The 72089-nt window shown below is 29.0% G+C and overlaps 2 protein-coding genes across 2 annotated transcripts; both read right to left on the bottom strand.

Annotated features, from left to right (window-relative positions):
* Positions 1–36023: 36023 nt before the first annotated feature.
* On the bottom strand, positions 36024–45640 carry LOC113551266 (glucose dehydrogenase [FAD, quinone]). Its single transcript, XM_026953411.1, has 2 exons — positions 45022–45640; positions 36024–38342 (listed from the first exon to the last, which is right to left on the bottom strand). The coding sequence occupies exons 1-2, from the start codon at positions 45157–45159 to the stop codon at positions 36615–36617; spliced, it is 1866 nt and encodes a 621-aa protein (XP_026809212.1). The 5' UTR covers positions 45160–45640; the 3' UTR covers positions 36024–36614.
* A 4462-nt stretch (positions 45641–50102) lies between these two features.
* On the bottom strand, positions 50103–61739 carry LOC113553687 (glucose dehydrogenase [FAD, quinone]). Its single transcript, XM_026957155.1, has 6 exons — positions 61317–61739; positions 56439–57128; positions 54544–54876; positions 53555–53726; positions 51683–52209; positions 50103–50823 (listed from the first exon to the last, which is right to left on the bottom strand). Exons 2-6 carry the CDS (start codon positions 57079–57081, stop codon positions 50582–50584), a joined length of 1917 nt encoding a protein of 638 aa, XP_026812956.1. The 5' UTR covers positions 57082–57128; positions 61317–61739; the 3' UTR covers positions 50103–50581.
* Between the last annotated feature and the right edge of the window lie 10350 nt (positions 61740–72089).

Genomic DNA, 72089 nt, shown 5'->3' with positions numbered 1-72089 from the left:
AAAAGAATCGTATAATTTAGGAAAAAATATTTGGAAATTGCGGTTAGTGAATAAAAAAAATACATTTATACGGTTAAATTAACGTGATATGATTTTATTTCCATTCAACGATACAACTAAAAAAAAGTGTTTTATACAATATTTACTCGAATTTTAAATTGTTTAAAAAAACCTAACAAATTCAAATTTTATTCTATGTTTAAAATATCAAGAATTTTTGATTTTATTAAAGTTTCTATCAAATACATTTTTCAAGTCTGTTAATTTTTTAAATTATTTAACACTCCAGTTGGATATTATTTTTTTTAAATAAAAGTAATATATTTTAATATTATGTACATAATAAAATACATTTATTTTAATCAAATTACATATATTTAAGCACTGTCCTAATTCATACGAATATATTAACGGTATTTACATGATATATAATAATATCAAGTAGGTATATTATATTTTCTTATCACCTGTGTGAATTTCAAGCACACGAAACGCGCGTAAACAGTTATTATTACGTTTTTTTTTTTAAAAAAAATTAAGATTTTCTTTTTTCACACGAAGTTGTAATAATATTCACATAGACTTGTTACAATTTATATTATATACTGTATACTATACGCCGGTAAATTTGTAAATTTAAGTGTATCATAAATATTATTCTCTCTTTTGGAACATTTCGAAATCGCGGTTTATATCAATGTGAATAGGGTATCACGTTTTTTTTTCACATCATCTACATGGTTGACAGATGACACATCACTTGTCAGCTTACACTAAATTATTTACATATTTTGATTATTTATATTAGATAAATCTATACGTTTAAATATATATATATTTAATAAGAAATTAAATTATTTATAATACCTATTTACCTATAGGTACAAAAGGTTCAATTACTATGTATAGAATTTCAGGTGTTTGGAATTGCTATGTGGCCTCAGTCAAATGTGGAAAGCAGACGATAATGTGCTCGAGTTTGACTAGTGTACGGTAAATTTTAAGCGTATTGGAGATTCCGTCTAATCTACCGCAGGTAACTGAGGTAACAGTGTGTGACCAATATTTCGAGCCTAGCTGTGATAGTAATACAATATTATACACGCCACGAACGGGTAATTATATTATTACGTTTAAACGGTGTATAATGTGGTTTTTAACGCAGCCGTTTTCAGCATACACTCCGGTACAAGCCGGACAATCGGCGTCAGAGTGTATGTACAAATTAAGTGATTTTTGTGATTGGCTATAGGCTTCAAATAAAAATTTATTAAACCTGCACTATTACACTCTCCTATTTATGCGTTACACGACGATATTGGATATTATCGTGCATTGTGGATGAACGCAGAAACAATCATGATAATATTATAGCAATATAATAATTATTATCGAGTATAAGAGGTATTCTGACAATGTTAGTATTTCCGTAAACCATTTAGAAGGTACCAACGATTTGTAGAAATCAATTACTTTTTAATGCCTTGTCTCGTATTTCATAAGATTAGATATGTTTGAATATTTAATCTTTAGGTATTTTAGATATTTTTTTTTTCTGTCGATTCATCAAAACATCTAAACACCTCTTAAACCGTCTCTATAATAATAGGTTGTCAAACAACTCTTTGTAGGAATAAAAAAATTCAATATACGTACTATATTATATAACTATTTTTAACTCGACTCACAATATTCACGTAAAACTATAGTATTTTCTATTACTATTGACATATTTGTATATATTTTTTTCTGAAAAATTCTAAATTTAATGTAAATTAAATATATTATAAATTTGTATGAAATACTAAAACTGTAGTTATATTCAATTAAATCTTATAATATTGTAAGAGAAAATTAAACGGCAAAAAAGATTCTATTCAAAAGAAGTATGTATTATATATTATTATAACGTACGTTATTATTATCTAAATCATAACCATAGTCCATATTATACACAGGTATACTTGCTTATATCATAAAACTATTAGAGCGTCGAAATGAAATGAACGCATCATGTGTTGCAGAATTTTTCAATCTTCTTTATGTTATTTATGCGGTAACGAATGTCTTAAAAGAAATAACAGTATAGATATGTTGCAGTGTAGGTGTAAATTATAAATCATTAAATGATTTATGTTTAGTAATTAGATAATAAAATAAAATCATATTAGTATATTACTGTATTATTTTTTTTTTAAATTTATTCTGTTTTATATTATTACATATTTTCTTAATTTAAATTTTAAAATAATAAATTATACTTGAGATATTCAATATTTTATAATTATATATTATAGATTCGATTCTATAAGCCATTTAGTTGTGATGAGCGGTGAAGGCCTACAGTACAAGACACTTCCGGTGTATCGTATGTTTTGAGACATGAGAATTAAAATATTATTTGATTTTTTTTCGATCAAATACCACAATGCATGGATTTATTGGTTTGTAACATAATTATTAATATTATAGATACCATCTAATTCATAAAAATACTAACAATACCATGACTACATATACACAATAAATAATATACTATTATTGTAATTACCACAATTTACATATAAGATCTTTTAATATATATTGTAAATATTATAGTATAGAAAAAATTCTTAATGTATACAATTTAAATTGTTGATTCTCGTTTTCATCTGTTACCTAAATTTTGTATTAGTCAAAGTAAGACTATATAGAGTTTGAATTTACCAACCCAATTTATATACTTTTTCAATCAGTTAAATTAAAAATGTAAAGATTTTTAATTTATAAATTGCAACAATTGAAGTTTACTAGTTTTTATTATAATATTTTGCAACAAATTCGATTGAAAATTGTATAATAGCTAATATCTTTTAAACGCAGTTTTATTATTAACTTTTAACTTTGTTTTAATCACCATTGCGACTCCGCAATAGTAGTTAGTAGCTAATGTCTTATCAAATATGTTATAGCGAGTATGGCAGGAATTTAAAAATGTATACATCTTGAAATTGTTTATGTGGTGTTGGGGGTATATGTGATAATTAGGGACGAGGCATCCAAAATGTAAATAGTAATAATTTTTTCTGAGGTAATTAATTTATTTTGTGTAAGCATATTTAACCTTCCCTTAAAATCAAATCAAATTTTCACCTATGAGTTGGGAAGTACATACAATTTTTATGATAGTATATCATGTAACATAGTTTCGTTAATATATCTCTCACCAATACAATTTTATAAATATTTGAAATCAGATTATTTTTTGTGTATTTTTATCTCCTAACACTCATTGATTTAATAAAATAATATCAATACCACATAAATAGCTCAACAGTCAGCAGTAAGTACTAAGTACAAACAAAATTAATTTTAATTTGTTTTATGAAACGACAAGATGGATGTTTTTTATTTTCAATTAAACATCAAATATTGACAATAAAAAAATAACAAAACACACATGTGGTTATTTCTGAATTGCACATAAGTTTTAAAGACTATTACGGTATTAATCAAAATTATCAAATGTGCAACATTCAATTCTACGAGTAAATAAAAAAATTAAACCATTCTTTTGTACATTAGGACTAGGTATAGCCCATTTTAATAAAAGAATGAAAACTGAAAGTGTGCGTTAAAATTGTAGTCAGTTGTATCATTGTTATATTATGAAATAAATACAAAAAAATACTGCAGCATTGATCATTATGGTTTTAAACTCTTCCTACTTCCTATATTCACTGTGTGATATCATTGTACAATAGATGTACACTGATATAATTAGGTATCTATACTGTCTATGAATTGAATGAAAGTAGGACAGTTTTACAGGTTTCATAAATGCACTACTTGAGTGTCGGAGACAATTTAACTAGGTATAGGTATTAGTGTAACACATTGCATAATAAATAGAGACAACGCCTCAAAAAATTGATTTTTTTTTAAACATTTTTAGAACCTTAACTAAAGAACTACAAAAACTAGTACTTCAAACTTATAATTGATGCATATAATTAGAATAGTAGCCATTATATTAGATAGGTACATGAAAACAAAATAACTAAACAAATGCTGTATTATCATTATATAATAAGATATTATATTATATTAATATCTATATTGACTTATTATCGACAAAAATTAACATTTAAATTGATTAAATGATTAGTTATATTTAAACTGTTTTTATTATTTATATAGTTAAATTTATTAAAAAAATTAGGTTCTCAGAATTTATGTGTAAAATTTGTGTAAAAAATCAAATACATTTTAATTAACGCCCCAAAACGTATCATTTCCAGCTGAATAGTATAATATAATTGAATGTAATTTAGCGGATTAGTTTTGTTATTACGATCATACGATCATGGCATATCTGTTTCACAGATATGAGCATGAATAAAATAACGAAATACCCTTATTTTAATACATAATAATATAATTTTTACACTAAATATAATATAAGTATGTATAATAGTTAAAACTAATTTATTATTAATTAGTATGAAAGTTGTTATTAAAATAATATCAAATCAATTATCAAAAGTTTAGGGTATAGGTTATCTAATTTTCAAATTAAATTAAGCTTATTTTTCATATATTTTTATTTAAAAGAAAAATACTGAATAATTATGTCTTTAAATTATAATATTAATTAGTTTTGATCACTCCTGAACAATTTGTCATTTTGCAATTACGTGGTATTATGTAGTGTCAGTGACACTCGCGGTTATATGGTCCACGTAAATCATGGACCATCGCCGTTTTCTGTTTTATCGTTAGGTTTGTGTCGTCGTAATCATACCATTTGTATTTAGTGAAGTTTCTCATTTACAATTGGTAAACAACATGCATCGTTAAGATTGACAAATTACACTGCATATTTGACGTAAAGCTAAGATTTAATATCTATTGATGCATTGATTTTGATAGTATAATATTATAATTTGTATTGTGTCGAAGATGACAATAAGAATTGCATAAATATATATTATACGTTTCCCTTGCCAGTTGTATTCATAAGGAAATGAAACTCTAGAACGTCTTTTAAGATTTAAAATAAAATTTACATTTTAATATTTAGTATATTATATACATTATATGTATCTATTTATAAATACAATGTATCAACATCGACGTGTAACTAATTGATATACGTAGATAAAATAATCGAAAAACAATAAAAAATATCAAAACTATTCCTTCTAGAAATAAAAATAAAAATATTATTAAATTAACACAAAATGTTTTTATTTGATTATTTTAATATTATATATTACAGCTTACAGGTAAGTTACCAAAAATATAAGTCCCAACTGAAAATATGTGTACATAATAGAAAGTATATGAATGACTAATACACTTAACAATAACAAATAAAAATAATTATAGGCTGCATCTTAGTTTTGTCCCAAGAACCTTTCTTTTTTTATAACATTTCCGTCCCGGCTAAAAAAAAGCTAAATACGTAGTCTATTCGGCTCTCATTTTACAAAAAAGTAATTTCCCAAGTGGCTTCGATTTTTGTACAACACAAATTTCTTTCCATTTTATACAGACTTAGGATTGTCTCAAAAGAGCTAGGTGTGGTCAAAAATGTGTTGGTTTACATTTAGTAAATTATGAAAATTATATGAAAAAAACCATATATTATTTCAATTAAATTTTAGTGTTAAAATAATAAAAAGTTATGTGAAAGAATGTTTGTATATGTAAAAATATCAAAACATCATACATTGAATTTTTATATAATCCATTCGTGTTTTTTTATTTGATGAAAACTCGTCAATAATGTTTCCAATGAGCTCCTGTTTTTTTTTTAGATCATATTATATATAATATCCACATTACATATAACTTTAAAACATCTTATAGAAACCAATACTTTGGTGTACAAAATTAAAAATAATGTTATCTTAATAAATGTTCTTGCTATTCTGAAAACTTCAGTTTACAAAACTAAACCTGAAGTTACAATGACACCTTGTAAGTATCCAGCTGTAACAGTTAAAAGTAATACCATATATTGTTACACAGTCACAGTCAGTAGAATGTTCTATACATAGGTAATAACTAATAACTTATTACTAATAAGCATTACATCAACATAAAACCAACACGTCACCTTTAGCCGACACTCTTCTAACAGAACGCATAATAGAAGTTCGTGAAAGAATTTTGTCGGACGGTTTAAAACGATTATGTGAGCTAGGAATAGCCAAGACACTTTAAAGTATAGGTCGTGACACCGCTCACAAGTCTTGGTTATATTTAGAGTTTTTTCGTAACGTAATAGTCACCACTCAATAATTATTATATAATTAATACAATTACTAATTAAAAATTAATATGTTTTTAATTTATTCATTTTTATTCCAGCAGTATTTTTTCTATGGATTTTTACTTTGATTTTTTAAGAATTTTTAAGACATTTTTTAATATTTATTATGGCTTTGATTGTTTTTATTTTTACATATTACTATTCTTTCTTGTATCTTTAAATATTTATACTCCTAAACTAAAAAAGTATTTACTTTGGTATCAACATTTTTGTTCGTCTGACAACTGAACTATATCCGAGAAAAAACGAATGTTCCAGTTCTTGGTTCAAAAATAATGTAATAGCATTAGAACAATGTCTGGAAATGAAATTATATACAGAATGGATGCTATAATGATGATTACTAACTAAATATAATATAATTATTAAATATACATTTGAAACAATTCAATGTACCAATACGAATATTTCAAATTGTAATTCAAATTATTATCTTTTCTGAAATTATAGTATTTCAAACATTTAAGAGAAATGCATAAAACTGTGTGCAGTTACAGTGAACATAACGGTTGATCGCTTATAGTTTCTCTCGTTTATCGTTGCCGTAATATTTTGAATTGGATTAATTCCGCGTATATCGACAGATAAAGTGCAATCGTCGCATATTTCTACGAAGTATTATATTATACGTTTTTCAAAAAAGGAAAGAAAAATGTCTTCACGTTATGCGTATAAACGATTTCTAATGGTGTTTTAGGTGTGCAACAGGCATACGCTATTATTCAATACTCATCAGTCATCATCATATTATATTAATATAAGCGTATAACTCTATTTATTATCCAAATGCAACATAAATGCACACCGCCAGCACGCGACACGAAGTCTACCTATTATTATATTATACTTAAAATCGTCGCGTGTGTCTATGTTGTGGAGATACGTTTTTTTTTTTTATAACGACAACAACAGTAATAATTAATTTATTTCTCGTTATCATCACGCAAAAGCATAGGTAGTAAGTACCTATAGTATACTTACACCCACAAATCACGTGTCGTGCAGCAAACCCGTACGATGATAATAATATAGTTGGAATCGTGGAAGTTATGAGAAGGAAGAACCCAACATAATATTACATTATATATTATGCTTCACAGCTATAGTGTAATAATATTATCTTTTTCGCGCATAAATATTACACTATATAACATTATTATATATTTGTATACGCCTATATGTATACATAATATTGCTACCGATTGTAAATGACCCAGTCGAGCTTGCATAACTCGAGTTTGGCCCGTTTGGGACCGGTTTATCGCGCGCTTTGCAATAATAATAACATTATACGCACTCACATAATATTATTTACGTACGCATTAAATTATTATGCACAATCGCACGCGTGTCTGCCGGCACATTTAGGGTCACAATTATTACTATCGTTTCCTCCCCGTCCACTGCTATCAGCGGCTTTTGCCGTAATTGTCGATGCCCCGAGAGCACACACGCTAAAACGCGTCGTAATAACCGATTCCCGTATAATGTCGATAATAATAATGTTTATGTGTACGATTCACCGAGCGTATTACATGCGCACCTATATTAGACACGTATTATGTATTATAACGCGTACAGGATGATTCACAAGCATGCTTAACCCCTTCTAATTCTTCAATATTATAATACAGTTATTCAAAATTGTATTTAAAAAACAGCAGTTCATGTCATTTCACCACAGGACATTCCTTAATTATTCGTAGCAAACATATCCGTGTTTACGGATCTCGCCTGTCCTGCACAGGCATTACCTGCAAAATTTGATCCAACTTACATTATACATTTCTATATAAGTTTCTGATTTCATATAATTTTTTTTTAATTTTCATCATGTGGACTTGTAACGTTTATAAGACTATAAAAATTGATAATTCTAGTCCAGTCATCCCATCCTCATCCTGGATATGCCACTGTTGTGCACGACTTGCAAATGAGGCCTAGACACGCCTACGGTAGCAAAACATTTCAAGGATTTAAAAGAAACACGACGGTCTTTGAGTTTATTTAAAAATTCCAAAAATCATAATTTTAATAAATTCATTAAGGAAGGAAAAAATTGGATAAACATGCTCGGCGAATCTCACCATGTGCTATATAATGTTATCGTACCATTGTTACATCACGCACGCACGCCGCAGTTTATATTAAACAGGACACACTCGTCGGTCGTCATCACGGAAGAACGGACGGTCTCGGTTCGTACACAGCCTTCGTTTACCTATATGTTGTTGTTGTTGTTGTTACTGGTCTTGCGTCTACGTGATAGCGATCGGGACGAATACTGAAATGCAAATCGTCGTCGCCATGACGTAATAACCGCGTCTCCGACCGAAACTTCTAAAAAAATTTTATATCGACATCATCGGCCCGGAAACGGCTGCAGATTATATAGGATCGTCGGTTTACGTCCGCGTACCGGTACCCATCATGTATACGTTTTATACCATATAATATGAATACGTGTAGCAGTGTAGTACTTTTAAACACACACACATTATACTAATACAGTGTATATGTGTACCTATGTTATTATGATGTGTATATTATAGGCGCACTAGGCGTGTACGATGATTGCGTCTGCAGTCGATGATTTTCGGCGTGTTTCAGTGGTATATTATTTATGTACGTAATATAATTATTATACGAAATATATTATATATATATATATTATATAAATTATATACCCATGCGACACCAGAATATTATATCTGCTAGAAAGCGGAACATGACCGGACGACGGCGGAGACAGCGATAAGTCAATAATGACGGAGAGTGAAAAAGATAGTAGGGGTGGGGAGGAAGGAAAACAAAACTTTGTATTGAAAAATAAATAAAAATTCTGTCGTCTTCCACGTGGAACGCGTGCGCACCGGATCCACCGCCGTTCCGATAGTGAAGCAATATTTATGTATAGGTAAAGATTTTAATTAAATATTTTTCTTTATTCCTTTGAACTCTATGGAAAGGTCGAATTTTTGTTTTAGTTATCTGCAGTCATATACAATTCACCTGTTTTCGCGATTTTCTCTGAGTATAACCTATAGGGAACTTGATAATAAAAATATATACTTTTAAGTACGATCACAAGAATAAAGGAATCGATAAAATAAGTCGTAAAAATGGTTTTAATTATAAAAAATACTTAAAAAGTACCAGGTCAAGACAGGTAGTACCACTGAGTGTCTGCCCATTAATGCTAAACTAGTGTTATTTATAAATACTGATAATCAAATTTATTTATTACCCATACTCGTAACAGTATAGATTATAAATATTTTAAACAAATAAATAAATTTAAAAAAAACTATAAAAATAAGTGTTTGATATTTAAATTTTCAAAATAAATTAATGGGGGTCTAAGTAAAAACAAGAATTGTAAAAAGATTATTAATTTTACTTTTATTTTAGATGTAATACCTTTATGAGTATGCATTATAAGATTATTAATAAGAGATTTTTAAGAAATAAAACTATAGATGTGTAATGAAATGTTTATAGATATTATGTAATATAAAAAGTAAAAAATGATATTTATTATAATACATCAATAACATTATATTATTATTTATCATCATATAAAATACCTCAACCACAATTATAAACGCCAAGCAATACTTAACCATAAACTTGAAAAAAAAAACCAAACAAACTCATGTGGAAAAAACCCCAATATAAAAATTAATCAGATTGTAAACCTTAAAAAATAATAGTGTCCCAATAATGATAATAAGTCTTTTGCGAATATTTAATAATTAAATTAAATTAAATTTTAACTAATACATAAATAATAAAACAAATTCAACAAATACGTATATTAATCAACGGCACAATATTAATTGATGCAAGTACACATTTTCTTTTCAAGCTCCAATTCATAGAAATAAGTAGAATTTCTTAATATCTTCAGTATAATAATGTGTACTTATTATGTTATAAAAGTTTAAATTAAAACGGGAAAATTGAATTTTCACACAGTTATTATTACGAGTTTCAAGTTTCAAATTCGGTGAATAGAAGAGTGCACTATAAAGACTGTAACATACTTGCTAAATGTGCATTTCTGCACATCAAGGACCATACTGCAAATTCTAAATAATGCCTAGCATTAAAGTCTTTTTTCAAAAATCCACTAAAATGACCCCTGAAGTCAATAATCTGATAAGTGATTACCAAACTCATACCAAAAACAAATTATACACAGATGCTACCAACAACCTTTATTCGCACACAGAACATATATTTTTAGCACTCTTTCACGTTTAATTTCAACCCATATCTCATTAATCAGTCCTTTAATTGCCATTTTTTTCTTCTGAACTAAATTAACTTGTCTCTAAATATTGTATCTCTCTTTAATTTATTTTGGTCCAATACTCCATCATACTTGTCTTATTCATTACTACAAACCATAATGATCATAATATATTAATATAATTTAAACATTCAAATATTCAAATAGTGTTTCAATATCAGCTTAATAATATAGTAGATTCTTATTCTGTCGAACATTGTTTTTTCGAACTACATTGAAATCTTCTCGAAACTATCATTACACTTAGTAGTATTTTTTCTCGATAACTCGAAATAAAATTAATGGTTTTTCGTTATCTCGAATACACAAATAATATTTTTATTACGGTAAAAACAAAAATTAAGCAGTACATTTAGTATAGTGATTGTGATTTGTGATTTCACACGTTTATAGTCATTAATGTTTGTAGTCATTCATATACAATATAGTGCAATGAAAAATAAACGTAAATTAAATGTCCTTACAATTTATTTTTATATACTTACAAAAACAAAAGTAATAGGCAGGTACTGAAAAAAGTTTAATGACAGATTTTCAAAAAAGATTAATTCATTCGTCATTGTAGTTTATTGATATGTATGTAGTATTAGTACTTTAAGTAGTCAAATTATGCATTTTAATCATTCAAATTATTTACAATTTTAAAGAATTTTTTTAAAACTCAATGTTTAAAAGTTTTCAATATTTCAATATTTCTTGTTCTCCCTGAAATTCGACATTTTGTGTATTCAAGCACATAAAACGAGAATTTACTGTATTATAATTGTTAACTATAATAGTTTATTTTAAATTGTATCTGTGGAAACTAATGGTTTTATACCATTTGACAGTTTTATGAAAACAAAAAAAAAATAATAACAATAAAAAATTCTTAAATTAGTAAATTAGTAAATAAAAACGGAAAAACGTAAGCTTAAAAATCGTGTGCGATCGAGTTTAAACAGAATAAATATAAAAATGAGTAAAAAATAAAAACCCAACCCTCACAATCGTACTTTGTGGATTATTTTTACAAAATACCTAATATTATTTTTATGTAGGTACATTATAAATGTGAATAGCGCCAAGACGAGTTGCCGCATCGGGGTATGTAGTTTTGTGCACATACAATAAACATAATATTCACGTATGTATACGAAGATGGCTCGAAGTGAAAATACCATACGAATACACACTCATCGTCTCCTGCGTAATCGTGACCTCAAGCTCGGAACGGTTACACGACGGTTTGTCCGCGGTCTATGCCATCCATTGTTATTTATATAATAATGTTAAAATAACATACACGCGACCGCGTTCAGTGTTTTACTATAATGGCTGTACGCCGCGAACCATTATCCGAATATTAATAGAACAAACAATAATGACACGACGAAAACAATTATTATATTATTATGCACAATGCAAAAATCGTTTTTATCCGGTCAAACGTATATTTACCTACCTAAATAATGTATTATTATGATTATTGATCTGTTTACAAAAAAAACCATCACTGGAGGTCGCGTCGCGTGTGATTACCATCAAAACGATTTCATTTAAGAGATGCTAATTATTGCGGAGGATTACTTATTCATTGTTTTCTCTTTATCGGATAGGTATTAATAAACACCTTACGCGAAATCCATTATCAGTCGTTGATGCATCTGCAATTGATTGAACTTTTTCAACGGTAAATTATTTCCACCTTAGCTGCACCACTAGCTTAGCTTAGATACTTTATACTTTCTCGCATTAAAAATAAAAACGCAATAAGTAACATCGGAATTGACATATTTTATTAGTGACGATTTGAAAAAAAAAAATTTCACTTTACTAACATTTTTAGCCATACGTACTGCATACTACCTACACCTAATATGTGCAATACATTTGATTACCTACTGGACAATTATAATATATATATATATACACATAGGTATATACTATATATTTGGCTCGACTTAAGTAATACGTATATAGATATAGTCAGTATGATTTTGAATAATTATTTCGATTTCGCTCAAATCGTTAAATTGATTGCTTCGTGAACTTCGTAACGTGTAAGTAATCAACAAAAACCGCTGTTAATCCATCAATTTAAACACGCCCTACAATTAATACGTTGTTACTGATTATGATTTGTTTTCTAATTAAAAAATATTATTATTATTTTTTTTTAACAATAGTATTGATAAAACTATATTTCTTATTTGAATTCAATGTTATAAAAAATATACCGGAAATTTCATGACTTTTAAGATTTAATATCTTAATAATATGATCTATATCTTCCAATACAATATAATTAAAATATCTGATATCGTAACATTTACTTTTACTATATTATGTTTTATAAATAATATTATGCATAGGTGAAATACAACACGTCATATCAAATGCGAGAACTATTAATAATTAAAAACATCACAATACTTAAGTTTGAGTTAACATAATAATAATAATAATAATAATAATAATAATATGTTTATGAATGATCATATTATAGTAAAGTTTAAAATGTAATTGATCTTTATTTAGCAGACACGAGGCTAGCCATGTACAAACTTTTACCTCACATATAAATAAATGAATATAATATGATAAATATATATATATTGTATCGTTTGTATTGAGTATTGAGATATATACCAACAATAAATACATTTTTCGCACATGATTGAAAATTAATAATTAACAAGATATATAGTTCGAAAATAAAGTGTATTTTTTCAAAAATCTAATAATTGTCTTGTAACACAGTTAGTTTCAGTGAAAATTGTGTTCACTCAGCTTTAATAAATTAATTTTTTTGCCCGTATTACATATACGTCTGTACATAGGTACAGAAATAAATCTTCAATAAATTGGAAAACTTACTTAAAGTAATACAATTCTAGTATTGAATTTGAATATTATCGTGTATATATTTAAATAAAGTTACTTAATAACTAAAATATATAGTTTATACCATAGGTATTTATAAATAAATGTAAACAAAATATAATATGTATTATTATAATCACAATTCATATTATTATTATTATCATGAAGTTAATCATATATTACATCTGTGGTATATGTGAATTGAGTTCTGAAATGTGTTTATTTGTGGTATTGAGTTTATATTTTGTGGTTCATAACATGTTTGAGTCATGAACAAAAATAATATGTCGAGTATTATTGTATTAACCAGTAGATATATGTACACTATCATGTATGCGGATATTGTCGGTATTGGCGTATCATTCGCATAACATATCAACCTAAATATTATAGAATAATAAATAAAAATATGTTACATTGTTTTAACTTTCTTATAATATTATAAATTAATTTTTTTACGTAAAAAGTATAGAAGACAAGAAAAATTATTATATGATATCCATACAAAATGTAAGTACGTACAGAATAATTTGCAAGTTGGACGGTAGACGATAGGTTATATCGTTATGTATGTAACTGTAAAATATATACGCAGAAATATATTTGTGTTAATGTTTTCTTGGGAAATCATAATTCTACAGGACGAGTTAAGTGTTTTATTTTTCCCATGGCTTAAAATTATTATTCTTCATGCTTATGTTTAAAAGCCAGAAATATGATTATAATATTAAATACACACTGGTGAACAATACACTAGACTTTAAGTGAAATCTATCTGAGAACCTCATAGAATAAAATATTACCCTCTTTTTAATAATATGTGTAATAGTTTGTTTTCGCTTTTGTTTTTCCATTGTTTATTAGATTTCGTGCGATTTTGCATACAGAAAATTACAGTTTTTCCTGTAATAAGTATTAAACACTAAATATGCTGTTCTAAATAGATCTTTAATATTTTTCTAATAAACAAATATTGACAGAGAAATTTTAAAGAAAATTTTAATAGTAATAATATATTAAGCTAATGAACATTAATAAAAGCATTTTTTATATAATAAAATATAGTAAATACAAATAGTTTGATACGTCTTATTCAGGAATAATAAGTCGAACCTTTTTAGTTTTAAATTGTAATTGATATGAATTAATAGTTTATAAAATAACTAAACAAATATAATTTGAAAGGTATATTTTATTTCCGTATTAGTATGAGTGGTAAAAAACAATAGTATGGTTAACAGTTTTTGAATGTATATATATATATACCAATATTCGATATATTTATTGAACCGTAAACCGAATAAATGGCATTATTAATTAACACAAGACTAATTATATCTATCTGAATTAAAACCGTTTCCTATTTTGCATAAAAAAAAAAAAATATGGTGATATGATTATGGTGCTAAATAATATTAAAAATCAAATCAGCGTTGTAATAAAATGATCGGCAATTAGGCCACTGAAATTACAGAAAAAAAAATAGCCATAATGGTTATAGAATCCACTATAAATACCTAAAACACGTATTTTTATTATTATTTTTTTTTTTTTATATGAAAGCATTGTCTAATAGTTTTTTGAGTGAGAGCTCAATTATTCACAAGTCATAATACCTATGGACCAAGCGGAAACCAATCCAACACTACGGTGCAATTTGTACATTATGCAGACATACGTGAACCGAGAGAAAATGACAGAATATATTATTATATACGGATATAGAAAATATAAATCGCGACGATTTTCACAAGTGTCGTGTCAATCCGGTGTGAAATTTTTTTTATTCTGTTGATTTTTATAAACGACACAATAAATGTCATATTTATTACATCAGTATATGAATGTACAATTGTTTATTAATATTGCACATCTATTATATTCACTGTACATGTCCACTGCTGTTAAATTTATTGTAAAATATTATTTATGATAAAAACATGTTTTATATTCAACCTATCAGAATTCACAAAAAACTAAATTATTATTTATGCAATTATGAATATTATATTTATATATTTTAATGTGTATAATCTAACCTATGCCATGAGTTTTTTCATTTTATTTTTTTTGTTTTTTTCAAAAACAATTACAGAAAAAAAAGAAGTCCCAAAAATTGAATTTAAATTTATTATACGTACGAAAATCGATGTGAATCAGGGTTTATCAATATATAAATAATGAACACTTTACTATAACAATATTTTTCTAGTACATTTTTTAAAACCATAATATTAACATCATTTTTAAATAAAATCAATTTATATTCAATTTTAGGCCCTTTTACTACTGCTTAAATATGGAAGTTTTTCAGATAACGCGTGAGATAATGTTTATGACACATGTCTTGTGTCTGTTCTATCACTAATATTAGTAATAATATTACATATTAATAAATAAAAAGTTTAATTTTTGAAATATTACGATATTATCCAAATTACGTCATACTTATAAACTGGTAACTATAGGTCCAACCTGGTTACGATGGTTCACATTTCGATTTGCAACCGGTCAGCGAATGTATGTTAGTGGATTCTTCAACTATCAACTGTGCATAGTTGTAGGAAGACTATTTTGTTGTTTACCTTGTATAATAAGTAAATTTCTCTCGAGTATTACATATTATTATTATTATGTTATAGGTACCTACCTACACGTACCTATGTTGTAATTACAAAACTTAAAACAAAAAATAAGAGCACATTATTTTCATGTGTGTATCTACCTATATAGTCATTTGTTTTAAATGAGCTTCAGTAAGGAAACAGAAACTGTGTATTACTAACTTGTTTTGGTTCATTTGACCTCTATTCGTACAATACCATATCTGTTCAATTTCCAGTCGATAGAAAGGCAATATTATATAAAACTTGTGCAGCTCTCGCGCCCCAACGATCACAAATAACATAAAACAAATGAAAAGAAAAACATAACAAAATAAAGGAATCATGCTTATCGTTGTTATTATTTCTTGGGATTATCGATAGCAGCTTCAAATGTATTATTATTATAGATTTATAGATAGCATACATGTCTCACCATATTCTTTATTGTAACAATGTATTGAAATATTATATACTCTGTTCTTCCCACATAATTTACTCAATATAAATGTATGGAATGACATGATGAGTAAATTTAAATTAGCTTGATCATTGAGGTTAAAGGAGTGAAAGTTGATATAATATATTTTAAGCTGTTGACCACGCAAATTGCTAAGAAAAAACATAGATAGGTAAAATTTCAAATAATAAATATTTTATAGTCTTTGAACTTAAATAAAGTATACTTATTTTTATTTATGCTCTAATAATATATTTTTTGCGTTCTAATTATAAAGTTAAATAATAATGATAGTTTTATAACAAAAAACTTGATACATATTATTTTAAGATGATATCTTAGATAATAATCAATAAATAATAATAATAATGATAATCTATAATCAATTCCTTTAGTAAAATAATTTATCGTTAGAAATAATAATATGTTTATCTGCATATTGTATACATCCAAATTAAAATAAATGAAATAATCTATTAATGTGGAAACATTTAGCATATTGTATATTGATGTTACACTTAGCCTTGTGTTATGCTATTTTAAAAATTATTGCAAAGGTTACGTTTTCTAAACTTATCTATAAAAATTAAAAGTATTACTTACTCGTCGATGTGAATTTACGTAATCACATGTGCCTTCTAATAGTTTATGTAATGGGACGCGACTTACATACATTAACATAGGTATTTATTATGATAAAGTACTGGTATTGTAAAGTATTCAAATAAAAATATATAAATATATTTAAATACTTGAATACTTCTTTTTTTATTAAAAAAATATTCTAAATACTAAAAAAGAATAGTGTTTGTATGTTTATACATTTTTTAAGTATTTTTATTTTTAAAGTCGATTAATTGTTTTGGAAAAAAAAACATTTATATTTCGGTTTATAAATTATTACTTAAAAAGACGTATTGGTTAACAAAATTAATTAATTTAGATTTTATAGATAATCATAGAGTATAAACTCAAAATATTATTATGTAATTTAGTATTTAGTATTCGTTATTGCAAATGTTTTGTTTTTAATTTAAAAGAGCGGTCGTAGATTAATACACCAATATACATTACGATTAATTTTGAATTATACGTTATTACTTTTTAGTCTTATGATAAATGTTATTTTCAGAACGTACGAAAAATAATTTTAAGCAATTTAAAAAATATAATATTTGAAAAGCATACAGATAATTTTTAAGTATTCAAAAACATATTCTGATTAAAGTTTTAAAACATAAACAAGACTATTCTTAAGACAATCTAAAAGTCTAAAAAGTTCGTTCTAGAAATATCAGTATCTAAGGTATACTATGGAAAGTGTATAGGTATATATTATAAACTATAATACGCAACAGCTACAATAATGCATATAAATTGATAATATAATAAAATACATTTTCTTTATTGGCCTTATTTATATAATGTAATTGTATTGTTATGTATTCATTTAAAAAGTATAATCTTAATTTTATATCATTTTAAATTTCGTATTTAATTACAATTTATATATCAGTTTCTTTTTTTATACGATGTAAAAGAAGGAATTGTCTATAATATTGTGATTAGCCTGCCAAACAATAATCGATTAATCAAAAGGACTGTGCATAGTGGTAAAAAAAATTTGTCTTTAACTTTCAAACATATCGTGTTTAGTCACACATACAAGTATAACATATATCGGTACTTTCGCGATTCCTATCGTATCTTTCGCCCGAGTAGGAGGTATAATAATATCTTGACAATATAATAACGGAAACGTAATAACGTTTTCATTTTTGATAAAACATTATTCTTGTACAATATTTGGATACCTAGTGAATTATTATATACTTATTATTGAAAGCTAAACATTTGAGAGCAGTGTGTATAATTATTTTAATGTTATTACATTAATACTATGTATTATACTTATAGAAATAGGACTACATTTATTTAAATGCATTTTTATATTATGTCATACACCAATAATAACGTTCGTGCATTACATATTATTATATCCATTAATTTTGGGTAAGTACCTATACTAAAGGCTACAGGAACAATATTAAAATTATTACACAATAGTTAATTTGAAGTTGTATATCATTTCGTTTTTTGAGTTACGATAGTAACAGTGCAATTATGGTGCTAATGTATAATTATAGCGTTCGGTGGTTTAGGATCAATTCATTGTATTTTGAATCATTTTTATAAACGATTGCATTAACCGTACTTGAAATGTACCTACCAAAACAATATTTTAAAGTAGTGTACAAAAAGATTAAATTAGGTTTCCGGACACGAAATGCTAATTTTTGGCAATAGATCAGATAACGTCACGTAATCGCTATCGTTTATTCGTTTTACATTTTTTTTTCCGGCTTGTAGAATTAACGTAGGTAGTTGTACGTTTTCTAGATATAACAGATATAATAAATGCAAACGTTTCGTTTATTTAAAGAAAACCGTTTGTTAAACTCAGTCACGAGTGGATAAAAATATGATCATATAATTCATAATAATAACATTTAGTCAATTTAATCTTATACTCGTGGTTGAAAATAGCGGTAACATATTTTAAATATTATTCCTGTACTTGAATTTCTAGAAAGTATGTTTTTACAATAGAATATTTAACGACACATATGATTTGAATATCAAAAAATAGACATTGAGTTTAATATTGTACAATGTATGTCTATATTTAATAATTTATTAAGGTGTTAACTTGTTGTTCAATGAATATACATCATTTCATGATGAGTTTTTTTCATTACATGTATTTACAGGAATAATATTGTACATACCATCGTAAAAGTAATTTAATTAAATAATCGTATAATTTATAATATTTTCGTCAAATTGAAAAACGTTTTGGATTTTTCAACTATTTAGCTTCAATTACCTTCAAAATCTACCTAGTTGATAATAATTACAATAAAATGTTTAATTTCTCATGCGTATCATTAATAATATTAAATCAACCATTAAAGCGTATTCATTTAGTATCCCTTTATACAGACTGCAGTAGAAATTGATGCTTATACAATACATTATACGTTTTTGGTTAATATTGTTACTTGGAAATTTATCGAAATCGTTTTTATTAATCTTCCTGCGCAAGAACATTATAATAATTGTCGACTTCTTAAATTGAAATTCACAACACGTTTTTCGTGAAACTACCGATTACCGCGTGTATAGTAAGTCATCGAAGTCTACAACTATCGGTCGTATTCGTGCAGCTAATAAACGTAGTCGTAGGCAGTTGATAAAATAATAATAATAATATCGTTCAAATTAAAATTCCAGATTCGGTTATCCAACGCATCGGCCCCCACCCACGCGTTTATTTGATTCTGTAACACATCAAAACGTGACGTACCGACGTGACAAAAAACGCACCGTATGAGGTCTGTCGTTATACACATTCATAATATGAATTTATATTATTATATATGAGATAATGACAGATAGCCTATTACACTGCATTGTAACATATACACGCGCGCGCACGGTCGTAAATGTATATACCTAGCCCTTTCGATTGCCGTAATGAGAGAAATAAATTATTTTATGTTATACTACGTATATGTATATAAACTGGTTACAAATGGAACGGCTAAAAACCTTAATGCGTTTAATAAAATAATACATTATATTATCTATCTTATAGTTAATACATAATATATATATATGTATCGTACATAAGTACATTACACGCGTACGTCATAATATTATATCTCATTATTGATGAAAGTTTCGTCTTCGTACGGTGTCATATTCCCCCGCATAGACAGACGTTTGATTGAATTTTTAGGGAGGCTATAATAATCCAATGTAAAGTGATCCCTATCCCCTTTTAGTACACAAGTATAACGTATAAATTTCGATTTTTGAGGGGGCTAAGCCCCCCTAATGTCCGCCTATGCTCCCCCGTCAAACATGCACCACACGAAGTGCACGCAAATGCACCGGTGTCGGTGTCCCGTGAGGTGTAGATCGACTTGCACTACCTCTTGCAATTACTTGAAGTAGGCTTCAGTTCCTAGTTCTGCTTCATGGCCGATTTGGGGACCTAACCGGAGTATAAAACGGTTTGTCGCACTCTATCTCCGGCAGTCCCATCATCGATTTCACCGGTGTAAGTCGGGTGGTGGTTGGCTGGCAGTCTTCGGATTCGAGGTCTGGGTGGGTATTGTGACGGTGGATGTTTCAGCTACAGAGCCTGTTTCGCTGGATGCAAGGCTGGGCATTAACGAGTTAATAGTTAAAATTAAGTTAATTAACTCGTTACATTTTTTTTCAAATTAACTTTTAATTTAATAAGTTACTTTTTTTTTAAAAATTCATCATGTTAAACTTCAAGTCAATTTTATTCAAAAGTATCTTAATTAAGTTAATCTTTGTTTGAAGAATAATGCAAGAATAATTCAAAATTTTAGGGTTTATTTTATAAACACAGGGTTTTTGATAGCTAATTGGTACTAAGATGTATCGTTTTAAACTTTCCTGGTAATTTTCTTGAGCGTAAAGAAAAACTATCTAATTAACAAGATTATGTGTCTGGAATTTCTTATTTTTGCAAATTAGAAAATTTTAAACTAAGTTAAGTTACTTTTTTTTTTAAGTTAACAAAAAAAATATGAGTAACTTAACTTAATTTAACTTGATTCTTTTTAAAATAACTTAATTTAACGAGTTAAAAAAAATTATTCTTATCAACGTTCTTCATTTCCAAATTTTATTTATTCCACTGCTGCTCGTGTTCATAGGGCACCAGCACAAGATCGGCGATGAGGTCCGCCACCATCAACCTTTTTTCCTCTAGAGACATGTGCAATCGACGTTGTTGGTATTCGTATTTGGACTCGATCTTTCACACAGTGGTGGGTGTAAGGTAAAGGTAGCCGCTGTGGACAAACACGAAGCTGCGCTTATTGGATATTATAAACAATATAAACATGGCGTACAGCCGTAGGCATTATCTTAGGGAGTGGGGGGGAGACAACAGAAGAATTTTACCTTTTGAGATTTCGTGGTGTATGCAAATTTATCGTACTAAACTATACATTATTATTCACTTATTTTTTATCTTTAGAATTATACTTTAATATTGTTTTTATGCAATAACTAATTATTTATTAAAATACGAATATTGTAAATGTAAATAGATACACATATGTAGGAAACACATTATATAATAATGATATTTTGAACTCGATATTACATGTTCACTTGATCTTACAATACCTCGCGCAATGCTATATTACAGCGTCTACATGCATCCGTGTATAAATATATAGGCACTATTTGCAAATTATTTGGAAAGCTAAAGAGCCAAATGGATTACAGGATGAATACCGCGGTAGACTTTTGCAATAATATCCCATCCCACAGATTTAATCCAAGTCATGCGTATGCTATCAGCGCATTATATATTTCAAACATTGTAGTCTATACTGTGGTTATAGGTAGTATAACTGTTTCGGTGAAATATAATATCAATATTACTTTATTAATAAATTATATACGCGATGTCGACGATCGGTGGCGTCCTTGGTTTGCGTGTACACTGTTCGTACAAAACGTATAAACAGTAGCAGCGTCACGCAGTCGGTATCGAAAATCGCGGTTAGAAGAAAATGTTTGTTTATTGTATTATTATTATTATAATTATTAAATTTTGTTACACTCGGGTAACGTTTCCGTGGCAAAAACGCTAGAACTCTGGCAATCCCGTAGCCATGGTTCGGTGCGCCAATATATTATTTTATATACGTGCTGATAAATAATAATATCTGTTTCCGATATAATATTTTATAACCCAACGTTTTGGTTATAAATATTAGTAAATCGCAATTGGCATTGCACGCTTATAATATATAATACTAATATGTCTCGACAGCGTGCTTACTTTTTGTCTTTTGCTCAACGCGTCACGCGTGCACGATCATTGATCGCTTTGTAATATAACATAACCTATCCAATAAACAATTATTAAATATCCATAACATATTAATAAATTATAAAAAAATAGCTATACCTCTAATATTAATATGCCAGTCTGTTCTAGTACACAGAATTATATTCTATATTGGTCTAATGACACGTGAGGCCGATGGCGTATACAGCGTTTTTTTTTTTTTTTTTAAAGGGTAAAAGACACAAAAATTCATTGACGCTAAAAATAAGAATAAAAAACTGTATTTACACTGATAAATAATAATGCTCGAGGTCTATTGCAATATGGAAAAAATTGTAAAATTGTACAAAATGTATACTATAAACAATTGTTTTTTTAATTACATATTTATGAATGGCTTTTAATTTCTATAGATCTCTTATTATTTTTATATTAAGTTGAAATTATTTTAAACACTACTATCGATCAATAATCATCAAATGTGTATAAATTAAATAATCAAAAAAAAAAAAATGAAACAAATAAATAACTGTGAATAAAGTTAAATTTACGAAAAAAAAAAATAAAATATAAACAAAATATGTAAAATCAATATAATATGTCGATTTATAACACGTCTGGACAATTTTCAAGTGTCACGAAAAATCATTTCCTGAATTATAAAAAAAATATCTTATCTCACCTTACATCATAGTAAATCAAATATTATTTTCTTGCAAGAAAGCAATACGCATAATTTATAAATATTTTTATGACTTTATGGTACAAACATTTAGTATTATCATTGGGCGCGGTGTGAAGTATAGAAATCACTTTAACATGTTCGATCAGTATAGGAGACATGTCATGTGGTACAAATAAAATAGTTATCATCTCAATTACTATATAGTATTTTTAATTATTATTTTCTAACACTTAATTTCTGATTTATTATACATTTAGTGTTGATAGTGTTTTTACGAATACATTTAAAGCTCAACTATACATTTCTTATAAATTTAATTTATTTTAAACTGGTTCTGGACATTTAACATTAAAAGACGTGTAATAAATAATAACATTAATTTTACGATGAGTTTTAATTATATACTACGCAAAGAGAACAAAAAATAAACATATAAATACAAACATTATTGCTAATACTTCTTTGAATATTTTTGCAATTGGTTTCTATGTATTTTGTATAATATATAATTTTTAATATTAACCAATTGAAAATCATAGTATGTGTCACGTATTCACATTAGTTATTATGAAAATTGTAACACTGCATAGCCTTCGTGCGTTATAATGTTTAATAATCGAATAATCGTCCGAGTAAACAAAAAAAAAAAAAAAATGAATAATTTAAAAAGTGTATTGTATTTATTTTTACAAGTCAAAATAGGATAAATTATAACATTATTATCGATCACTAAATTAACCGTAGGAGGTCACAAAATAATAGACGGATATACCACTACTATTATTCAGCTGCAGATGTATCTTGTGGCTGACGAGATCATGTACATAGGTGATCATGTATTGTAGTTTTTTTTTATATTTTCTTATATCGTATACAATATACATTGTTAACACACATTTTCGTTAAGTCGCATGCGTGTCACGTTTTTATAGTTGTCATAGTATAAAGTAGTAAGTATACGCAGTCCGTATATGGGTTTGGTAGTCTTCCGCAATCGTATCAGAGCTTTAATCTATTAGAAAAAAAAACCACATCATAAATGCACGTCTAACCAAACTTTAATCTACCGTTTACATCAGCGCATAATTTGTATGAATCCTAATTACGTTTATTACTAATCAATCACTAAAATGTACGTATTCTGTCCTGCTTTAGGGTTTTTTATGGTTAGCTATTTTTTTTCTTTTACCTCATAAGTGCAATATTCTATAATAAACATACGAATAAGTTCGCTTCGTGAATTATCGAATACATTTTTATTTAAGAAAAATGAGTCACGATACTACAGTACAAGTACTTTACTGACCATTGTTGATTGTCGAGGTGTTTAGATCATATTATAATTATTACAATAATATTATGATACAATGAAAGCACTCAAAACTCATTAAAATAAAACACGAACAAATAATAATTCATAAAAGTAGATAGAACCAGCTAAAAAGTGCCGAAAAAAATGTATTTAAAAACTATTAACCAACAAGTGTATTTTAATTATTGTATTTGATGAAGAATTGTAAATCAATAAATATTGTTTGTTTTACTCGACGTTCACTTTCTTTTGTTCTCCCGTAGTTTCTGAATATTTCCAGTATTTCCTACTAAATAGTTGATAAAAATATACTTATTAATTATTATTAAAACATATCTGGTGCTATCTATAGTGTTTTAAATTTTCTGGTACAACAAAAATTCGTCTTTTACTTAATACAGTAGATTCTTATTTTGTCGAACTTCACTATCTTGAACTACATTGACATCTCCTTTAAACTACGATTACACTTAGCGTTTTGCTCTCGATAACTCGAAATAAAATTAATCGTATTTCGTTATCTCGAATACACAAATAACGTTTTTATTACGATAAAAACAAAAATTAAGCAGTACCTACATTCAGTACAGTAATTATGATTTCACGCGTTTGTAGTCAATATTTGTAGTCTTCGTATACAATATACTGAATATTAAACTGAAATTAAAAATAAGCGTAAATTAAATGTTCTTACAATTGGGATCCAAAACCGAAGAGAATACTAAGATGATACAATTTTTAAAATCCAGAGGTCTTCGAAAGGTAATCTAACAGTAATATGTAAACTAGTTTTGTATAAAATGTAACCATACTTTTCATTAATATTGTACTATTAAAAAATATATATTTGTAAAAACTGCAGTAAATACTTCAGCCCAATTTAAATTGTAACTAATGATCATAGTTTCCGAGCTTATATGATCAATAAAAAAATATAAAAAATGTCCTTACAGTTAATTTGTACATGCTTACAAAAACTAAAGTAATATTACAAGCTTTAATAACAGATTTTTAAAACAAAAATTAATTTATTCATTATTGCAGTTTATTGATATGTATATGTAGTATTAACACGAGTACTTTAGTACCTATTCAAATTTTACATTTTAAGCATTCAAATTATTTACTAATATTTTCAATTTTTTTTAAGAATTTTAATAAAACTTGATATCTTTAAGTTCTCGGTTCCTTAATATCTCGGTAACTGTTCCCTGTTCTCTTTGAGATTCGACATAACGAGAATCTACTGTATTACATTATCAAGACGATGTATAAATCGAAAAAAAATCTGAAAATTGATAGCATTCTATTCTTTTAAAACTTACCTATATAAAAATAATAATTATTTTAAATATTGAAATAGTATCAACAACTAATTTAGCTAAATTAATTATTTGATAATTTAGTCAACTCATATCAAATCTTTAATTGCAATTTCTAATGAACAATGTGAATAATTAAATTAATTAACGTAAATAATATTACAAGTAACAAATAAAAACATAATCGGAGATCTCTGTATCAATGTATATCCATTTTAAAACATAATCTTAATATAAATATTAAATACCAAAGTTATCTAGAATTATTATAATAATCTGATTTGAAAAATCTCAAATAATTAAACACTATACAATAAATCGTATTTTAAATGTACCTATAATTATAATTTAAAACATTAAATTTGTTATCTATACTCACAATCTATACTTGTATCACAGTACTACGGCCTACGTTGTTATAATTTGATGATGTAATTTCATGCTTTATTTTATTGTTAAACAATATATATAAAATATTAATGTATTGTAAGTACAACGTACATGTAATTACATTATGCCTATTACCTGTGTTATTTTACATAACTTTAAATGGAACATATTTTGTATTCAATATTTATTTTGATTAATTCAAGGTTTATTATTTTGTCTTGATAATAAGTTAATTTGTTTAGATTATTATTTTAATTTGTAGACAAAATATATTTCAATAACAAATTGTTTTTCATATGATATTTTTTAGTAGACCAAGGACAATTATTTACAAAACCATTTTATGTTAAACTGTTAAACTCTATATTTTCAGTTACCAAATTGGTGGACAGATAAACATAACTGTCTGTGCATACAATTTATTATTTTTATATATTATAATAGTCGATAAATGCACACGGATATAAAATATAAATTTATATTATAATATATTCAAATAAAAATGATATACCACCGTCCATCATGCCTATTCTATGATATCATCAAATTAGATACTTACTACCTATTAAGCAATTCTTATGTACCTTATGTCCTTATACCTATAATCATTCACAGTGTTATGCAGTGAAAACTATAGACAATTGTATTTTATGATGTCGTTGAAGTTACTACAACATCACTACAATTATTTTAATACGGGTGGAATGATTTATAATTACATACCATAATATGTTCAATCGTTTATAAAAACACATACTTTTTAAATTTGTTTTCAATGTTAAATTGTTTTTTTTAAACTACGATTGTATTTATTTATTTTTCAGGCGTGACGCGTGCTATGTTTTTATTTATATGTAATTTAAATTGCAGATTCTACGGCGTTTGTTCAAAAAATATAATTTTTATTTCAATATTATATAAAAATAACAATACTACTATTTAATAATATTCTCTAGTTGTAATTATTATAAGCACATTGATAATAATATTATGTGTTTATTTAAATATAATAGATGGCTTATTATAAGTTAATCTAAACATTAGAGCAGAGCGATTAATGTATTAATTCTATAATAATGTGTGCATGTGTGTTTTTTAATATTCACAAAAAGTAGTCGAAAAAACGAATTTTTGCTCAATAATTGATATTTTCCTGCATATTAATGTAAGTGTACAAAATTTTGACTATTTTCGAGTATGTTATAGACTTATTTATAGATATTTGAAATTTGTCAATGTTTTAGTTTTTTTTTTTATAAATTTGAAAGAGTCATGAAGTAAAAATATAATGACGCATTTCGGAAATTTTTTTCAAAAATACTATTGTCTAGATGAGGTATAGTTATATATACACCTGTCAAACCACTAGACCCCCAAAAAATTATTGCTAATCAGAAACACGTTGAAAATATAGTAAGAAACTATGTTTTAGAATCTCAAGGAGAACAGAGAAAAGCTCGAGATATCGAGTTTTATTAAAATTCTTTAAAAAATTGGTAAATAATTTGAATACTTTAAGTACTAATACTACAAATATATCAATAAACTACAATAATGAATAAATTATTATTTTTTTAAATCTATCGTTTAAGTTTGTTTAATATTTACTTTTGTTTTTGTAAGCATGTAAAAATTAATTGGAAGGACATACTTCAATTTACGCTTATTTTTCATTTCGCTATATTGTATACGAACGAGTGCAAATATTGACTACAAACGCGTGAAATCATATACACTATACTGAATGTACTCCTTAATTTTTTGTTCTTACCGTAATAAAAATATTATTTGTGTATTCGAAATAACGAAAAACCATTAATTTTATTTCGAGTTATCGAGATCAAAACGCTGTTAAGTGTAGTTATAGTTTCAAGGAGATTTCAATGTTTCGAAATAACAATGAACCACATAGTACGAATTTACTGTATTAGTATATTTTACTGATAATTATGTATACAATAGATTATATTATATTATATCATAATATTATCTCTACAAAATATTATTATAATCATAAAAGTTTCATATTATAATATGTCACTGCTGGATGTGCAGACTTTCAACTACAGTAATAAGTGTTATGACAAACCTATAATGGGCACCTATTTAAATGTACACGCGTATAAGCAACTTCAATGGACCTGTATTATAATTTTTGAATACGCAGCGTCATATTATATCGGTAAATATTTATCGAAACGCCGCAGTATTATTTAAAGAGAAAACACGGTAATAATTGATATTTACCTAATATTTATTACTACGGTCGAGTCAAAGAACGCGCGCGCGCGTTGGACGTTGGTGGGCCAGCCCAAGGGCCTGTATTCCACGATACCGAACCCAAGTGCCGACTAGTTCGTATGTTATTATGATACACGTACTGCTTAACGTCCGTCGTTCTCCGTATTATCGGAGACATCATCACGTCCGCCAGACGTTTTTGTGAAACTAATCGTAATAATGTAATTATGTGAGCTATCACTTAAATCACAGAGTAGATGATCAATAGAGTATTAGTTGATCGCCTGTTAGGGTACAAGCATGAATATTTATGTTATGGTCTCTCATAAAATACCGCGATTCTATATAAAAAAAAATAAATACCTAACAACACGTGAACACGATATGAATACTACATGCAGTTGTCCGATTGTAGACCAACGATGGCTCGCATGGCTTCCGTCACGTAGACTATTCGTGCGAAATTCAAGTCAAATAACAGTTGACTGCGTACGTATATAATTATACAGGCTAAGATCTAAATAGAATGTTTTAGTATGATATTCAGTTATCTGCTATTCATGATTCATTCTCTACTGTTGTGATTTTCTCCGATTCTAAACATACGATGAAATGAATTACGACTTGAGTTGGTACAATGTTTTTGTTTTGTTTTTATAAGCGTCAATCAACTGTCATAAGTCGTAAGCGTATAATAGTCATAATATTATGCGGTGATTGCAATAATTGAAAAATAGTCCAAGTAAAGAAGTTCGTGCGTATTTTTAATTTATACATTTGGTTATTGTATAATAAATGATAATGGTATTAACCATCACGTAACGTTTTTAAACATATTATAACCACATAGGTCGTATAGTTAGTTTAAGTCTTTAAGACAATGACTAGTGAGTAATTAAATTAATCATCATTATTTTTAATTTATTACGTCTGCAATAATATTATATAGTAAGTAATAATTTAAAATTATTTTTAAAGAAATATATGTATATTTTCTTAAACATAATAATATATTGAATATTACATTCATATTTCTACAGACATGCTAAAGTATTATTATACTAGTCGTAAAATATATATTGACAATAAAATTGAATGAATATGCAATTTTTCGTATTTTTATTGACGGAGCGGACTGCTCAGTATCCATTTAACTTATTTATTTACAAAAGATAAATTACAAATAAAATCAACTTAAAATCATTTTAAATAACTTTATTTAAATATAAATAAAGAAATAACTATATCATGAAAATATTACTCCAATATAACCACACGGTGATGAATAATGCATTATAATGATGTAGTTATCCAAACTTGTGTAATATTGTTTCACGTTTTCCATGTTCACGAGTTTGTATGTAAAATATGGCTCGATACGATGAGACTTCAGTCACGATCATAACTCATATTGTCCAATTAAAAATGTCCAATATGATATGTACAATAATACATGCCTGTTATGCGCACACAATAAGATGTTATTCATTAAAATCCAATTGTTTTGATCATGTTTTATATACCGCTGCCAGCCATATAAATAAATACATACTATTTTACATTCGTATTATTATTGTTTCGGTTTGCTTATGAGCACAACGCACGACGACGCTAACCGTTTAATCTGTCATTCACTCTTCGTTAATCCAATTGATCATGACGTTGTGTGAATTATTATTATGCACAATTCTAATATTGTCTTTAGGTACCTTGTAATCAATTCACGTATTGTAAATTATAATATATCTAATTAAAGAACTCATTATCCAGATAGAATTCAGTAAGCGGTTCACAAAAAAACTATTACGGTTGTAGAATTAATATTTAGCAGCGTTTCGAACAGTCGAAGGGGTCCATCGTAGATACACAAACCATCAAACACGTATTTTAAGTTGCATACTTAACCACTCAAATGGCTAATTGCAATTCGCAAGTGTAAAAAGTATATATTATTCAAACCCCCCGCGAGGTCCTAACCAATTAAAAAGAAATAATATAATCAGCTGTAGTCAATGACAATGGTTTCGGGGATGTGCTCACTAGGTTTATCAATCATATCTGCAGCTACAGGAGGTGTGAGAAAACCTCAGGCCGCTGTTAAATTAGGAAATTACTCTTAATAAGCTATTTAGCTAGAAGATTTGATAATATTTTTTTCTTTACAAATTTTAACAATATAATATCATGTCTGAATAAAAAAGTAAAATTAAAGCTTCTTATAGGCCACACAACCATCAAAGATAATTTTTATCATTATCATACAGATATATTATGAGCTATGAGTTTTAAAATTAAATTATTTATAAATTTATCTCCATTCCGGCGTTCAAAATAGATACACCGAACCAAAAATTTACCGGAAAAATTCTATAAAGAGCACTTTTAGGGAAAACTTTTAAGTTAGATTTACGTACAGTTATTACAATATCATTTTTAATTGAATATATAACAACTGTTTTTGTTTTGATGGTTTTCGTCTTTTGGATTCATCGTTTGCATACAGATCACAAGTTCGATTATCACCAGGGAGTTTCCACTAATATTAATATTTTGGCATAAATGGTTTTCTCCCGCTGCGGAGGCGCGGTCGTGTTATTAAATCGCAAGCGGTCGTGCACACTGTCATAAACTACAATTTACAATATCGATCATAATTTCACACGAACGATGACAAATATCGATCGGGTAATCGGTTATTTACCAGTTCACCACTGAAGGTAATTGACATAATTACGATATTACCCCATAAGTGATGATGTGCTCGTATATAGTAGTGGCAAACGTTGCAAAAACGTTTGCCACGTGACGAACTTTCCGACTTTCTAAAACCGGATGGCAAAATAATATCATAATGAGAATAATAATTTATGCGGCCATTTCGTTGGGTAACATAACGTAATATTATATATTGTACTACGCATAAATATATATGATGTCGGGCGTGGGCCACGCAGACATACGTCACAATATACTGATCCCGGTCACGTAGGTATGTGCCAAACCACGCGAGCACTCGCGCCCTGTTCTTGTAATAGAATAATTTACTTACTATACAAAATTAAACGAATGATCTTAAAAATTAATAGGAACTTAAAAAATAATGTAAATAATTAAGAGTGAGCCATATGTTTAAACAGTAATTTGGTTCACATATCAAATTTCTTGGGTAAATAGATAAAATAGTTTATTAGAGAATTAATTATTTCACTTGTTAACCTAGGTCTGCATGGTTACTTCATGTTACTTAGATTGATAGTGGCTCATTGGTCAGATACTGAATAATATGATATAATAAGTGAATAATAAATTAACAGAACTGAGTGTTTCAATACAAATAAATAAAATTAACTTTCTAACAAGGTATTAGATAATTATAATATATTTTTTTTAAATATCAGTGTTTTCACAAATTTAAGATAATAATTTCTTGATAACTTAACCATTTAACTCAACGAAAAATTAATTTTAAAATTTACCTTTTATTTATACTCGTATAAGTCGTACTCATACAATAAAAAAAAAATTAAATAAAAACCAATAGTAAGTTACTAAGTTAGAAAGTTAAAATCGATTTAATTTTGATTTACTAACTCGTTAATGGCCAGATCTTGGATAGTTCGATCGTAATTATAATTTATTATAATAGTCATTACGTCATAGACTCTGCGCGAACATTACTGCAGCACATCTATTACGAGCACCTACACCGCTTAATATTACGAGTGTGGCGAGTGCGCCTCTTATTAGTATCGCATCGAGATAACTCGAAGACAAAAGATTAATAGGTATACCATCAGTAAGGTTGTCTATGACATATTATACCAATGAATAGCAATGCCGGTCATTCAACTACAAAATAATATGTCCAATGGATGCTAAATAATTTTCAACTTAATATTCAATCATTCGTTTTCCTTTACTTCTTAGTTAAATTACTTTACTATATTTTCCTTATTAGAGTCAGGTTGTTTTAAAAATCTCTCCTTGTAGGTGTTCTCACACATACTATTATAGTGGCCAGTAGGTACCTATTTATCGTAATGGAACAATAATTATTATTATCGTCACCTTTTATCATTATTATTATTATTATTGTCGGTTCGTCGTCGAAGTGTAACAATATGTCGACGCCACGCGGTGTGCGACCGTTCGAGTGAGGCGAAGGCGGTAGCAGTTACTTTTTTCTTTAGAAAGTCGATGACGGACGATGCACCGCGCACATGCCGGTCTGCGAGTAAAAACCACTTAATCTCAATAAACAGTAAGGGGGAAAATAATGACAACAACGACGACGGCAACAATACTTAAACTCGTGTACGAAACATAATTAGGGTATACGAATTACTACGAAATGCGTGTGTGTACAACATTATATTCTATTGTATTATTAAAACCACGAGTGTTAGGTATATACAAAATGCACAATGCATAATGCATTTACATGTTATGTGTACTTATTACATAGTTTGATAACACAATTACAATGCACTCATTGCACTCTCTCCATACGTGATGCACTATATACTTTTTTGTATTATGTGCAAAACTTACTGTAGTTTGCTTTTTAAGTATTGTTAGGATGTGCAAGGTCGTCGTTTGTTTTGGTACTTGTGTTTTCAATAATACAATAATTATTTAAATTTCTAGCGATACAGGTTTCAGACACACGACATCTATTATAATACATTATTTATATAAACAGACAAAAATACACCAAGGTCTGTGTGTACCATAACAAATTTCCAACAATTTAAAAATATGTTTTTTCAAGTGTTTATATTATTCTACATAATTATTATAATAAAACAATTGAATATTTTTTTGGTGTGATAAAAAGGTTAAATGAATAAATAAATATCAAGTTTAACTTATATTTCACGGTTTATACGTTTTAACCTTGTGTATTATATATGTTTTCAATAATGAGTTGACATAGTTATTTTTTAAATAATGTAATTCAAAAATATTGTTCATGGGGACTTGTGACTTTTATATATAACTATGTTATAAGCACAATGTCATTTTCAAGATATTTAAATTAATTTAAATTTAATACAATTAAACATAAAAAAAATATCAACAAAACTCATTGTAGTCACACTTCTAAATCTAAAGAATTAGAATAAAACACGAGCCAACAGACATTGCCATCTTGCAGCCGATGAACACGAAGATAAACATTCCTTATTCACCATGACAGCACCGATCATAATGACGGACGACAAGTACACCAATGCCACCACTCGACGCATTCGGTGGTCGATTTCTGTGTGAGGGACAGGATACATTCTGGCAGAAAATAATGGATCTGAAGAACCTGATCACAATAGTGATCCATTACAGTATGGTTCTAACTTCTTGCTCCCCAGCGAGTTTTTAACGCTTATAGCGTTAAGAGATTTAATTACGGTAAGTGACTGTGTTAGTCACGCCGAACCAAGACTTATTTTAAGGATTTTTTAGAAGTGCCTATAACCTTTCATTAAATTCACTCTATATCATCCATAAAATAAAATTTCCCACCAGCCACATTTTAAATTTAGAGTTACACAAAATAATTTGATATTGATGATTAGTTTTCCTAGATATGCTAAACAAAAAAAACGGTTAAGTGTGTAGTAGCAAAATTTACGAAAAATAAGGACTGCAGTGGTGTACCGGAACGTTTTGACCGTGATCGGGTCATCGATGAGTAATGCCAGGGTTACACTCTGCAGTATTTGTCTTAGTCACCCAGCTCGATCAGTGGGATCGGCCGGCCCGACACAGACATCATCAACAGCTGTAACGACCGGAAAAAATGTATCCAGGTCAACATAGCTAGGCTGTGGTGCGGCACGCGAATATCGGATTGCTATCAGCAAAAACGCCTTTGCCGCGTTGCATAGTTAGTGCGTAATGGATTTCACGATCACCATCCTGTTCTGCCCATTGGTGTCCGTTACGCGTCCTCCGACACGGTCAGGTAACCACCACGAGCACCGCGCTCAGTCCGAGTTTCTGTTGTTCTTGGACTTGAAAAAAAAACGAAAATGCGTTTACACTTTGGTCGTTGGCTCAGTTTCACTGGTTATAAGCCATAAACTGGTAGTCACTGGACAGTAGTTGCATTATGACTTGCACTTTTGCTTTAGTACCAGCTCCTCCTTTTGTCTCGCTTAGGTTCTTTAATAAGGTTTTAACCGCTACCGTGCACACACACGTCAACAACAATGAAATCGTATTTGTCCAGTTTTTGAAACACCACAATCGATTTAAAATTCAATGATTTATTGTATAATATTATTACGTTAGTCCACTCATTGACTTCGCGTACAATATAAAACGATCATACGATTTGTTTATTGTCTACAAGTTACAATAATGTAGGTTATGGACACACTGGATATCACAGTTAATAACAATATTAATACACCACTGTTTTGAAATATTTATTAAGAATTATATTATAGACGTTTCGTATTCACCTTTAGTCCATATATATGATGAAATAACTATAGATTATAAGGGCTAAACGAACAATTTGTTAATTATTGATAACATTTTATTTGATAACCAGTAGAAATATTTCTAATAAATAGGAATATTATATTAAACTACGCCATTGTATCAAACTAAGAAAATCTAATATTTTAACGTAAATTATTTACTATAGTAAATATAGTATATGTTTCGTTGCTGAAAATTTCTATACTTCACTATACTTAAATCAACAGGTTCACTTGATTACTTCAATCTATATTGCATATGTCCATTAATTGACGACGCCTAAAATTCGTTTACACGACTTCATTAGTTAATCTCTTGCTTGTTATAATAACAATAAATAATTAAATAATTTCGTTTAAATATTATAAGTATTATTTCTTAGCAAAGCTCGTGCGCTTTCTGTAACGAACCGCCACTAGTGGAGGTAGATAATATTAAATAATATATTATTACACAGAAAAAATGTTCTATTTTAGTCATAAAATATTATCATACGAACGAATAAGTTCGAATTTAACCCAAGAAAAAACCTTATATTAATTATAAAACGTATAATTTATCTAAATAACGGATTTCACAAATTTAAAATGCCAATTTAATATGCTTAACACATTTTTTAAACTGAGTATGGAATACATATTTATTTATTATTATATTTAAATACAAAAACGAATTACTTTTCAAAACAAAATGATTCTCAATTATTTATAAAACATTATGCAAAACAATTTCAGGTTAAATATTTAACAGCCATTAAAAACACATATTTAAAATATACTTAATCAAATTAAACTCTATACACTTAGTTATAATAAATTGTAATTACAATAGAATATAAAAATAATATATTACACATTTTTGTACAAAACATAGTTAGTCACAAGAATTCAATATTATTATTCCAATTGATCCTATAACTTTCTATACTCCTTTACATAATAAATTATTATTGCATAGCATTATTATCACCATTTCTTAAATAAATATAACTGTTAGTTATAACTTTAAATTTAATCAGATAGTTACACATTATATCATATACATATTTTCATAATAATCTAAAGAGAAAAAGAAAATCAGTTCTCTACTACAATTCACATTTTATAATAAATATATATTATATATTATTATCTCACTGTTGAAGTATGAAATTCATCTTATTACATTTTAATTATTAAATAATTAATAGATACATCGAGAGAAATTAAATTATTCAATGGAAATATTTTTTTCCCTTTAAGGTTTCCGCACATAAATCACCTTCAAAATATTATTCGTAATGCATACGATAATAATAATGCACTTTTGTTTAATAGAACGTGATAAAAAAACTATAGTGAAGTAATTTGTCGGTTTGAATCTTCTGACGTAACGATATTTTTCTCTAAACACGAGTTACTTGACATAATTATGTAGATGCGTTATATAATATGTATTTGCATAGAGAATAATATGAACATAATATATTTAAACCATTCAGACGATGGATAGTCCAAATATTTAATACAAATTATAAATAAAAATAAATACGATTGAGCAACATCAATAACAAAAACAACAACAAAAACAATAACAACAATAATAATACTAATAATAAAAAAACATGGAAATCACATTCCGAAATCGGAAAAGCCGAAGAAAACACGCAACGGAAGACGGTCACCGCCACGCCATTGGCGTCGGACGACAGTCTGTTCTCGGACGACTACGACGACCAGTCTTCTTTGATCATGTCCGCACCTTTCTCACCGATCATGATGACCGGCGCGTTGGGATTGCCGCTGACGATGTTCGGCATGATCGAAGCGTCGATCACTCGGAGCCCGTCGACGCCGCGCACGCGCAACCGGTGGTCGACCACCGCGTCGGGATCCGTGTCCGGGCCCATCTTGCACGTGCCCGCCGGATGGTAAATGGTGAACGTGAAGTGCCGGAGAGCGCATTCCCAGTAATCGTCGCTGAACAGCTCGAACTTCTTGCAGCCCGGCATGGGCGTCAGCAGCGGCCTGGAGTTGTATTTGCGGAACGCAGCCGTGTTGGACACGTTGAACGCGATCCTGATGCCGTCCACCAGCACCCGGACGTCGTCCCTGTGCGCGAAATAGTTGGGCTCGATGACCGGATGCGCCAGCGGGTTCTTGGTCTTGAGCCGCACCCATCCGGAGCTCTTGGGGCGCAGCAGCAGCGGCAACAGCGTCCAAGTCTCGGCGTTCACCAGCGGCTTGTACACCGTGTTGTACACGGCGTCCCGGAGCCCGGTGATCTTCCGGATCTGATCGCCGTCCGAGTTAACGGAACTCGGGGCGAAATGGAACTGTATGTCCGGGAACTCGCCCGACGATTCCGCGTACTTGGTGTTGACGAACGCCAGGCCCTCGACTCCGCTGGACGTCAGCGGGCCCCGCTCGTTCATTATGTAGTCGAGCGCGACGGACGCGGTGGTGAACCTGGACTTTTTGAACGTGATCGGGTCGTCGATGAGGAACGTCAACCCGCCCAGGCCCACGTGGTCCTGAAGGTTGTGTCCCACTTTCAGGTCGACGAGCGGCTTGATGCCCAGTTCGGTGAGGTGATCGGCCGGCCCCACGCCGGACACCATGAGCAGCTGCGGCGACCCGATGGCTCCTGCCGACAGGATCACTTCCTTCCGGGCGGTGACCGTGCGCCGCTTGCCGTCCCGCAGGTACGTGACGCCGGTGGCCCGGAGCTTGCCGGCGCCGCCGCCGCCGCCGCTGCCGGAGAAATGCACGCGGGTCACCTGACTGCGGAGCGACACGTGAATGTTGGGCCGCAATCGGATCGGCCGGAGGAACGCTTTGGCAGTACTGCACCGGCTGCCCCGGCGGGTGGTGGTCTGCGTGAGCATAAACCCGTTCTGGTACTGGCCGTTGATGTCGCGATTCGCGTAACCCAACTCCTCACCGGCCGACACGAACGCGGTGGCGAGCGGCGTCCGCCACGGCGCCTCCGACACCGTCAGGTAACCGCCGCGCCTGTGGTACTTGGTCCGGGCCAGGTACGGGTTCCGGTTGTCCTCGGACTTGAGGAAGTACGGCAGGACGTCCGCGTACGACCACCCGGGATTGCCGGCCGCGGCCCACTGGTCGTAGTCCCGTCGGTTGCCGCGCACGTACACCATGGCGTTCAGGACGCTCGAGCCGCCCAGAACTTTGCCGCGGGGCCAGTTGCACCGATCGTGCACCATGGCCAAGCAGTACGGGTTGTCGCTGGACGGCGGTGCCGTCTTGTACTGCCAGTCCATGTCAGACAGCTGCAGATAGCCGACGAACGACGGCACGTCCGATATCTCCGTCTCGTCGCCGCCGGCCTCCAACACCAACACCGTCCAGTTTTGCATTTCCGACAGTCTGTTGGCCACGACGGCCCCGGCTGAGCCAGCGCCCACCACTATGAAATCGTATTCGTCCAGCACCTGAAACGGCAAATCGTTTATCAGTTTAATATTTTAAGTTCTCGCGCCCGTTTATATCGTTATGTTTACGTCATGCGTCTAGTACAATTCGTCGAATCCCTCTCAAAATCCGATTAGAAAAATAAAAATCGACCCCAACCCGGACAACTACTAATCTCGTGAAATAAAAAACGTACGTGTAACTAACATTTTTTAATAGATTGTTTACATTTTTGTATGGATTGTGAATTATGATAATATATAATATATAGGGCCCGTAAAAAAACCTCCTTTATTTAGAAATAGCGCGGTGTGAAGTCGTTGTGGTGGTACAACAGTGGATAGGGTATCGATGGATAGTGGTATACGTCCCATTTTTAGTAGATGTAATGGCAAGAAACAAACAAAAAAAATAAAAACAAATAAAAAACGAAATAAAAACGAACTAAAAAATAACAAAAATAAAACGTGATTTTAAACAAAATTTCTAAATTTAAAATTGTTAACGTGATCACCCTGTGATTACGTTCTTTGGGGATATTTAAAGGCACAGTGTACGACCATCTCCCCGCATTCCTACAGGCTACAAGCACTTAATAAAGAGCCAATCACCAGGAATTGGCCTTATTCATTACACCAGCAATAACACGGACAGTTATGGAAAACTATCGGGAAAGGATCTATGAATGTGTTAACAATAGAGGACACCACTTAACCGATATAATGTTTAAAATAAATAATTAAAAATGGCATAATATTTATTAGTAAAAAATAAAAGATTTTTTTCTATTTCTTTGTTTGTTTATTTGCAACTGCCTCTGGAAATGTGGTAGGTTTTGGGATTATGTATTAATAATATATTATGATTTAATAAATTTATATTTTTAAGACGAGCACGTCGCATCGGCTTATAAATCAGGCTGCAGTTACCAAACTCCTATCGTTGTTATTTTTCACACACATTTTTTAAACGTTAATCAACACATCCGATACGGTTTCCAACAGCATCGGTCAGCGGTTAAAAGTATTCACTATCATCACTACTGTAGCGACCGTATCATTATTTTGTCTTTATTACCAACTATTTTATCATGAAGTTTGAGCAACCGCTATATTATTGTTTGAATACCTTTTTGTGAACAGCTATTCACATTATAAAAATATCAAAGATGCTTAAAATGCAAAACACGTAAGTATAAATTAGTATTAATTAGTGAGAGGTGGAGAATTTACAAAAAGTCGCTATATGCATGGTCTATTGATTATATCGTACTAATTTATGTACTAGATACCTGCTATGGCTCACGTTTTTTTTTTTTTTATCAATTGTTATGTTCCACAGTCGATAATCGTTTAGGTAAATATCAATGTAACCGGAACAATGATCGAATAACCGGATAATAACAAACTGTACGTCCTAGATTTTACACTCGTCCGTTTAAAACGTTAAATATTATCCTATACCACCGGGGGGCGAATTCTATTTCTGTATATACAACACAGTTGAAATAACAATCTGGTTGTAGAGAGTTTAAGTTTGACAGACAAGGGCATCTGAAACTTGAAGAGTCACTTGGTACAATCGAAATACACCATACATTAAAAACAACTAAAATCAAATTACACAGAAAGTATAGGTATATTTGAAAATAATATAAAAGACGTTCAAACAACAATTGCGTAACATTTAAACACAATGTTTTTTTAATTTTTTTTATGCCATATGGTTAGAATATAATATTTTAAATTCTATGTATACCTGTTAACAGTAAATAATGATAACATATTGTTCATATTGATTTTTGAACACATTTATTCAATTATTTTTAAAATTCTGATACCTAATAATTATAAATTTAAATATTGAAATTTCATTTTATATTGCTAAATTCCTTAAACCATTTTTATTTATATTTAAGTTTAAAACTTTCTAAATAGATACTAAAATTAATGAATTTATAATGTTATATTACTTGCTTGCCAATACAACATTTCTCGCAACAGTATCACAATATTATATGACGTATGATTATAATTTATAATACATAATACAGAATGGAATTTTCAATAACACCTGCCAATAGAGCATTATTATTCAAAAAGCCATGTGTTATCATACAAGTTATTTACTATTAATATCGTAAAACTAGCTAGCAGTTATTTAATTAATATGTAAATATTTTATCATATAAATGAGGTTCATGGATAAAATTACTTGTTTAAATAAATTGGAATGATAAAAACTTAATAATATAATTCTAAGTTTTAGTAAGCTGATTAAAAAAATATAATATTATAAATATTGAAATTAAAATCGTATCTAAATCAAAGAAAAAGATTTAAATTTAAATAATATATACATATAAAGCGATTGAGAATATAACGACTGTCCAAATAAATATAATATGGAATTATATGTTCTTTATTTAAAATCTAAAATACGATATTCTCAAATTGTATGCCTACGAGTACAATAATACTGAAGTGTATTTTTAATAACAATTAACATGAAAATACTTGAGCTCGTTAAGAAAAAATAATTTTCCTACATTTTTAATTTCACTATTTACTTTTTTTTTTCAACTAAGAAGCTAATTGCGTTATTAATCTTAATTTAACATATGAATTACCAGCATGTGAAATTGTTTTATTTAACGCATTAAGGTATAGTCTTCACCGAGGTATCGCTCATCACATATAATCGTATTTTACGAGCTTATACACAGCTATTCGAATAGACTATAAATTATGAACTGATCTTTCTGTGAAAGTAAACAATATTTTAGCTACAGTATGTCGGTATTATTAGTTATTACCTATGCGCCATAATATGCTTTATGTAGAGAACTACAATATACTATGTAGGTAATATAAACATAATTTATTAAACCTAACATAGTCGTGAAAAGATTTACATACATCATCAAGTACGTGTTTAGCTCAATAACCAGTATTTTATTACCTGAATGTTATATCAATTCAATTCCTATCATATTATACAACTTGATATTATAGTGTATAGTTCTATAATGTAGTTACTACAATGAATAATGGTGATTTAACCACATTTCGATTCTATTTGATGTGTTTATTTTAAATTTTTACAGTATAAACACAAATAAAATCAATATAATATTATGGTTTTACACTTAAATTTCAAACAGTAAATGATTTTAGTTTTTCCATATTAAACATGTTTTATTATTTTTTTAAATATTTAAATTAAACAATTCTTTTTTTTACTCGTATCATTGATTATTTTTTTGATTTTTAACTACCTAATCAACTTAAATCGAATTGTTAATTAAATATTTGGAAAATGAACTGTTTGAATGAAAATGAAAGTGATTTGTAAATTTTTACAAACATCATATTATATTAATCAACGATTTCATGAATAGAATATCAACAACAATGACTAGAATACGGTCGATACCTTTTATCTATAATATTATTATATTATAAATTATAACAATGTTAAGGTTAATAATATATTGTATTGTGTAATTAAATAGTTACTGGATAAAATATTAAAGCTAAGTTAAAATGTAAATCAATTTCATTTTTAATTCATTTTTAAAATAACTAGTTTATTAATTTTCTAATTATTAACCTTTTAACTTAACTAATTTAAGAGATCATTCTAACAACTAAACTTTTTCTAGTTAATTGCAAAAATAATACGCCAAGTTAAAATCATATTTATACGTAAATATGGGCTACAATAATATTTCTATACTGATTAATTCATTATTTTGTTTGTCTGATCACTCTTAAAGTCTTAACTTTCAATGATTTAAATAAAAATAAACAAATAAATATTATTTGATTTAATGATTATTAAATATGGAAACAATTGTGTATTTTCTTATACGAGTAAATCACTTAAAACTAGAATGAAATAAATAATAATAATAAAAGTAATATATAAATCCATTGGTTTATACGTAATAAATAGCTTCACAGCAATACAGAATTAACTTACCTATAATCATTAATCATTGATAAAAAATTAATTTAAAAAAACTTCACGACAGAATAAATAAAACCGAAACAAATCCTCATATCTAAATCAGTTAAAACCCTCTAAACCTAAATCAATATGACGATTACCTCAATATATTATATTTCTAAGAGTACAAGACCAAATAACTTAAAAAATGTATAAATGTATAAATTTCATATTATTCCATAGAGAACGTTCACAAATAATTTTTATCAGGTAAAAAGTATAATTTTCTTGCGAAATTAGATTTAATTACGGAATACATTTTATTTTAACTTCAGTAATATTATACATTTAATATGAATCGATTTGTAACGCTATATGATTGTAAATTTTATTTCATAGTGATATACCATATTATTATACATACAGCATTTATGAAATTCAAAAAAATAAATGGTCAATAAGTCTAGAATATATTATTTATTTATCTATAATACTTATTGTTCAAAAAAAGCAAAACAAGCAACACATTAATAATACATTTAAAGGTATGTGTTTTTTTTTCATTTGATTTGTGTATATATTAATAATACACGCTATAATTTTTATTTATGGTAACATGAAAATAATTTTTCGTGATGTTTTGCATTTTTTTTTTTTATTATTGAAACGAGTTTTTCTATTTGATAATTCAGATCATATTATTATTGGTTTAATACGTGAGGATTTATTTTTATTAGAAAACATTGATTTAAAAAAAAAATAAATAAACAAATAAAAAAACACTAACTTATGATTTAGGTCGATTTCATATAACAAATATACCAATATAACCAATAGGTATTTATAGATACTAATAATATACGTCTACAATAAGTATTCAAATATATTATGGCGAAATAATGTTCAAATAGGTACTGAAAATATATTTAAAAATTCAAAACATAAAAAAAATGTTTTCATATTTATTATTATATTATTTTAATTTCTTGATAATATTAGTAGAAATAGAGTTTCAAAAGTATTATGGCACATAACTAAATTTAATGACTAAAATCAACATTGGAGTGTTTTATTTTTACAAGCCTTAAGTATCATCAGCGACCTTGTTCTCCTGTTGGCTATCAATATTATATTATAATATATTAATATGATATTTAATATTATCACGTAAGACCAATGTTAACAAGCTAAACAATATTGTAGATCATAACAATAAACAAAAGTAGCTTGTAACTGTCAACATTTCAAATGATTGAAATGATTCTCGTAAAAAAAATCATATTTTTTTTCGTCTTATGGTGTTTTCTTTATCACTATTCACGGTTTACTATCTTTCTTATACTTTTTGAAATAAAAATAAATCCTCTTATGTAACCAAGATTTTTATTGAAGTATCATAAAGTTATGATGGGTAACCGGTTGGCGGTTTCTATTAAAATGGAAAATATTAAATAATCTTGGCTATATTAACTTAAGTACCCATACATAAATACATAATATAGCAAATAATTATATAATAATAACAACTTTCGGGCGTATTACGGAACAAAAACTAAAATATGATTTCTAGACGATTGATTATGGGATTTATTAAAAATGATAAATTAAAAAATTGATAATATATTAACAAAAATAGAATGTTCTGAAAACATTAACACTCTTGAATAATTTAAGAATGGCTACGATAACAATGACATAATATATTTTTCAGGATTATACTTTTAGGCGAGCATTTATAAACAATAGGTAGGTACTATAATAAAGTATATAACATGAAAAGTTTGTGAACATATTATGATGACTAATCATACAGTTATTAATATCGGTAAACATTAAATACTATCGCTATCCAATATATTAAACAACTAACCCTACCTGTAAATTAAAAGGGTTAACGGTAGTGAAAGGAATCTGATACAGTTATATTGTTATCCGTATAATATGTTATTAAGCGATCATAAAAAAAAAATGATGATAACAATAATAGTAACGTCAACCTCATTCCCATATACCAAAATAAAGAGTCTTGAAAAAAAAATTTATTAGTTTTGTGTGTAATAATATAAGAATAGAAAAGACTATATTGTAATCTGAAAAACTAGGTATGAGAAAACAACGAGTAACAACAATGATACTATAGGTGTAATCTATTGTAGTCAATATTTCGACGTGTTATCGTACATTATCTGAATGAGGTGCCCTCAAATCGTCCGTCAACGAGAACAATAATTATTTGATTTTTGGACGTAGGACGTATCCACCTGCTGGTCTTCGATTTACACAAATTAGCATATTATTGTGATAACTAGACGGTGACAATAATAAAGAATAAATACAGATCATTATGACAAATTAACCTAAAGAAAAAAAGGACAGTGAAATTTAAGATGACAGATGAGTGGATCGTACCATTTATAAACCATAATACTATGCCCAATTTATCAGCGGTCGAGTGAAAATAAATAAACGTCGAATTTTCTAGTAAATCTAACGCGTGGGTCAAGAAGTACACAAGCTACTATCAAAGGGACAATGCAGTTACTGTGCCCAACACAGAACCACATCCTTATAGTGATAAGGTTAGAAAAGGATGCAATATTAATCGCAGATGATCCCGTGCAGATGTTTCCACCACCACCCACAGATCTAGAGAATACGAAATATTATTAACTTCGCGTCTTCGAATGCTCAAACCGCGAAGTCACGGGATCAGGACGTATGTTTATAAATTAACTATATGATATTTACCTCCTGAACGTCTATCACCCGCGACTCGGGGTCGTACATCGAATACCGGAGGTACGCCAGTCCGACGACGAACACGGGTATCATGCCAGCCCCAGTCCAAGCGGCGCTGTTGATGGCACCGGATATCAACGACGCCATCGCTGCTGGTGCTTTCGGTTTTGTTTACTTTAAATGTGTTTAGGACTTCCGATTGATCTTCGGCACCGACGTGATCTACGCGCCGAACAACGATAGACACTATTATCGGTTTCGTATAGAATTTAGTATGAAACTCGAGAGTTATCGGAACGGTGCCGCGGTCGCGGTCGTTCCGTCTTGTCGTGGGCAATATCCGTTCGGGGCACGCTGACCGACCCGGGCGGTCTTCATGTTTTTACGACGATTTTCCGGTCCACGATAGGTACGAAAGCCGATAACCGTACCTGCACTCGTCCGGGTGCCCGGAGTCCACCATCACGACAACTGCACGACTGTTGCTTTCTAAAACCGTAAACGCCAACTAAAAATAATAAAACAGTAACGATAATATTACTACTACACTACTAATGATGATGATAATAATAATAATAATAGCGCGACGACTATATGGGGACGCGACGCGCTCGAGGACGAGTGAGAGTTCTTCCGAGACGAGACTAGACGACTGCGGCAGTTTCGCCGGGCCCCGAGTCCCACCACCGGGAACGCATTTCTATAATGGTGTGATATTTATTTATATATATATATAAATTACACATTATATTATATTATACGCGCGGAATTGAACGTAGACCGCCACCGCCACCGCCACCGCCACCGCCGCCGCCGCGTACGATATTAACGTTCCCGTCGCGTATTACCGTAAGATTTGTGCGTTCAAATTTTTTTTTTTTATACTTCACTTCCGACGCGAGTAAATAAATATACGCGTATACCTACGTGAAAGTGGTCACGACCCGGCGGGTTCGGGTTTCGTGTGTAGTATGTATACCTGTAATATACCTACGTATAATATTATTATATATACACGCATGTACAAGTTTAATACACTTTTCGTTTCACTTTATAACGGTCCTTGAAAACTGTGCACGTAATCGCAATCTCCTGTCGCAAATTTATCGACTACCTACGTGCTTATTAAAATGTACGCGTCTAAGACGAAAAATACTTATTAATTGTTTAGTATTGGTGTTTATGAGCCTAAGAGTGTATTGGAGCGTATACACGATGTACATGGCATATAACTACTCATAACAGTCACAACTATATTTTTAACGAATTGCGTTTACGAAGAAACAAAATTAATTTCAAGTATACTGCAGTGAATTGCGGGCAATAAGTATAGGTATTATTGTGTTTAACCTAATCTAACCTGAAATTGCGATACATTTTTTGAAAAATAGCCCATTCATATTTAAAAAATTATTTACCATAACATCCTTGCCCTTGACTTAATCTACACCGAGTCGTTCATGCTAAGATACACTTTCAAAATATCAGGGTTACCGTCTTACCGAACGGTTCCGTAAAAAAATGTTTTACGAACATTATTATTGTTCGTAAACAAAATTAAAGTGGACCGAAACCAATTGTTTCTTTAAGTTATAAAGTCTATAATATGAAATAACGTCAATTATATATACTAAATTTTTTCACGAAAAACGTTATAACGTAATAAGTTTTTTAGGAATTGAGACGAGGAACCTTATAAGTTATTTGAACAATTACACGACGAACTTTATTAAGTAATATGTTTTTCAAACTTTTAACACAGAGAACATCACGAACTAAACCGTTCTCCGAACTTTAAAAATAACAGTTACAAATCAAAAGTACCTAACTTCTAACCGTGTGGGATTTTAAATTATTTAAGAATAATATTTGACATTAACATCAAATAGTAGAGTGTATAACATTATTAATTTTTATTTCTCTATTATAAAAGATATTAATTTTTGATTAAATTGATTAAATAAAAATAAAATAATTGCATAATAGCGATAAACCGATAAGGTATAAAAATATAATATTCAAAACGTCTAAAGAACAAAAACGTAAGAGGACGCAACATAATATGTTGTCTCTGTCTTACAAACGTTCACAAAACAATTCAATAATGAGAACGTTTAACTTAAAACTTTTTTCTGATTAATGTCCAAGAACGAATAACTTTATAACATTTATTAAGTATATAATTCAAGAATTTATAGTTTTTAACGTTTTTCTAGTAAAATATTCGGTGAACCATTAAATTTATAATATATATTTGTTGAACATAATTTAATTTAACGTTTATCGCAAATAAACCACAAAAATGAATTATTGAATCAAACCATTAACTAACGGTTAAGGTCATCCTGCAAAATATGTTAAACATCGATTTGTTTAAAATATAGATGATTTCTGCCATTTCTGGACATCGAATGTGTACCTAAATGTAGATAACGATATATAACTATTGTGTAAAGGATCCAATGCAGATCATATTTATTAGCGTGTTCTTAGTTTTAGCATTTTTATATCAACTTATCTGTATTTAATTAGTTACCTACATCGGCTACACCACAGTTATTGCAAGTTTATGTTTAAAATCATTGATATGGAAAAAATGTATTGTTTTTTGTATATATTATATAATATATGATTGTTGGTGGTGTTTTCAATTAGGTACGTCGGATCAATAGGAGTTTCCCAAGATTGCCTTAAAATTAATCTTATATTTTAATGTCCCAAGATCATTGAAATGAAGTATCATCCGAGTACGTTCCAATAAAAAAAAAATCATATTTTTGACGTAGTCGAATGCGTCTCAGTTCAAGTTAGTTAGTCTAGGTGTATGAAGGTGAACTAGCTTATAGCCAAAAAGTATTTGGTTATTATTATTTTTGTTTAGGTATAACCATTTTTATATATTTTAAGTTTAGGTAAGTGAACTCATCATTAAACTATAAATACATTTAGTGTCCATAACTCTGTTAAACATTTTTTGAAAATTTTGAAATTAAAAATACGTTTAACTATTTGTCTATTATGATACTATTTCATACGTCAGTTCACTACTCACTTATTGACAATAAATGAGTCGTGTTTGTGCTAAATTATTACGAGTATCAAAGATAAAATAGAATGGAGTTTCCTCACCATTGACACAACCACACAACCGTAAAAATTACGTATATAATAATTGTAGATAGATACATTTATACTATAATTATTAATTATATTTTATAGTTATCGTAGATTCTACCACTTAAAAGTTTTGACTTTGAACTGAAGATGCATTAAGACTAATCAATATAATTTTTTGATAAAACTACTGAAGCTCTCTGGCTATAAAAAAGAATATATATGACGCACATGGGTCATTCTTGAATCAGTTCCGCGAATAACTCCACAATAACGTGTTACATGTATGACGCTTAATGGTTTTAAAGTAAAGATGACATATTACACTTCAATAGTTAAGTCCTGAGGGCCAAATTTACACCTAATTTAATACAAAAAATAATCAATTTGAATTCAATATATACAATACCTAATTGATCCCAACAAAATTAATTTAAAAATAAAAACTTTTTCCTTAATGATTTTACAAGCTTAGAACTACTATCAGTACACAATATACAAACAAGCTATAGTTATCAAAGTTATTAGAGTATCAAATTATGAATATGAATATAATTATTAATTACTAAATACAAATAACCTAGTACAAATTTATTTTATTGTAACTGAATTTTTCTTACACACTATTATTATTGTCAAATATTGCTACTGATAACCGATATTCGACTAGACCACTGATCCACGAAGCAAGTATTCAGATTTATATAATTAATTTCAAAATATTATTATCATGCATATATGTGGTAATTTTTATTTATTATCCAAATTAAATATTATATTAAAATATTTTGATTTTCAAACATTTTGAGTAAAATACATTAGTGATTTTGAATATTTGAAATTTTACACTTAACACTTAAAGTAACACCTCATCGTGTATATCAATAACAATATTATGATAATATACACACATATTTTATTGTAAGATCAATTTGTACCTCTAACGAACATAAATAATAAGTTGGAATAAATATTGTGTCGTATGTAACCTAACTTAGATTTAAAATCAAATGTTGAATCCATTTTTAGAACGGCGTTAATACTATACTACTTTAGTCTGAAAATAATTTGTTTAAAATAAACATTTAAGTTAATATTCTGCCATAGAAATTAAAGAGTTAATTTCATACGGCGGTTTGAAGTTAAAAATAGTATGAAATGATGGGTATACCTAAATTGCCTATTTGTAACGCCTTAAAATCAAACCATCCGTATTAGTCCCATAAAAGAGTTAATTTTCATATTAACGAAAAGAAAAATAGAAGTTTTTATATTTCTTAATACAAAAATATATTAAATAAATATTAATTAAATAGTTGAATTTATTTATTATAGTTATATTAGCTTTATTTATATCCATAACTTAACTGATAATTTAGTTTATTTTAGTTATCTGTAGATATTATAATAGGTACCTAATCAGTATTCATTCTCAAGCTTTAATTATTATGAACTATAACCTGTTATCTGTCATTTATAAAATGCATACCTATAAATTATACTAAAATGGTATGAGGTAAGGTCTATGATAACACGTTTTTATGTTTTCGTTAGAAAGCTCATGTATTATTAAATATAAAAACTAAATTTGAAATAAATATTGTGTTTAAAATTAAAATTTCTAAATTAAATTATATTCCATGTCAATATTTCAGTATTCAACTCTCAGTTAAATATAATATTTAAACATAAATATAATGATGGACATACAAGTTATTGTGTATTATGAATTATTTTAACACAATAATAATACAACATTTTGAAATATTGTTATAAATAGCTAGGTATACTTGTAAAAAAAAAATTAACATAACAATATTGTATAATTTTAATTTCACTCTAAATAATTCATAATACCCAATACATTTCAAATAACTATATAAATACATTTTTTGTTATAAGTAAGTACATATTATAATGGTCCAATAATGTGATTTACTCAAAAGTCATGTTCGTAAGATTTTGATTTACAGTGTTAGATTACAAATATTACTAGTTATACATACAACATATTATTATACAAATAAAAAGGAGTATAAATGATTCAATACATTTTAATACAATACGTAAGTATACAACAAAGATATCAAAGTGATTCACAATTATTATGAAATATATTAAAACAATAAGAAATATAATAGTAATGATAATAATACTAATATTTATAACTAGACTAGAGTGAATGATAACATACAATTAGTTTTGATAAGTTTTTCAAGTAATTCAACATTAAGTTACAAAATGTTTTAAAAAAAGTTTAAACCATAATTGCGACTTTAAAGGTTTAAAGAAGAAGATATCCATAAAAATAGTATAACCATAATAGTCGTTTGATCTTATTAATTATCTACCTATACATTTTTATAAAAATTGAGCAACAAAACTTGTCATAAGTATTGAGACGATCGAGGACTTAACCTAAATAGTCTACAAATTCAAAAGAGTGGACTTGGTCCTAACTAATAGTAATATTAGCACTCCTTCGTCTTCTTCTTTTCGCGTCAATACCATTCCAATAATTGATTATCATGTCGGAACCTTTCTCACCAATCATTATTGTCGGGGCGTTGATGTTACCATTGGTGATCTGAGGCATAATGCTGGCGTCAATCACTCTCAAACCCTGAATCCCGTACACTCTGAGCTTGGGATCGACCACGGCAAAAGGATCGGTAGGCGGCCCCATTTTACATGTACCTGCAAAACGCATAACGATTAGAAACACAAATATATAATATGATATTAAAGCGATTAGATTTATTATCGTATACAGTATAAGTTCTATGAATCCAGTAATATAAAAAAAAAACTTTAAGATAAATCCAAAAGTTCCAAACTAGAGCACCGCAAACTTGAATTAAGAGTGCCGGTAAATTACTTAAAATATAAATAACTATCGTACATAATAATTACAGTGTTTTACAATTTAAACCAAAAAAAAAATATTATATGGCAAGCGTGTTTAGTATTGATTTGGCATTATTATCGTTTCGACGCGATCCATCATAAAATATTTGATTAAAAATCACCCGGCTACTCATTTACGATAAATTTGAATATTTTTCTTCTATATTTTCATAATCTTATAAAATACTTTTGAGTGCTACCATTGAAGAAAGGTTGGAAACTTCTAGATTAACTGACTGATTAAAGTTTATATAATACGAATTATATTTATATGATTCAAATTTCATAAATGTAAATCAAAATGAATTAATCGGCTTTGCTAACAAATATAATATAATATTATGGATCAAAAATCAATATAATAATAAATATATTTTACAATTGATATAACTTATTTTTAAATCATTTATCCATAGGATTGTCAAATGCAATCAATGTGCGTGGTACATATTTTTTTAAACGTATATTATTTTATAAATCTTATTCGTCACATAATCGTAGTTATGTAACTGTAACGTATAAAACTATATTACGAATTGTTTGAAAATCTCGCACCCAATTTCTTGTGGTACCTATATGTATAATACATTACGGCGCCGATCGGAACCAACTATGGCTGTAACCGCCACGGTTCATAGGTACTACTCACCCGACATGTGGTATATGGTCATGGTGTACTGACGTATCACGCACTCCCAGTACTCGTCGGTGAACAGCTCGAGGGTCTTGCAACCGGGCACCGGCTTGGCGTGGAATCGGGCGCCGAATCGTTTCATGGCGGTCGTCTCACCCACCGCCACCGCCGCCTTGACGCCCTCCCGCAGCACCCGCAGGTCGTCGGGGTGCGAGAAATAGTTGTGGTACATCAGCGGGTACTGGTGAGGGTTGTTGCTCCTGAGCAGTATGCGTCCCCTGCTCTTGGGTCGCAACAGCATCGGGAACACGCCGAACACGTCCTTGTTGTTAAGGTCGCCCAACAGCTCGTTGTAGAAATCGTCGCGCAGACAGTGAGCCTTCCGGGCGGCCGTGCCACCGTCCGAATTGGTCGACGTGGACGTCAACATGAACTCGATGTCAGGCCAGTCGTCCGACTGGTTACCGTATTTGGTCGTGATGAATGCCACTGTCTCCAGCCCGATGGACGACGTCAGCGGTCCTTCGCCCAGCACGGCATACCTGCGGCATCCCAACCAATGAACTTAAATTGAAATATTAATAAACAAGAACAACACGTACGCGTAGCCCGGCACGTAGGTTCTATGGATTAGAAAAATCGGTTTTTGGTATTTAGTTGAATTATTATCATGAGATGTGGGCCAAAACTGTTATATGATTACTATCTTAAAAAGCAATTAAGGTTTATCGATTATAAGATATGATACGCAATTTTAACAAAACGTCATTTAATTATAATTAATAACGCCTATTCAAACGTGTCGGAAGACAGCTAATTATTTAAAACCGTATTACAATTGCAGTGTAATATTATAATGATACGTAGTATGCGTTTTACCGCTGTTATTGCAATTTATTTAGATGTTCTTTGATGGCTGAAATGTAGGTATCGCATGTGCCATCTATAATATTACCATTGTATGTATTTGTAGATACGACGTAACTTATCAAAGCAGTCGTGATATTATGCCATAAATGTTTTTAGCGTATGCGGACCTACCTAGACGCATTTAGATTTTAGATAGAAGGATTCAACGAAAAATCAATAAATTTAATGTTACTTTTAGGATCTATTAAAATGTACTAGAAAGAGTTCGTAAAAAGTTCTGTAAAGCTTGACTATTTCAAAATTAAATTATTACAGATAACATGTGATAAATGATAATTATTCATTTTTTCTAGAAAATTACGAAATTCGTGAATTAATTAAAAAGTATCATCGAGAAGGCAACATGTTGATTGTAGAAGTCTCTAAGAAATTATATGTGTTATTTAGTTATTTTTAATCGTTTTCATACAAATACATGTATAGAATATAGATACATTATGCATCTGTATAAAATATATAGTTTGTCTTAATATTTTAAAAATTGTATTTAAACTTAAACACTTTTTGAATTTAAAAAAATTGTAATGTTTTCGGTTTATAATAGTTTTGCAATATTGGTTCCAAAATCTTAATAAGATACCTATGACGAATCATTTATAAGGCAGTGATGCGAGTGAATGATTATTCCAACACCCACCCGACTTCGATAACTCTTGTCTTATATTCGATAGGTACCTATACTTATCTTTTTATATTACGTATAACGTATAGTATATACACATATATATATACGTTTATATAATATAATAATTATTATTACTTGCATCATCATTAGACGTGTCTATTATTAAAGTAATTTCACTGTAGCAGTGTATGGGCTGTAAAATTGTTTTTCAAAGTGATGAGATTCATTTTCAAAAATGGTATAACGAGGCGTTTAGTGGAACCGCGTGCTCGACCGCAGTGTCTGACAATCAAACGGTTTCCTCTTGGGTACAAAAAATATTTTAAATTTACCTCAATGCTGCCGGTATGTTAACTACACGGTTCATGACCAAGCTAACTGGATAGTCAATGGGGAAGACTAGACCGCCAACGGCCACATGGTCCATAAGGTTTTCACCGACGCCCGGTGAATGATGGATTACCGGTATATTGATACTTCTTAGGTGTTCTTCCGGTCCGACGCCTGGAATGTAAAAAAGAAAAAACTAGTGGCATAATCATTTTAATTGTATATAGTACCTATACGGTCTATACGGTCTGCGAGCAAATCGTCATCAGAAGCCGGATTACAAAACGGTTGCTTTCACCGCGTGGTAAGTCTATACGCGGATCCCCTTGCGTGCGCGTATCTGCTCACGTAGACACAGAAAACAAACCGACCGCATATTATCGTATAATATTATTATATGCATCTTACAGCGTTCGCGGACGCACACGCAAAGTTGCGCAACTTCAAGTATGTGTGTAAAATCAAATCTGAGTTCGGTTAAAAAAAAAAAACACGTTCAATGTTAATACAATAATTAAATGATGTTTGTAATTCGCGTTTAACGTAATAATAATTGTATTATAACGTTGTATAGTGTAATTATAATATAAAATCAATAATAATATATATATATATATATATTATTATAATTATAATTATTATTATCGTAAACAGGATATTCCTTATTTCTTTTTTTATCGAATATTCTTAATATAAAAATAAGTGAAAATTATTTTACGATTACGAATTTTAAGTAAAAGTATGTGTAATAGTCGATAATCAATTAAAATACGTTTTTTGGCTTGATTTGTTTCATAATAGCCGAATATTTTTATGATTTATTTAATGTCTTTTTTTTTATCCAACTCCAAGTTGTTGGTTAGGTATTTGTTTAGCGTCTTGATTACACTTAAAATTGCAATAGATTTTCGAAAATATAACGTTATGGTTAAAAAAAAAATGGCAGACGATAATATAATAATATATTTCTGGTATAATCACGAATCCTCACCCGAGAGCATGAGCAATTGAGGACTGTTGATAGCTCCAGCGGACAATATGACCTCTCGTTTGGCCAGAGCAACCCGCTTTCGGCCGTCCCGTTCAAACTCCACCCCATAAGCCCGTTTGCTGTCCGAATCGATGAGTACTTTTGTCACGTGTGACCACAATGCCACGTGCAGGTTCCTCCGCAGCCTAACCGGTTGCAGAAACGCTTTCGATGAACTGCATCGGTAACCCCGGCGCATCGTGAACTGGTACAACCCGTACCCGGTCTGAATGTCGCTGTTGGTATCCCGTATCTCGTAACCCATTTCTTCGCCAGCTTGCAAGAAAGCGATACCTGTAAAAAAAATAAAAAAAACCCGATTGTTAAACTGTAGCGATATTATTATCATAAAAAGACGATTATATAAAATTGGAAACCTTATTCAACTGCACAGATAACAATTTGATATACGTTTTCTATGGAAGCTAATGGATATTTGGCAATATCCGAATACGTTGAGGCTTCTCCGCCAAAGCCAATATAGAAAACTCAGTTATTTATTTGTGAAGCTTCCAGTCCCACCACCTCAGTTCGTGAAAATTTGTTTGTATTTCAACAGACATATTATACTGCGGAAGTCTTGAAAATATTATAGCTGCAAGTCACTTACGCCATTTTTGGAGTGCTGATAATAGTCTCGCGGCTCCACGAAACGGCGTTCAAAACGGACTCGATACATAATAATTGTATCAAACTACTAGGTACAATAATAAACGGGTTTGAGCTGCAAGTCATTTGATTAAATCATTCCTGCCGATTACATTTCAATTTTGATCTTTATTTTCTATTTTATATATATATGAACATACTGACAGTATTACGTGTAAAATATTATATTCTTAATAATTATTAGATTTTTATATGCATAATATAATAATTTTAACAAAAAATAATCACATTTTACGATTTGATCATAAATATCAATATGATTTTATCCATACCAGTTAATGTATTTTAATATCTTCATCATCAAACTTATATTTTATAGACATAAAATAAAATACTGTTAAATGTTAATAGTATATTTTAAAAATATATTTATTTTATATAGATACTTTTTATATATTCTATAAAATTGTGATAGTGATATTTATTTATGAAAATAAAAACAATTTCAAGTAGAAAAAATTATAGGTTATTTATTTATGTACAAAGGGTAACATAGTTGGATAAAAAATAAAGTTGAAATAATAACCATTTTTAAATGTGGAAAAAAAGGAAACTCGCTGAATTACTCACTATAAAATGACTTATTCTCAATATAATTATTAATATCATTAACAGTTACTTTTTTGTTTAAAAAGAGTTCGTTTGTAGGATCTAACAGCTATACAGCGAGCATATTGTTGGATTGTTGGATTATTACTTTATTGTTCTTAATACATATAAAACAAGCTCGATTTTACCAACTATTATTAATTACCGTGTTTAAATAATTGATTGTGTGTTAACACAATACAAAAATTAATCACTAATTCTTTACGCGTGTCATTGCACTGTATTCGGTCTGTCATTGGCCATGTAACCAATGTATTACTGATACAATAATGTGACATAATAATATTTACGCTGTACTCGGTAATAAAAGCGTCTCGTTTAATAAGGCGATGCATCTGAACCAAGGACGAGGATTGTGGTTAGGAATATATCACGAAGAAAAAGACCCGCCCACTTTTCGAATTTCTCAACGTTCACGTAAATATCAAATTGCCATCTACTCATCTGCTTGCCTACATCAAGTAACTGACGTGTACGATTCGACACACACGCGTAATAATAGTATATTTTTACACATAGTTATCGCGAGTAATGTCCAAACGTATATTACGCATATCAAATATGAGATTTTGATTTACCCAAAGGCGTGTTCCACGGCGAGTCTTGGACGGTCAGATAACCTCCGGTGGCGTGGTATCTGGTGTTTTTTGCCAAGTATGGATTCCGTTGGTCCTGCGATTTTTTGAAGTACGGAAGCACGTCCTCGAACCCCCAGCCGGGATTGCCCATCCTCTCCCAGTTGTCGTAGTCTCGCTTGTTGCCCCGCACGTACAACATGGTGTTCAACACGCTGGAGCCGCCGATCACCTTACCTCGGGTCCAACAGCACCGATTGCCCTTCATCGCCTGGCACGCCGAACTGTCCGGCTGCGTCTTATACTTCCAGTCATACTTGCTGCCGTGTAAGTACAACGATATGGCTGGCACGTCTGTGATTTCGGACTCGTGTCCACCAGCCTCCAGCAGTAGTACGTTCCATTCCGGGTTCGCGGACAGACGGTTGGCGACCACGGCGCCCGCCGATCCTCCGCCCACAACTATGAAATCATACTCAGATCTCAGGTTTTTCTCGTTCACCAAACGGTTTTCCGGGTCGTACAGATCATAATTGTAGTAGGCTAAAGCGGCCAAGAACGTAGGCAAAAACAGTAGTTTTCCACCTCCGGCTACTTTGGTTGCGAACTTTATGGCACTTATGAGCACTGTGCCTGCGTGCACCATTTTGAGACTAGACGTCACATTCTATTCGTAACCAATATGATGAGTAATCCTGCGAACATAAAATTGTATGAATTAAAAATTGGGCATATTATTGTTTATCTAAACTTGCAAGTAAATCGTAGATTACATGAAAATAGCATAGTACAGAGTAGGTAAGTACTATTATTGTATACTCACACATTGTGCGCAGTAAATACTTCGAATTATACTATATTTTAATATTTTAATATCGTGTTACTGTGGTAGATTGATACGTTGGATATCAGTGATATTACGTAGAAAGTAAAAGTTGCTTTATTATTAACAGTTAAAACCAATTTCTCGTCGAAGAGGGTAATTGTTTTCATAACTTACTATAAACTGTTAATGAATTATATTAAATGTATTTAATTCGTCAAAATTACTTTAAAAATATGCAACGTTAATATTTATTGATTTTATTTTCGAGCACATAATCACATTTTGAAAAATATGTGTTAAAATATACTTAAGTATAATTACTTTCCATAGAACATTTTAGTGGAACACTTATGAAGCTAATTGTCTTTAATTTATATTTAAAAATTCAGTTGGGAGACGTTTTTAAAATCCATTATTTATGTTCAAATACGATACATACATAGAAATAGGAATGTTTTAAGATCCCAGAAAATGTTTTTTTTTTTTAAAATATATATTACGTAATAAGCTAAAGTGAGATTTAATCTAAATCTGCTTTTTATATTATTTAACTTGAGAGTGTGTAAATTATGTTCCGGATCGGAAAGCAGAGTTAACAATTTATGGGGCTTGAGTTAAACTTCATTGTTATTTTTTTATTATTTTGAAATATTTATTAGTTGTAATAAATGAGTTATGTTTTTAAGCTAAATTATATAACTTTAATAAACAGAAATTAAAAATAATTTAATTTAATTTCTATATTATATTTTTGAAAAGTAAAAATTATTAAAACAAAGTATTTATTACGTTGATATCAATATTAATTTTATAAAACTAATGCTAATATTAAATTTGTATTATTCGTTTCAAATCAATCAAATTTAAAACATTTACATATTAACTTTGAACGATGTAAGAAACTAGGAGAGAACTAAGAACCAGTAAGAACTTGGAACTATTGAAAACACGTGATATATTTAGCCTTGTTTAGTTGTAACGCGTATGTAAACTACAGTGATCGACGAACGAATGAGGATTGAAAATTCACTTGGCAGTGGTACCCAAATGTGGTATTTTCTTTACTACACGTCATGAATACACACATGTACATATTATACAGGAAAAAATGTCTACATCATTGATGTAACGATATGTGGGCCTAGATTATCAAAAAAAAAATAAAAATAAAAATAAAAAATAAAAGTGTTGGAATGTAGGAATCCAACAAGAAGATTCTTTAGTGTAGTTCCGGTGCGTGATGCGATCGGAATAATTTTAAGTGGAGTCTGGTTTTTTACAGTACGTTTTGGTTGTGTTAAAAAAAATAACAGGTTGATTATTCGGATTCTTTGATTATCCTACTATCGGAAGCATAGCTCTCGGCAAGTGAATATTATTAATAACGATTATAACTATTCAGGGCATGATTGAATTTTCATAATATTGGACGATATGACTGCGCCTTGAGACAAATCAAATTGGCTATTGAAAAGCTTTGAAACGATAAGTAATTAATTATCAACATTTTTATATAGATGCATTATAATGTAGTGAAAGAGAAATTTACTGAATGACACGATTCGTGGAACAATATTTACTTAAAGTGGTAGCTTATTTAGAGTTCATGGTCAATACTTTCAGTTTTATTTTTTATTAATATTTACTAAATTTAATGATAATAATTTACAATTGAGATTTAACTTATACATATGATGTACATAATGATGCGAACAGTGACAGTCATGAAATCAATCGGCGACGCATTATCAAATGGAATTTTTTTTATTATTATTTTTTTTTTTTGTAAATATATATATTATATTAATATATAATGTGCGAGCTCGCTGCTCATGAATGACAGATGTATTTATTCAACGAAAATCATCGCGTTTTCATTATGTTGGACGTGTTTAATAATGGTGTAACATATACAACCTTTTACCATAATGCCATAAGTAGGTATCCACCTATCAGTTTGTAATTATTATGAGCTATAACCAGTCATTTATAATATGGTTTGTATAATGTATACCTACGCGTAATCATACATTCTAAGCCCAAGATAGGTAGTTATGTTTATTTAAATATATTTTTTTTTTTTTTTTTATTTACATTAACTTTACGTAAACTATTATATTTTCATTTATGCGTTCGAAAGCTTGTGTAAAATAACGAATAAATATTTTGTTTGAATTTAAGTTTTTGTAATAAATTATACCTACCAGTGTCATTCAGATTTATTTCACAACAACAATTAAGTAAATGCTGGAACCTATTATTTTTAATTGTAAATATGAATACAAGTCCGAAAGACATAACTGGAATAGTTTTTTAGAACATTTTAAAAATGTTATTATTTGTTAAATAATAATGAAAAAAATAATTAACCACACGCACGTGACTATTTTATTTTTACACTATTTTGCAATGAGCGTGGACACAAAATGGTGTCATTTCGTGACATAAACATCCCCTCTCCTTAAGTAAGGCCAAGGCCACTCTCTCATTTCCCCAAAGCACAAAGCATACATAACACTTTTCAATTAACTAAAAAAATGTGACATAATAATCTCATTAATTTATCGTAGTCATTATCACAAAGTATAATTACGGACCAGACACTGTTTTAGTAGAGAGATAAGTATTTAATTTTTTTTTTTTTTTTTACTGTTATTATATTAATTACTAATGTAAAATTATTACACCGTGTACTGAAATGAGTGTACATTGAGTAAATATATATCGGAAAAAGCGAAAACAATTCAACTTGCTTGTTTTACGTTCGATAAGAGCGAATAATTTTGAACTCGATGAGTAATGTAAAATGAAGTTCTTACGGTGATGTATATAGGTACATTTCATGGTCACGAGTTCAAACGGTTGGCTCCATTAAAGTCAATATATTGGCGTACGTGACAATACCACACGACTGGAGTTACGTACGAATGGCAAATATTTAATGATAACCCGATTATTATTGGTGAAAGCCTTATACAACTTGGTATTTTGTCTTTACTGGGTACAGCGTTTAGATACATATGTACAAACTGACGACATAACTGTAGCTATTGCTACACCGCGATGTTTTTTTTTTGCCGCCGTCTTGTTGCGCTGTCTCTGTGACGTACACGCGATATTGTTTTAAACAATGATAATAATTAGCTATCGAAACGAAAATATGTATTTTATAATAATTCTTGCTTTACCGGATCAAATAAAATGACGTGTCTAAATGACATTTTTCGTCGTTATTGCGAGACGACTGAATGCGTATTCGCAAACAGAGTGTGTTCAATGCACGAGAATAATGCGATTGCGCAACTTTAGTACACGTTTTAGCAGAACTATCGAAAACACCTTATCTAAAAGAAGAAAACTGCGATGGTAACCGGAAGTCAGTAATTCCGATGACGCCAAAACCTGAGTTTTTGAAATTACTGTGATATCGCACGAACACGTGCAGCACCATGTAAACCGGTTGCGGTCGTTAATATTCCACTTTCGTTCTTACATTTCAATACGATACACCTATAATATTATAGGTATGTATCTTATATCGTCCATAACGCTGCATTAAACCCGTACAGTGTATATCATGGCAACACTACGACCGGAAGGTATATAGTTATTATATATACAGTATCACAATATTATTATGTTATAATATTGTAGCCTATAGGCTATATACCTACTACGTATGTGCCAGTGCAGGTGGTGGTGGCGGCAGTGCCGGTGGTCGGCACCACATAGCATTATTTTCTCGACGACCATCCCGGCGTGGTGAATCAAATCGTCGCATTCGAAACGCACGAGATGGGTAAGATAAATCGATCGATAGATCTCTCAGACGGGCCGACATACACGTACAACTACGTCCAATCGGTCGTAAATAAAAATCATATAGGCGTACCGGTGTACAATAGAGACGTAGTCCGATATCTTTATGCACTCACGATTCACATATTATATTTTATATATGTGTGTGTGTGTGTAAGCGAGCGTAGCGTATGTGAATTGAGATATACACACATAATAATATAATAAATTATAACATATGTTATACTGATGATTTACCTGCTGTGGACGTCCTGTTGAGGTGGTGGCGAACAGCTACCTAATATATATATATATATGTATATGTATATGTATATGTATTGTCGTACACTTCGTATATGTCACGTCGGTCGGTTTGTTATATTATAATTGCGACGATTTTGTATTATTTACCGACGACGGTGAGACGCACTACAGCTGCAGAGCAGTAACCGGACGAGGAAAATATTTGCAAAACTGCTAAAAACCGACGATACGGATTACCTCGCGGTGGTTGTGTGCTCGTCAGAGATCGAAAACGCGGCAAAATGATTTGAAAAATTTTAAAAACCAAAAACAACGCGACCGAACACAGATCCGCGGGGCACCGAACAAGAGCCGCCAAGAACACCGGCTGACCGTTTTTCAGTGGACGCACGCCGACGTTTGAACGTGCGTTTATCGGTCGGCCGAGGCGATGCGGTGTCCGTCCGCGATCATTTCCTCTTCCCTTTGGCTGTCGCAGCGCCGTAGATCCCCTCCCCACTGCCGGCCCGGTCGAGTAGTGAAAGTAACCACCGCGCGCGACCAACGACCACGTCGTCATAATATTGTTATAGGTGCGTACGCACATTACGCATCGATGATGTATTTATTATTATTACTATTATTATTATTACGCGACTGCATAATAGTGTATGCGCTTGGATTTAATCGGCAGAATATACCTAACATTATATTATTATTATATTACAGAATTGAAAGAAATAAAAACCGAAAGTATAAACCTTAATAATTGGTCTCCTGTGACTACATAATATTAGGTATATTATGTATATCAGTAATTACTGAAAATCGAAATAGAATGTGCCGTGTTATATATAGGCACTTATAATGCATCTTAATAAATCGTCTCAAATCATAATAATAATATTGTTGTGTGTTGATGTGTTGCGAATAATTGTGTTTCGCAGACAATGGAGCCGTCGGTACCTCTGCAGTCCTTATGCACGTCATTATACTCATATAGCGTTATTAATTTGCGCTTGTGCGTTGTTATCCAACGAGACCGTTTGCAATTGTAAACAGACGACTGCCACGGAGTGCACAAACACTAATAATGATGGGCTTTTTTTTACTGAGCGCGGCGAATCGACGGCAAATCGAAATACTATAAACATAATAATATATTGTCGGTAAATTAATTAGGCACATGATACGTGTGTGCGGTTGTTTGATAACGCGGCCGATGGCATAGCTTCTATGGGCGGGCTGCTGCAAGAGGATTAATTGCCGCGAGCGCGTTAAGATATTTGAGGAACGAGATTTTTCGTCATTTAATCACGTGAATATTGAATATTTCGTGTTATGCAGCACTAAAATGGGTACGAACATTTCGGTTACACAAAGTGTGCTGTAATAGCTCGGTGAAGAAATATTTGTGAAGAAAATAATCGTTAAAAAAATGTAAACGCTTTGGACCTATAATTATACGAAAACATTCTTTTCCTATACGAGCCAAAATATGCTCAAAATAATTTGCGGTTTAGGTACATACACATTTTGAACAACGTGTTATTTATGTATATACCTACATGCTACTTGTAAAAATGTTATCGTTTTTAAATTATAATGGCCAATGCGTTTTGTACGTATTAAATAAGTATATTTTAATAAAATTAAACAAATAAATCACATTTAATATGCAATTTTTTTGTTTATTTGCATACAATATATTATTATGATGAGTTAACTTAAGAAACTGTAATAAAAACAAGAAAAAACAAATTTTATATTTCTATTGATAATTTTATTAAATTTTACTTGTTATGTTTAAATTAATATTTGTGTTGAAAATTTAAATAGTTCACTCATTTAAATAATTATTGCAACAGTACATAAAAATTATTATTTCATTTTAAACACTAATTAATTGCTTTTTTGAAGATTTTAGTCACTTTTTATTTAATTATCATCTAATCTAACTCAACGCCCAAGCCTCTAACAAACATTTCATTAACTCCACTTGCAAAACAACCATTCTAGACCCTAAAAACAAATGGGCGATAACAATACTCGTATTATGTAATATGAACATTGGACAAAATGCTGCAAGACAATATGATTCGTGTGATTTTACAAACACTATTATACGATAGGAATAATCGAAACGACATAGTCTTATTAAACAAAAAACAAAAATCATTAAGCCTCTGGCCTCACGTATAATACGGTATAATGGTTCGATATTTAATACTGTAAAACAATAAGTAATTAGCTTGTCTTTGTAAGGCGAGGGCTGAAATACGTCAATTCTCTTCGATAACACGACCGAGCACGACACGTTTCAGATATTCTATATATGATTATACCTATAATATGTGTCATATAAGAAATATACGTAGAGTGCCACATCGCTACAACGATATTTCAAAAATCCAAATGACTTTAGGCGTCGAATTTCCGGTCCTTCGTGACGATCGATGATGCAATTTTAATCGACTTCGTGTACGTACACATATTATAATTATTATTATACCGCGATTCAACGTCATTATAAAAACGATCGAATACAAATAATTCATTGTTTACCTTCTTGATTAGGTGCCCAACTTTAATATCATTATGAATTAAATTTCTGCATTTGATCATTATACTGAAATAATCAGGTACGATCTATGTTTTAAATTGTTAACACATCACATGTTTCTATTTATCGACTCGTTATTATATTATTTTTTGTCGTATAATTTTATTTTATAGCGTAACTACTTCATCTTTAACCTATAATGGTATGATAATGTGTAAAAAAACTAAAAACAATTATAAAAAAAGCAGACAATAATAATAATAATAATACATAATTTATATTTACAAGCCAAACTGGTAGAATTACATTAGAAAGTTCAATGTAATATAACGTTATAATTGATAACTTTTATGCAGATTGAAGATATATAAAATAAAAATGGTTAAATGTTCAAATCGAAATTACAATTTCATTTTCATTTTTCTTACGGATCAATAAACTACCAAGAAAATTAAAACTGTACTATAACATACAAATTAAATTTTATTTATTTTCTCAATGGTGTTTATTTTGTTATATAATTGGTATTGTAAGTAAAAATATCGTTTTTGTATTTATATATAAGTTATATCATCATGCGATATACGCAATGTTTCGTAACACTTTTTAAACATGTGGTTAAATTTAAATATTAATAATATTATACCTCATAAAATACTAGTAATTATAATCAATAAATGCTAAAATTTCAATTGAAATCCCATTATAAAATATAAAACATTAGCGCGTAGGTATAACTTCTTAGTTCAAACTATTATAACCCTAAAAAATTCTTGAATCAATGATTCTAAGTCAGACTATATATTATATTGCTAAAGGTCACACTATATTCTATTTATATAACTCATATAGGCGTTAATAACTATAATAATAGTTGCAGTTAGCATCAAGAATGTTATAATATATGTATAATATATACATTTATAACCAATGACAATTTTAGTAATCTTAGAAAACTAGGTATATAACTAACTATATATATATATATATATATATATATATACTTAACTATATACTATTATTATATGTGTATCAAGCTAAAAAATAATATATATATCACATATGCTTATTGTAAAAAATAAATACTTACAGATTTTATGATCTAAAATAAAAATTATTTTATTATAGTATTATTATTAATATATTTTATTTAGGCAAGTCGATGGAGTCAAAAGTCATTGGATGACACAGTATTGAATTCATAAAATATTATAAATAATACAGAATTTGTAGTTTAACAACATTTATTACTGTAGGTGAATTACTCATTTACAGACTACAGTACATCAGATTATATTATTTTAAAATTAGTAGGTACTTTATATTTTATCGAGTAGGTTTGCTCTTATTAAGAAATCAAGAGTTGATCGGACGTTGGAGAAGTCTGAGTTTTGATATTCTGACACATGACAGGCAAATATAATATCATTGTGTTACATTTAAACATAATAATTATAAAGAATAGGTTACAATCTTTGAATTTTTCATGCATTATTTTACCTTTACTACAGATTAAATATTATGTCCATTCTTAATTTTTTTTTGTTACAAAATATTTGTCTTGCATATTTTAATATTTAGGATGTTTTTCTATTTTAATAAAGCTTGCGTGCATATTTTTGCTAATATTTCTTGTTCATTTTTAAAAATATCATATCCATAACATTATAATTTAAATTATAATTATAAATTAATAATAGATAAAGTAAATATTACTTGGTCACTTAAAAATAAAAAAAATCATACATTTTTTTATAATATTTTGATTAAATTTATAAATATATTTTGAATAGTAGGTACCAATTCGCACCATAATATAATGGTACAAATTATAAACTATAATTATTCACTACGAACCGACTTAGAAAAAAATACCTGATGAGAATATACACTAAAAAGTAATCATATTAGATATATTTTCTAGAATTGTATTTATGTATTTGCTTATGCTCCGTAATATTTAAACCTACTTATTCACAACACAATTGATTTATTCCCTGCTTATATTTTATTTATTTCAAAAAAATAATAACCTAAAATAAAATAAAGTGTAGGACGTATAGGTTGTGGACCAAGTGAATAAAGATATTATTGATATTATTAACAACTTTCATTTTTACTAAGTACCTAAATATAGGTAGTTATAGTAACATAATAACGTGTTATATTTAATGAAATAAAACATGGGAAAAAATATTTCATTTATACAAACACCATTTTTAATTGTAATGTTGAAACTTCATTAAGCTTAGTTAAAAATGTACAATTTGTTTAGTTTATTATTACCTATGCACTATTGTCAACCATATATATTATATTATGTAATTTTTAGTAAATCAAAATAAAATAGATGTTACAAAACATAAATAGTTATAAGAATAATAACGAGCTATTATTTTTAAAACAAAAGATGTTGAAAAAATATCCTTATAAGTAGGTACTGCCATAATTGCGTGACCAATAGTGTAAGAGTCAATTATCTTTGATAAATTTAGAACTCCTGCAGTTTATACAAATGATCCGTGAATCTGCTTTCTTTTGTATCTAATTAGTTAAATAATTGTACATAAAGGTTATTTAGGCTTTTTAAAGATTAATATTGATATTATTTAACTTATTATTCTTAACTACCATTTTAATGTATGATAAATAAGTAAATATTTTTTTGAAATTATTATAGGTACACTAAATTCAAGAAAGTATTGAGATAATTGACATGATAAAACTGTAATATTCTACGTTGTATACTTTCCTATATGGTATATACTAACTATATACACAAATGTTTTTAACATTATTCAAATTTTCAAAATCATAATCGACTATCTGTATATATATATAGGTAGTAAACATTATTTATTTTTATAATATATTCTACTACAACAGAACTCGTAAAATATAGACACAATGGATAACAATAGTCTGTATCTATTATACAAAATAGATGGGTAGGTATATATCACTATTGATTACCACAGAAGTCCTCCAATCGTAACTCAAGCTCTTAGTAAAAAATAAAAATAAAACATTTAAAACAATGTTGAAAATATTTAATATTAAAAATAATTAAAATTTATATTTAAAAATATCATTTCATTTCATTATTTTGGAAAATTAAAATACAAATTATAATATTTACCCTTCAATAACATAATGGTACATATTAGTTAAATTTTAAAATAATTTCATCCTATCCATTTCAAATTTTTTGTTTATAACTATCATTTATATTATAGAGTATAGACATAGACTATAGACAATATTAGGTATATTATTACAATAATTTCTCTGACCGTTATAGTTTATTACGTATAATAATCCATAATATACGTATATACTGGGCAAATAACTAAATATTTTAAAAATTCCTTTATGTCACGTACCTTGTAATATTAATTCGTCCTAAGTAAATTATGTATAAATAGAATATAAATTATTATTCGTGTTTCATGTATTGGTATTCATAAATTCAATAATTATTACATAGTGCACTCGACGTTCAAAGAAAAATACTGCAGTAGACAGGTACCGATATAAATAAAAAATTAAAATATCTGTATATATTGCTTACTAAATTATTTATAAACTGATTTTAAACGTCCTTCAAAAATTTACTTTATATTCTCGGTCAATCAAAAATAAAATAAATGAATTTCTTTAGTTTGAAAAACTACGTTTAAAGGTTATTTCATAGTCGGTCTCCCATTTTTATAGTCACAATTGTATAAGGGTGAAAAAGTCAATTTCTTTATCCGATTTCGTCGTTTTTATGAGGCGATGTTTGTATGATAAAAATTAAATATTAAATATTTATTTTAATAATTGTAATTATTGTAATTGTTCATTAAAAAAAAACAAGGCACTAAAAAATAGTGAAAACTATAAATCAACTTCTGAAAAATGTGTTTAAGGTAACACAATTTAACATCATATTATAACCTAATTTTCTGAAAAGATTTGTTTTCATATTATTATATGTAATTAATGAATATTCAATTTATGCGATATTGGTATGTTTGTAGACAAGCAACAGATATACTTAACAATCGAAAATGATGGAGAATGGCGATGATAATAAACTTATGATTGTCAACGAGTTGCTAGCAATTTCCCTTTGGTTCTATCAAAATTTTTACCTGGAAAAAATAAAGGGTCGCTTCACCATTTACAATAGTATTTTTGTATTTTTAATGTTATACCAATGTCTCATATCAGTAATAATGTGCATACGTGGCTTTTATTTTTGGGCGAACAACACGGTCGAGGCCCTGTTTGATTTCACAATCGCGATAAACATACTCTTCGGTAACTATAAGATATATGTCATTATCCGCTACTCAAAAGACATATGGAATTGCTTATCAATCACGCAATTCAACTTTACAAAATACGGCAAAATATGTATTTTAGATTTGTGGTGAAATCGTTTCATACGAGTTACGTACATATTTACTGTATTGGTTTTCTTACTTCTGATCTGTTTGGAAACGTATCCAAAGGTATTTAATAACACTGTTTTAATGATAAAAAATTATAACGGCTCATCCAGTAAATATCACCTGAACATAATAAACTTGTATTTTCTTTGCTCGAAAGAAACATATAACACATATTTTAATATATTTTACACCATCGAATTATTTAATATGATAATTTTCGTACTTTCCGTCGTTGTTTTTGATACCATTGCGATGACGCTGTGCTTAGCAATATCCTGCTAGTTGCAAATTATTTGCTACGCATATGAATTGATCGGACATAAAACATTGCACTCTCCAAATAGTAAGTATAACTTTCAACTTTTGTTTAGTTATACTCGGAGGATACAGTTTTATCTTTATTCAGTATTTACAAACACTTTTGTAATATGCCGTAAAAACCATTTGCTATGATAACAGTTACCTATAATAGGACATACCGGGTGTACCTAATGACTTCAAATGAAGGACTCGGCGAAACTCTTATATAATATATACTAGCTAATTTGTATCGATTATTATATATAATGATTAATCGAATGTCATAACGGTTTTTTTTTTTAGTCGTATTGGAAAAATCATAAAACTGTGTATGAATAAGTAAATGATTTTTATACAAACAAAGTACAAACCAAGACAACAAAATATATTTTTAATAAAATGTACGTTTAATTTAAAAAAAAAAATAATAAAGCATTTTTGTTTTATGTATTAAAGTCATGATTTGGTGATACAAATATAACACATTCATTTTAATACAATATTACGTTCATACAAATTATAAATAGGTAATCGAGTTTTTAAATTAAATTTTATCATTATGGTTATAACGACAATCGGTTATTATGATTAATTTTGACTAATACATTGAATGTCATTTTAAACGATTTTTACTGTAAACTGCAGTTAATTAATTTCATATATTTTATATCTTTTAAAGAATATCGATGTTTTTTTTTTTTTAGAATCCATTGATAACATGAATAATAAATTACATACAAATGAACATTATTAGCTTTTTACGACGATTTAATGACTATAATAAACCATCAAATAGTTATAAAGTAAGAGTTATTTTTTTTTTCTATTATTTAAATATAAAAATTTACAATTTATTTTTTTTATCCTTCAATCCAATCATTTTATATTTATAGGAAATATGAAGAATTTTTAACAATATTCCGAAAACCAATTTTACTAAAACTTTGGTAGTGTCCAGTTCCATCATAATACTTTGATTTATATTAGCGGTACGAACATTGTTGGATACTTACATCTGATAACAATAAATAAAAAATAAAACTATTTAACATAACGTTGACCTACTTAATTTGTACACAGTATTTATTTTATTCACTAATGTACATTATGTTATACATTTTGTAGCCTGTAGCCTTATAGGCAGTAGCTGAAGTTAAATGTTTATATAATTATTGTGAATTTTTTTCCAGAGTGTTGCTGAAATAAAATTTGTGACTGGAGTTGCTTTAGTAAAATCTTTATTATCATTAGTTATCAATATCGTTGAAATGTTTCCGCTGTGTTATCCAATTGATATTTTGCACCAAAAAGTAATTTTAAATGCGAAAGTTTTAAAAGTGAAATAAAAATATACAAATTATTTAATAATTAATAATACATAAAGTAATATGTTTTACATACAAAAACCGAAATAAAAATTGAAAGTATTCTATGTGAATTACAATAATGAATAATTCGTATTGAATATTAAATTACTATTATTTACTTCATAAATTTAATATTTATATGTTTTTTAGAAAGCGTCTATACTATTCGCATTGTATAGTAGTAACTGGACTGAAATGGATATGAAATATAAAAAATTGATTTTATTAACAATGCAAATAAATAATGTTCACCAGAAAAAATACAATATACAAGAATGAGAATTGTCAACCTAGAGATGTTTTATAAAGTATGTACTATAGTTATGTCATGATTATAAATTAAAAATCATATATTATAATTATTCATAAAAAAATAGAATTTCATCATTTTTATAAAATTGTTTAAGAATTACTGTACAAAAATAATAAATTGGGTATTGCGTGTAAAGTTTAATAAACTTTATGGCTTAGCCTTTTATTTTTATTTATTATTATTATTATTTTTTTTGAATTCAGACGATTGGTATTTATTACTCAGTTATATCAATGTTCGTAAATTATATAAAAATAAAAACAAAATTGGTACTTTAATTTTTTACAATGGTATAATTCATTATTCACTTTGTTTGTAGTGTAATCATTTTCAAAAATTTGTCTGCTTACTGCCATGGAAAAAATCATAAATTTATCTCCAGTCAGAAATATTCAAAATTATAATCGACTATCTACATAGGTAGTAACAATTATTTATAAAATAATTAATAACCAACGGTTGCTACTTCGTACTTAACTTGTACTATAGTAGTTAGTAGTAGTAGTTATACTAGTATAGTTATAGTTATAGTTTTATAGTAGTTCTCTTATCTTTATTGTAGTATTCAATATTGTTGTTCACACACATTAAGAACTGGTTACTATGATACCTTCTATGTTAAGATTTACCTAAATATGAAACAAAATTCATTATTTTACAATAGTAAATAAAACTAATTTCACAGGACTATCAATATTGTTGAATTATTTTTAGTTTTAATTTTTATAAAATAAAATAAAAGAACCTCGATAATAATTTTAAAAGATATTTAACTATTTATTTTATATTTTAGCAAAAAGAATAACAACTAATTTAATATCCAAACAATTAAAAATAGTTTAAAGTTAAGATAAAGTCATACCACAAATTTTGAAGTGTAAAAAATTTCATACCAAAGAAATAATAATAACTCGTTCTTAAATGATTAATTTAGCAGTTGATAGTCGCGATGTATCGTTTAATTTTTGACGTTTTATTAATATCAACTTAAAAATATGATTCGTCATATTATTACAATCAAAATCATTGTTACTACAAATTTACTAAACCAAATTTAATACTAACTGTAAATTTATCACATTAGGCATTGCTGTTGCCGTTTACCAAAGGATATGTTAAGTAAAAAAAAAAAAAAAAAAAAAATGATAAATAGCGTATTTGTATCAATGCAAATAATAGAAATACATAAATTTGAATAATAATAGTCAAAATATGTTCTTATTGATAAATTAACAATTCCGTATGCATGTTACACTATAATTATATATTATTATATAATAAAACATATACTAAATTCTTAATTGTATTTGTTATCCTTTATAATTTAATGGGTTTAAAATAGTTTAAAATAATATTATAATAACATTAATAACAGTAAAATTATTGAGTAAAAAATTGATTTAATCAGTAATTCAAGTTGTTTATGAATTATTATTATTTTTCAAATTTTGTTAAATACAGAATATACCTCTATCTTTATATGCTTAAACGTTACGTACAAAGTATGTAGGTAATCAAGGCCAATAATATGCAACTCATTAGAAAGAATTAAGTATACCATTTAACTTTCATATCCAAAAAAATGGCCAAATCCTCCCACTACTCGTAATATAGACATGACGAGAGTATGAGACCATGACACCTAAACATAAAATTTATTTATTTATCTGTAGTAGGTACATATAATCAATATTCAGCGATTTTGAATAAAAATACAGCAAATATAATATAATTAATACAAATAATTAATATTATTTTTTTAAGTTTAAATTAAACTAAGTAATATGTTTACATAATAGGTGTAT

Source organism: Rhopalosiphum maidis, chromosome 2, assembly GCF_003676215.2.
Source record: "Rhopalosiphum maidis isolate BTI-1 chromosome 2, ASM367621v3, whole genome shotgun sequence".
NCBI classification, from domain to species: Eukaryota; Metazoa; Arthropoda; class Insecta; order Hemiptera; family Aphididae; genus Rhopalosiphum; species Rhopalosiphum maidis.
The sequence above is the reverse complement of the archived record's forward strand: the minus strand, read 5'-3'. Positions and strand labels throughout refer to the sequence as shown.

Excerpts from the sequence above, each read along its gene's own strand:
- LOC113551266 (XM_026953411.1), bottom strand. The coding sequence starts at position 45,159 with ATGGCGTCGTTGATATCCGGTGCCATCAACAGCGCCGCTTGGACTGGG. Across the intron at positions 38,343-45,021 it reads GGGTGATAGACGTTCAGGAG|GTGCTGGACGAATACGATTT; the intron begins GTAAATATCATA and ends TTGCCGTTTCAG.
- LOC113553687 (XM_026957155.1), bottom strand. The coding sequence starts at position 57,081 with ATGGTGCACGCAGGCACAGTGCTCATAAGTGCCATAAAGTTCGCAACC. Across the intron at positions 54,877-56,438 it reads GCCGTGGAACACGCCTTTGG|GTATCGCTTTCTTGCAAGCT; the intron begins GTAAATCAAAAT and ends TTTTTTTTACAG. Across the intron at positions 50,824-51,682 it reads GACCATATACCACATGTCGG|GTACATGTAAAATGGGGCCG; the intron begins GTGAGTAGTACC and ends TGCGTTTTGCAG.